Source organism: Engraulis encrasicolus, chromosome 2 (genome assembly GCF_034702125.1).
Source record: "Engraulis encrasicolus isolate BLACKSEA-1 chromosome 2, IST_EnEncr_1.0, whole genome shotgun sequence".
In the NCBI taxonomy this organism is placed as follows: domain Eukaryota; kingdom Metazoa; phylum Chordata; class Actinopteri; order Clupeiformes; family Engraulidae; genus Engraulis; species Engraulis encrasicolus.
In genome coordinates this window covers 11,754,676-11,826,496 of record NC_085858.1, presented here as the reverse complement: position 1 = coordinate 11,826,496, position 71,821 = coordinate 11,754,676, and the positions used below count along the sequence as shown (strand labels likewise).

The following is a 71,821-nucleotide window of genomic DNA, read 5'->3' as shown; positions in this document are numbered from 1 at the left end:
ATTGTCAACTTTGGTTAGGGCCTTGACCTGGATTAACCAAAGTTATTGTACGTGCTGTGTTATTTTTTATTTATGATTTATTTATTTATTTGAATGCCAGAAAATCTATCGCAAACTGCTTAGTATAGGCTTAGAGGAAATGTATGTGGACAAAAGGGAAATTATTTATTATTTATTGGTTAGATATATTACATTTTTAAAAGGAGGAGGATGCGTCAGCATCGTGCAAAAAGGATGTTTTCCGTGCCGAGGCCAAGAGCCATTGTAGTACAACTTACGTACAAAGTTTCAGAGAAAAGAGAAAAATAAATCACCTCAAGAATGAGTCTGGCTTGGTGGGAAGTTTGCCATTCCTGCAAACCTGGCTGCCAGAGGAGTTATATTATCATGTGGCACAATGAGGCTATCTTCGCCTTATGGGAATGCCTCGTTACAGGTCTTTTGTCTCACATCTCAAGTATCTTTGGTTATATCATGCAGGCAAAGCAATGACACACAACCCACAATGCTAAGACAACAACCTACCAGACCAATACTATAAGAGCACCAGTAAACATCCGCATCCTCCGCACATTCTAAGCATCAGCCTTCTTGTTGTTTGGAATCGTCTGCTGGAGCCTGCTCCTCCAACATCACCCACTAAAAAGTTTGTCTTGACTTTAATTTTGACTTTATTTTTGTATTTGTCTTATTATTATTATCATGATATGAAATGAGATCCAGGGGGACATGACACTCCACACCATGCTGCACCACAGTGTTGATTTCTATCTATCAGTGTTATGATTTGGTGGGGGGGAGTCCGGGTGGGTGACGGGAGGAGTAGCCTACCACTGAAACCCCAGAGTGAAAACTGCACGGCTTGCTGTTGACCTGCAATGGCCAGGGCAGCTGTTTAATCAAAAATAGAATACAATTATTTCATAGTACTTAAAATTATGGATTAAATGCTGAAATGTTGACGGAATTGGGGGGGGGAATTAATGAGTGAAAGTGCAACATGTTGAGTAATAAAGTATGTGCAAGGTGAGGGACTTATGTAACTGCAATGATGAAATGAAATCACGAGGAGTTGTGTTATCAAAAATAATAGTAGTAATATTGAATATTGAATGCTCGCAATTTTGTCAAACTGACTGGATCTTTGTGTCTTGTAATTATTGTAAATAACTTCAAAGAGAGAAAAATGACTTGCATGTCCATGTATAAAACCTACTGAGAAAAAAAACGGTTCCGGTCCAAGTTGTGAAGCCGTTCAGTTGCTGGCCTGGCCATTCCAACCTCCCCACCATGCGCGCACACACACACACACACACACACACACCGCACGCTGGACAGCTTGTGCTTGTGCTTGTGCCGTGCTTATTTTTCCTCTGTGTGTCTGAGTGTTCAGTCAGCCGACAAAGAATAGGAGCGACCAACCACGTCAGTCAGTCAGTCAGACAGACAGAGTTGCTCAGTAATAATGTGACGTTTATGTTAGCTCAGAGGCTCAGAGTGTGCCGTTTTTGGGCACCTGCGCCTCTGAGGAAAAAGTGCTTCCCTCCATACACAGGTTTTAAAAAAAACAGGCTCTCAGATGTAACACACCACGTTGTGTCATGTCCGTTGTGGTTTCTTAGCTTGCAGACTTAGTCCGATCACAAACTGTCTCTTTACCTTCGATGCTAGCCTGAGAGTAAAGCCCAATCTGATTATGTTTAGTTTCGGTCGTTTGACCAAAGAATGGCCCCTCCGTCCCCTATCTTAGTGTCTGTTGCCATGTGAGTGGCAGAGCGTGTGAAGTGAGGTGCAGAGACTAGCAGCAAAGCAGGAGGTCTTGTGCTAGTAGTGCAAAGTGAGGATAGCTTATCGCCAGATCATGGCTTTCTGATGCTTTTAATCAAAGACAGTTATTTTATAAATCAAAAACAGTAGTTGCATATTTAGCTTAGTCTTTCTTGTGACTTCATTGTGAGGAAACGGGGTGCGTGGCCCGGCGACCTCCCCAACAACACCTCTTGTGATGATGGGCAAGGTCACCTGACAATAAGGCAACCCAAAGAGGTCAGGCCTGGCCATGTCCAAACAGACAAGCAGCGGATGAGAATGACTCTGAAGTAATAAACAAATTCACGTACGGTATCTGTGCAATACAAAGAAAAAGGGCTTTCTCAAACTAGAAGGAAAACCGCACCGCTAGACAGTGTGTCCACTTTCGCAGTTTCGGTGGCAGTGGAGAAACCATGGTGGACATAGCTTTAAAACGTCAACCAGACTCTCAGCACTATTCCCAACCCTTTGTTCCACTACAGTGCATATGGATGAGGAGGGGGGAATGGCCAGGGTAGGCTGGATAGGGACAGAGAGAAGCTGTGAAGGTGAACGACTATTAGTGGAAAGTTTTCAGAGTGGAGTGCAAATGGAACTGCTGAATGGCTGTGCAGCAACTTGGACTGGAATTGCAACTTGTGTCCCGTTTTTTTTGTGTGTGTGTATGTGTGCGTACTGTATTGTAAAGAAAAAGGAAAAACATGAACTTATCTGTCCCTCTCTCTCCCTCTCTTGTAATACTGTTTGCTGTTCTGTTTAGTTAGTGTGACGTGCCAGTATTTCCCTCTGCCCATCCCCGCCCTGCTATCTCTCCCCTGCCCTCCTCTCTCTCTCTATCTCTCTATCTCTCGCTCCTCTCTCTCTCTCTGTCCCTTTTCTCCATGATCTTTAAGATGACAACTCTATGCAGATGCTGTCTTTTATAAGTGTGTCAAAAATTTTAATTTAAAACAAAAAATGACAAAAAATAAAAACCCCAACAAACAGACATAATGAAATGAAACAAAAAATAATAAAGAAAAAGGATTGTTCAGTGTATTCCAGTGGCCTGCTGGTCTTGTCTGCTTGTTTTTTTCCCTCCTCTGACCTTTGAACTTTAGCTCCCCTCTAATTTGTCTCCATACGCTTCTACACATTCTATATACACTATACACATGCCTGGGGATAAAACATGCTATCTTCTCACAGTTTACACCAACAAATCCAAAGCCCTCACTGGGGTTGGTGGGGGGAGTAATTAAACAGTGCTCTCCCCCATCCTCCTCCATGACTGAGGTTCCCTGAGCATGATACTGTCCCACTGCACTGCTCCCTTGAGGGCTGCCCCCTTGCACAGGTCAGGCATAAATGCAATTTGGTTGTATGCAGTGTTCACTTTTGTGCTGTGGAGTGCTGTGTCACAAGGACAATGGGAGTTGGAGAGTTTCCCAATGGGCTTTCACTATAAGAGATTTTTAGTCTCACCATCCAGAGGGTCAGGGTCCAGCTGTAGGTCAGTAGGTCGTACATTTTAAAGCAGTTATAATGAGCTTCACAGTAAGCTCATGGGATAAAATGAAGACATACACATAGATCATACTCACAAGCATAATGACAGGGGGCAGCCCATTTGACGCACTGGTCAGTGATCAGAATTGGTCATTTTTTAGATGAACATTGCCACAAAATTGGACCTGAACAAGGAACTCTAGAGGAAACAGAAAACAGGGGTCATCATCATCTTGTGTTGCTATATATACAATCAGGGACATTCCAAGGTATTTTGGGGGCCACAGGCAAAGACGGCCATTTTCCTCTCTTCAAACTACTGTGGAGGGCTTTCCAGCCCGTGCCCTCCTGGTGACACTACACCTTCAGCGTTGCTTCTAGTCAGGCCAAGAGCAATCTATCGTTTCTGAGCTCCCGAAAAAACGTGAACTCCTCCCACTTTGTCAGGAAGCAAACAACCATTAGCAAATCAAGGGAGGCGGGTCAACCATGCCGTTTGGGAAATGTTAATTGTTATGCTCTTGGTCAGACCAAGTCTTTAAGAGATTTTAAAGTCGATGATAATCAGACTAGTGGAGGGCCCCCATTGAGAGAGATTTCGATAGCACTTTTCGATTAGTCTGGGCAAACCAGATTAAACGTGAGATTTATTGTAAATAGGCTATTTATTCTGGCCCCAATCAATGAGACATCGAAGGATTGTTGATGGGAACAACCCGTTGTTTTTCAAACCGTGTCTGTGCCTATTGGCCAACGCTTTGTCGTCACTCCCTCAAAACCCTGTCCACTTTGCATCCAAACATTCCAAACAAATCTCCTGCGTTGTGATTTGTCTGCCAGTTTCAGGGCCTGGGGCATTGTCTGAGGCCAGACCCACTCGCAGGCAAAAATAATTTTGGCCGCTGGTGGGTGGGGCTAGTTTACTAGGCCACTTTTTGATCCTTGAAATTAGGAAGGTGCTGCCACACTCACAAAGATGTCATTGCTGTCATTTAAATACAAGTGCATAACCATTCACTTGGGGACCCTAAGCAATGGCCCAGATTGTTTGCCTGGTTGTGACAGGCCTGTATACAATACAATACAGTAGACCATTAAATCTAATGTTCCTAAGGGAAATCCTCAGAGGAACATGCATTACAACAGTCCCTGATCACCAATCAAGTAAGTTCATCAGTAATTTAGCGCTGATGAGGCACATTTGTAATTTCACCAGTGTAGGCGTACATACTGTATATTATGTGGCAAGTGCGTTTTTTTGTTTATCTACATGCTGTATTTATATGTTAATACAGTAGATAAAAAATATATTCTGATTAAAAAAACAGCTGTACTGTACATGCAGCCAAGGCCCAAGAGCCATCCATAATCTACAGACGCAACAGTAAAAATGTCACTTCAATGACAGTTTGTCAAAAATGACTGTTGATGCAAATTCAGTGCCAGTGCACAGTGCTTAATGACTTGGGGATGTGTGCTGCACAAACTGGGGCCCTGTGGGCTTCACAGCTGCTGCTGCTGCTGAGGCAGGTATGGCATGGCACGCTTAGGAATGGATGCCCTCACTAACAGGGCCGTAACCAGACATTTTCAAATACCGGGGTCAAATACTGCGTGCTGTGCATACTGTACATTTAGAATGCTTCAAACACTTCAGTCAAACTGTTAACTTTGTTTTCATTAATCACTGCTTTGAGGATAAATGGGGGTGGCGTATATAGACTGAATTCATCATTGTTGATCACATATTGTTTTTCATCAATAGATACATTTTACATTACTGAAAAAAATACAGAGGACATGACCTCTGTGTCCTCAACAGTAGTTACGGCTATGCTCACTAATGTGAGCTGTGAATCCAGCTATAGTGTGAAATTGCATGCATACTTTGTGTTCCGCCATATTAGAGAAATGTTATATGCTTGTACACAGTATGCCATTTTTTACATCATAGGATGGCTCCTAACTCAATAACATTATCCAAATATTCCAACGCAAAACATAGAATAGAAATCCCTTGCTCTTGTTTCGTTATCTCATGTCAAAGCAAGTTCTTTTGAAGGTGGTTGCACACAGCTGTTCTTATGGACACAAAATGAGCTATAACAAGCACTAAGAATATAATAATAAACATTTAACAAAGAGTCCCTCATACGATTATCAATTTCTGTCAAACACTTTGTATTATAATACTTCTGAAGATAAATAAATGGGTTTACATTTTGTTATGCTCTTGTTTGAACTGTATCTATTGTAAAAGCACAATGACTATAAACCAGACATGACTCTTGCTCTCTCACAGGGCCAGTTCAAGGTGTTTGGAAGCCCTAGGTAAAGAATGACCCGGGGGGCCCTTTCTTCTCTTCAAAATATTGGGCATAACAGCATCATTGCAGTAGCCTGAGTATCATCCTCCGTAGTGACCGCGCTGGCTCAATACTTTCGCTTGCTGACCACGGAGTCTGACCCTGCAGCCACCCCCGGCAGTTGGAAATTATCTCACTTAATGAGGGAATTAGCCTTTCGCAAAACCCCTCCCACAAACGGCCGCCAACCAATCCGAGCTCAGCAACGGTAACTAAGGAGTGTAGAACTTGTCGAGGTCCGTCAAAAACCTACGATTTCAGGGAGACATACAACGTGTGCCTATGGCACCGTCAGGGTCCGACACCATCTGAAGATTAATTAGGACCTCATTTTTTCACTTTCCCGAAGCAAAAACCTCAAGCGGACTGATAACAGGGATGGATTAAGCCATGTGAAGGCTATTAGCTCCAGGTGATCATATTTAAAATTAGCAGGCTAACTGTGCAATCGTCTTGTTTGCTAATATAGCCCCCTTCCCCCTTGCATTTAGCTGGCAGAAAACGTACCCTAAACAAATAATCAATGCATCGCTCAGACTTAAGGACAATATTATATGATATTATAGTATTGGATCCACGGCATTATGATTCAAATTTTATTGGGAAACTACTAGTTGCGTTGTTTAATATGCGCCAAATGCACAGCCCACGGAGCAGCCCCCACCCTCTCTCCTTCCCAGAATGTGTCTGTGTATATGCGTCGAGTGTGACAGCAAAAAAAGTAACACTGAAATGGGGCTGCGCTTGTTCCAACCTTGTTATGAAGATATTAACTGTCAACTAAAACCATTAAAGTGAACAGAAGAGAAACGCCCAGTGTGACTGCCCAAGAGCTGCGCAGTGTCAGTGCCGAAAGCCCGTCAAAGGTCTTGGCGGACGGCAATGTCCCAGTTTACACCAAGCACTATCAAATGTCCTGGTTACAGACATCACATCGCCATCATCAAGTTGTTGTATTTCAGTTGAATATGTAAGAGGGCTTGGGGAGGGGCTTAGACTATCAGCGAGCCTATTGGCTGTTCAGATACTGAACGAATATCTGAATTCCAACTGCCGGGGGTGGCTGCAGGGTCAGACTCCGTGGTCAGCAAGCGAAAGTATTGAGCCAGCGCGGTCACTACGGAGGATGATACTCAGGCTATCATTGCACTTTTCAGTCACTGCATTTAGGGAGGTGTTGCCACACTCTCACAGCTGTCACTGTTGTCATTTGAATACATGTGCATAACTAGTCAATGCCCACATTATGACATTTTCAATTCCGAATCAATAATTCAGATTTAAATAGTTTCATCAAGTTAACATTGAACTGTCATTTAATTCCGAATTGTAAAGTGTTTATATGGCGTTTTCAAAGCGGAATTAAGCTTTATTCAGAATTAAATTGAGTTAAATTGAGTGTAAATGAGGCCATTGACAGGAGGGGGCCACCTTTCATAGGGGCCCTTTCAGCATTGCCTAGTTTGCTTGCCTAGTTGTGACAGGCCTGTTCTCTGAACATGCCGAGAGGCTTGTTTGAATTCAATTCATAAGCTATGCTATGCTCTCTGCTAGACTCTGCTAGACAAGGAAGCTATTAGTTATCACTGATTCAGCCCTAATTACACATTCTCCTCTGTGCCTCTCCAAACACAGTCTTAAATGGGCTTTACTCAACTCTTGCACACACTGAAATATGCAATAACACAAACAGAACATAGGTACACACAGATCCTTTGTACCAAATTTGTGATTGGGCCTCACTGTGGCTGTTGAGACAGCAGCATGCAAGATTGTATGCACCTGAAGTGCTGTCTGTAATTTAAAAAAAAAAAGAAACCCTATGGCTATTACTTCTGAAATATCCCTATCTGTCATCTGAGCATTAGCATTATCTAAAGGATTACCAGACAAGGTAAATAATAAACCTGATTTTCTACGGCTATTCAGTCAGATATCAGGCTATGACAATGCCATCGGCTGTGGCGTCATTCCTTCTGTGGTGAGGGCTGTGTGGTGTGATGTGAGAAAAGCGTCAGCTGTCATCGGGCGCCCATGCCGCCATCTCAGGTCACTCCGTCACACAGGGGCGGCGGGAGGGAGGGAGGGAGGGGTGGAGATCACTATCGCCTTGCCACAACACACCACACACCAAACCGTGCGAGCTAGCTGGCATGCTACCTAGTGAGTTACAGGAGGGTTGCCAGATGCGACTGACGATGTCACGCACAACAAATGCTAAATCCCGCCAAATTTGAACTAAATTCGGTTTGGGCATATATTTGCCCATAAATCTACAGAAAACCTATGATAACTATTTTACCTGCAGATGGTAATCCTGAACCATCCAATTGGGCAGGAAACTGCCCGATCTGGCAACCCTGAGTGAGAGAGGGAGGGTGAAAGGGAGAGGAGGGAGTGACCCACTGGAGGCTGTCACCTCACATTAGTAGCCATTGCTCTGACAGCCAAACGCATGTGGCGTGCTGAGAGAGAGGGGATTAGGGCTCGGCGCGGCATCTGTCCCCACAGGCAGCACGGACCCCAGACACACACACACACACGCAAACACATGAAATCACTCACTCACTCACTCACACACAAAACACACACACACACACACACACACACACACACACACACACACACACACACACACACACACACACACACACACACACACACACGCACACGCACACACACACAAACACACTGGCTGCATTTTGTGTTGTGTGCCTCCAAGATATGCAATCATCTCTGTTCAGCAATGTCTGTGCCTTTGTGTGCAGAGAGATCCATCAAGACAGCAACAGACACATCATCAGTCGGGGTGATGCACTGTGCCGTGCAAGCAAGCAAGCAAGCAAGCACAGGCTAAGGCCACACCACATCGAGCCCTACTGTGCGTTGAGCAGTAAGTCTTCTGGGGAAGGCCATTATGGTGGGCAGGCAGCCATCTTGCCTGCGTGCTGCTCACAGCACAGACAGTGGGGCCGCCGAGTGTTGTGAGATAATGGATTCCAATGATCACAGTGGCACAGAGATAGGTGGTGCTGAGGTACAGTGCATTGCTACGGGCTAAGTGATGCAATTACTATTAATTTATTCATAGGGAACTCATAACAACAGCAATTATTTTGAATGATCTACGTACTTAAGTGCCAATGCTCGCTTGACCCAAGACCAGAACATCTCATTTTTGTGTTTTTTAATTTGGTGTTCAGCCATTAGTTCCTTGCAATGCATGCAGGTAGCCTACTTATCTTCCTCGATTAGATTGTCAACATACTGTAGGCGAAACTGACAAGACAGCCACCCAGTAGGGATTTCCAGCAACAGACGAATGTGCAATGCACATACAACACCTAGAAGACAAGAGATGAGAGGGGTTGCCACCCCACGCTCCCTGAGACAAATGACCTTAGCATTCTTTCACAATTCTTCTTCTGATAACAGTGCTTTTGGACAAGCTGAACACATCAACAGTACTCACCAGTGGTGCATTTCTTGATAGTGTCATTGCTAAGTTAGCAACTTGCACAGTTGCAATGCCTTTTCCCATTGATAGATACTGTCTAGGCACGGGGTCCAGGCCGGGACTGGTAATCTGGCACAAAGGGCATTTCCCGGTGGACCGGCAGTACTTGGCTGATGCTGTTTATTTTCCCTCACCCTGGCCTTTTTTGGTCCCAGTGCACTCCTGGTACTCCCCCATTCTCTCATTCCATTTATAGTATTCCTAAAAATGTCCCCCACCCCCCACATATCAAAGGGATGTGTTTTCTTTAATTACACATTAAAAGGATTAAGCAGATGTAAGGGCATTAACATTTGAAGCCATTTTGTAGAGAGCTAGAACCTATAATAATAAGTGATTAAATCCATGACCCAAATTCATCGTTTTGTTTTTTTTTTATTAGAAAAATAAAAGATGAATGTAAAAAACAATAGGGAGCTACCAATTTGGCAAATTAACTCATTTTTTTCCATCAGGATGTGATCAGTGCATTACCTCTAGTGGTGGTTTGTAGCGGTGGTGGAGCTAGTGTGCTTGGCCCCTGGAGAAGACGGAAAATCATGGAAAGACAGCGCACCCCAGACACAGAGGCAGCTAGGCCTCCACGGATAGATTCAGCACACAAGTGCGAGAGGGAACCACATGTCACAGTCCCAGAACTGGTCTCATAGCGGAATTTCCTCTCCTTCATTAGCCATTTGCTCCACTCCTTTCCTTCCTAAGGCTTGTCAGCATACATTGACCTCTCGTGCCTTGGAAGCTTATTAACATCCACCAGGCTACATTGACAGGGCCATTGTGTACTATGTAGGTTGTTAGTAGGTCTGTACAGTATAATGCTGCTTTAACCCTGTCTTGTGTGTGCATTTATGAGGGTTTTGTTCATGCTAACAAGTTAACAGCCAAGCGTCTGAACTTAGACATCACTTTCAGTAAGATCACAGGGTGCGGCACTTGATAAAGCTTTAGCCTCATTTTAAATAAGGAACTCCCCGGGGAATTTCCCAAGCAGATTAACGGATTGACTTCAAATGAAATCATTCACCGTCAATGACTAATTGGACAATCAAATGAAGATGTCATGTAGCTTATTTGTGTAGCCTTAAGTAGGCCTTTGTGTAGCCTATGTTAAAGGTGCACTGTGTAATATTTTTAGTAGTTTATTTTCAGAATTTATGCTGCCCATTCACAAATGTTACCATCTTTATGAATACTTACCACCACCATCAAATTCTAAGTAGGCCTTTGTTATTATTTGGACAATTGCACTTTTCATACATGAAAAGGGGAACACCATTGTCCGCCATTTTGAATTTTGTTCACCTGTATAACTTACTGTACTGTAATCATACTAGAAAATAGGTGTTCATTATTTAGTAATAATCATGAAAATGTCAAAGTTGGTGGCAGTAGACCGCAGTTTCAATGAGCAGCATAGTTGTAATACCTCATCTGGCCACCATCCCACACAGTGCACCTTTAAACCAATTATAATTGACCCCTGGACTGACGACATCATCAGGAATGCCCGTGTCTATGGTGGCCACTTAATATCTGAAGTTATCGTGACCATCCATGTTCTTGTTCCGGGGGGAAAAAAACACTGGGCTAGTTTCTTTACAAATGTGCGGTACATGGTCGATTCTGCTCCACCAATGCACGTGCAATCCAATTACATCACATCTGTGTACAAACAGTAAATGGGTCTTTAGCAGGCCTTCACTCGCACCACAACACAGACCAACCAACATTTTATCCTAATAAATAGCCTACCAGCACTTTTCTAACAGCGCTCAGTACACCAGTTACCACAGGAAGTCTTAACCACTGCAATTTAAACAGCAAATTGCAATTTTACTGTTCAGTGTCTCTATCAATATCAATGTCCCTCTTACAGTTGCTATCTCCAGCCTAATGTTTTGGTATCATCGAGGTCTAAAACAACACAAAGCTATTATGGGAAAAGGGCAGAGGAAATAAGCGTGAAAAGTGGGCACGCATGTGGTGGCTGATTCCTCCATCCTCCCTCAATACCTCCTGTGTTTCCTCCAATGAAGGCTGGCTGACACCAGACCCGGCTGCAGAACCAAGTCTTTGGATGGGCATTTGATGGAGGATGGGGGGGCACCTTGGCCCCGGGGGGTATGGAGGTCCTCGCCCAGAACATTTTGTATTTCTTAGATGCAATTTCCTGCATTTTAACCAAATTGTGGGCTCAGTCTCAGCTCTACGGAACAGTACGTTTCTAAATATGGGACAATGCCATTATTTCAAAGGATCACTGTTCACTTATTATTTCACAGCTTGGCTGGGGGGGCAATGCCCTCCAATGCCCCACCGTGGCGCCGGCCCTGGCTGACACCAAGGCAGGGGGCCATAGGAAACAACTAGGGATACTGAGGCACACAAGGCCTCAAGTAACGGAAGCTGACATGATATGCATATCTAGCACACCAAGACTGTTTGAGTACCAAGTAACACATGGCATGATGCACAAAAAAGCATTTTCATTTAACTGCTTGGTTCACTCCCAGTTACAGATAGGCCTGGTGGCCAAATCGTTGTCAGATCTATGTTCCCACAACCCATTGGTCCAACAACTTATTCCTGCTGCTCCAAGTTCCTAGATTTTTAAGAAACTACTCAAATATAGGCCCTATGTTCTACAACTCAATGTTCCCACATTTCCGAGTAAACTAAGAGAACATGAGTTTGGAACAGGCCAGGGCCTAACTTTTAATACATTCTTAGAAATGTGTGAACATGAAGAGGCAGGAATATGCTGTTAAATTAATGTTAAAAATCTTCGCGAGGTGGGACCAAAGGGCTGTGGGAACATAGACACGCTTCTTGCCAAATCAAGTGCACCCCTGAAAATCAGTCAAAAGTATTAAGTCCTCTTCCAGGAGTGCCTTCTGTTCAGATCAGGATGAGGGTGTCATTTCACATTGATGTTCTGAGGCCATGCAGCACACGTTTGTAAAATGGTTATGTCCTGGACAGGAAATTGTCACCTCACGTTTTCAAAACCACATATACTGTGAGACGCCATCTGTTTGACTTACCAGGAAGTGCATCTGTGCCATCTGACCACCTATGAAATAGACAGACTACTCTGGCTGACTTTTAATCAGCTTCACACCTTGACTCACTTTCCAAACGAGTAGTGCAAGAACCTGACCTGACTCAACAGTGAGTCGGGTAAAGTTGATGTTGAGTTAGCGCTAAATCATCTAGTAGAATAGCCTGGTGTGATATCCTTAATTAAAATGACATGACATATAAGCTATTTATTCGTGTAGGTTAATTACACCAGGTTTATCACCAATCAATGTTCTAATACTCCCTTCATAAGTTTACCCCCCCAATACACCAGTAGATGAAATGTCAGCCCCTCTAACATGGGCTGTACCACACTCCCCCCCCCCCCCCCCCCTATGTACCACCTTTCACAAGTCAATGTAGTCTCTGCATTATTAAATCCATGAAAATACAGCAGGAAATATTTAAGATAGCCGTGTATAGCATGAATTGGGCCATTTCACAGAGTGGACTTAAAATGTGGTTCTTAACCAGTAAGGATATTGTTTGGCTTTTTTTATTATTTCGGTATACTTTCGTCATTTCATTTATTCAATGACGTATTTCGATTCGCAGTACTTTTCCTTCCATCCTGCTGCGCCCCCCCCTAGTACCCTCTCGTGGCCCCACAGGGCCCCAGTTTGAAAACCAATGATTTTAGGCTACATCTCAGCATCTCTGACAGGGAACTCTAATTTGCCTTTGCACATTTAAGGGTGTAAATGTGCCCACTGCTTCAAGTGATGCTTCACGCTACCTTGTCTGATTCAGAACAAATAGCCCTCTTTAAAAGGTGCACTGTGTAAGATTTTTAGTTGTTTATTTCCAGAATTCATGCTGCCCCATTCACAAATGTCTCATTGTTCATGAATTTTTACCACCACCATCAAATTCTAAGCAAATGTTATGACTGAGAAAATGAAAAGGGGGATCTTCTCCATGGTCTGCAATTTGGAATTTGCAGAAATTAAAATTTTTAGCTGGAAAGCGTCATTTTACTTTGATCATACTAGTAAATGTTATTTCATTATTTAGTAAATATTGAAGAAAAGATCTAATTTGGCAATAGACAGTCCAATTTTAGTGAGCAGCATAGTTGCAATACCTACTCTGGCCACATCCTACACAGTGCATCTTTAATGGATATTTCCAGAGTTTGCAAGGTGTATGCAAACAGTGCTGTAAGTTCAAAACAAAAGTGACTGATGTCAGAAGCACATGTTCGCCAATAAAAAGCCCCAGTACTATAGAGGCTAAAACTAAAAACGGCCAGTACTCAGCATTGGTGCCTACAGGCCCACTTAAAGCACTGTATGCAAAGACATGGAATACTTCAAATAAAAACACACACACAACTATTTTCTACAAACTAGTCCTGGTTTAGTATTCACCAACCATTCTGGATACATCTTGACATTTTTCACTCACCATTTCCATAAATGACTTCAACATCCCCTTGCAGAACACCCAATTCTACTAAGATGCTGCATACCGAAAAAAAAACATCAACATTATCTACAGTTGTGAAAAATAACCAAAGTGTGACATTGCCATTAACCATTAGCGATGCTTGTTACTTTTATCCAATGAGCTTTATGAACACTTTACCAGAACAATAAAAAATTACCAATTTAAACAGATTTATCCCGTAGAATATGGTAACCGCCTACCTTGTTTTCGCTCTGGGCCTTTATTACTTTGGAAGGCAGGTGGGTTCTTAAATAGAGATGAGCGTACCAAATATTGATCTGACATCATCAGGGTCAAAACACCAAGCCAGTACAATACAAGCCTAACAGATAGATAGAGCAAAGGGCTCCATCAGAGGAACCTTCATGACAACTTTGGCATAGGAATTAACAGATTTGGTGGTTGACCTGAAATTATCAGCCAAAAGTTGACGGGTGGTGAGTGGGTGACAAACTTCTCAGCAACGACACTTGAACTGGCCAAGACTTTTTTTTTAGCTATTTATTTTCATTACTTGAGAGCATTAAGGTTATAATCCAAACAGGTTCTGTTAGGAAATGAATTATCAAAATGTAGTTTAAAAAAAGTGTATAGTCAGCATTACATATATATATGCATGAAGGAGGAAAAAAAAAGTTAAAACTTAAAAATACATATTTATATTCGTTCAAAGTCCCAATCCATTTTCGAAACTAGCCATTTTTGCAACTTGGAAGCGTTTGTACGTTCTTTTTTCTCTTTTTTGAACCATCCAAATGGGAACAAATTTTGAAGGTTTGAGTACATAAATATACAATCTTCCTGTGCTCTACTCGTGTTCACAAAACTCCTCTGAACATCACTGCCACTCAAAATAGAATTGACTTCCTAGCACCAGTGCTCCCAGGTCCAAAAGCTCTTCACGTGAAGCTTCAAATAGTCAAACGCAATTAAATAAAAGAAATACTAATAAATACAAGGGATACGGTAAAAGGTGTAACAAAACAGAAAAAAAAACCTAGAATATGGTCGACTGAATGATTCTTTTTTTCTTTATCAATAGTTCACAAAGTCATCCCTTAAAAGTGTGAGCTTATAGCGTGGAACAGAGAGTCCAATTCTGACAAGGGGGATTGGGGGCTGGTGTATTTTTTTTAACAGGGAGGGTAGGGAACTGGGGCATATTAGAGGGGGATAGAACCGCCACGACATCACGTGTGAGAAAGGCAAGAAAACATTACAGTGATCCGTTTAATACTCATCGTACTGCAATCAAAAAACACACATTATAACGCTCCCCTGATTTATTGTACAAGGGACAGACAACATTTTTTTTTCGTCTTCTTCTTCTTCTTCTTTAAAAGCATAACAAAGAGTTTAGAGGATGGAGGCCACAGTCACTGTAACGAGTGTTCATAAGGAGTCCGGCATCTCCGACTCCGTGTCATGTGTATACGAAGTATGCAAGTCACAGGAAGCGAGCTAAGATGAAGAAAGCAGGGGGGAGGGTTGAGGGTCGGGGCAAGATCTGGTACGACACATCTCCTAACAAGGGAGGGGGAGAGGGGGATCTAAAACTAGCGTTTTTTTCTCTTTTCAGTTCAAAGTGTTAATATAAATAAAACGCGTACTACAGTGATCCTTTTTTTTATATAAAAGTCTTCCTGCAAATAATACAGTGAGAAGTACGATACAATACAAGGTAAAACCAAATGCTGGCACAGGCCTATCAATATACATTTTCTTTTTTTTTCCTTTGTAGTTTTTCCTATTTTTTTGTAGCACAACCTATCCTTTCTATACACTAACTAGTTTTGGCGCAGGTTTTAGAAGTATGGGTTCAGAGCAACAAATGTAAATAAAAGGAAGGTACACGTCGAACCCAATAAGCGCAATGCTGTCATCTGCAGAATTATAAGGTTTGAAGCTCATCTTCGTGCTGCAAAAAACACACAAGTTAGAAAAAATTAGAACATCAAAGGGATTACAAAAAAGAAAAAAAAAGAAACTAAACAAAAAAGAACAACCCTTAAAAGGAAAAAAAAACCAACCCCCACCCTCAGTACAGTTCTACACAAACATAATACGATAACCTCTGTCCACAACTGTTTTTTTTTTAAGAAAGAACACTATACAATGTCAAATAACATTACTAGTGCCTACATGTTTTTTTCTCCTTTTTTCATCGTTTTGGAAGTTGTTAGTCATTACCATGATTTCTTTCGTAATATAGATATTTATATATTTATATATGTACGCAGAGGAAACGCAGTATGCACAAGGCTTTTTGTCAAGGTAAAATTGGACAGTGTGGGATGAAATGTGATGACAAGAAACGTTTTACAAACGGAAATATTTTGTACACCTGATCAGATTGGGAGGTGATTTTTCGTTTTTAACTCCATGGTAATATTCATTGATTGAGACTTGGAGATGCTAACAGTGAAGTCACTTCCACCTCTTCCTCCTCCACCATCACACAAACAAAATAAAAAGGCATCGGCATTTACGTTTGGGGGTTTGTCCCCCTTTTTGCTGACAGTTATAAGTCAGGCTCTCAAGACCAGCTTCACGCCAGTGTCGCGTCACAAAACCGACAAGTCCTTTCTCCTTTATCCCGCGTTTTTGTTTTTAACCGTGTGCAGCTTTAAAAACCCAGTTCATATTAAGGGCCCCCAAATGTAGGTCTAAAGCTTGCCCTACAGAAAAAGCAAACAAAGAGCCGACCGTGGGGCATTTTTATCCAAAGTGGGGGCCTCTTACGAGGCGGCCGCCCCTCAGGCAAAGGGAATGCAGAGGTAAAGTCGGTCAGTCGCCACCATAAGGGATGAGGTTTTTTAGATGTGTGCGTGTGTGCCTCGGCACATGCAGGTCCAACCTGAGTTTATTTAAGCCACCGGAGTCCTAAAGGGTATTCGTAATCCCCTTTTTTTGCCCTCTCCAAAACACACACGTGCACACAAGCGCGCAACCACCCCCAACCCTCTCTGTTTTCTGTTTGGACAGTCCATGGTTGCCTCTCCTGGGTGTTGTGTATGAACATGTGTGTGTGGGTATAATTGGTGCACGCTGTGTTTTACACAGAATGCTGTGCTCTACCGTGAGAGTCCTACAGTGAGACTGGGAAGGCTTTAGCTGCTACTTGAGATGTGTGGTGGTGGATGAGGAGAGTGGAAAGAGGAGGTGGGGGGAGGGGAGGGGGTCAAAGGGACTTTTGGCACCTCCCAAAAAAAGACAAAAAAATGGTCAAATAATAACTAAATAGAACAAAATGAAGGGCGGGCAAGAGTAACTGAAAAACACAACTGATATCCACCCACAGAGAAAAAGAAAAGAACGGACATCCACACAACGCTCCATTCTCCCCCATCTCTCCCTGCAACCATTAAAAAATTAAAAAACTCGCTTTCACACACTCACACAGCCATCCACCACAGACACATGTTGCATGTGAGTGAGTGAGTGCTCTGTGTGCGTGCGTTTGTGTGTATTTATAGAAATATCTGTGTGTTTGGGCTATATGAAGGGGCCTGAGGGCATACCCAGGTAGTTGGCGGCGCCCATGCTGCTGAGACTGGTGGTGTTGGTGTTGGAGGTGGGCGCCGGGCTGCTCCAGTGCACCTTCTGGTGGTGGCGCAGGTTGGACTTGCTGGAGAAGCGCTTGTCGCACTGCTGGCAGGAGAAGGGCTTCTCCTTGGTGTGGATGCGCCGATGGCAGATGAGCTGCGTGGAGACGCGGAAGGACTTGCCGCAGTCCGGGCACTGGTAGCGCTTGGGCTCCGTGTGAATGCGCCGGTGGTTCTTGAGCGCCATGAGGTTGGAAAACTCCTTCTGGCAGGAGTTGCAGAAGTAGGTGCCCGTCTTGTGGCTGTTCTTGTGGTTGAGCAGCGAGCTGGCGTGCCGGTAGGCGCGCCCGCACTGGTTGCAGACGTGCGCCTTGCCGCGCATGGACGCCTCCCCGTCACGGCCGCTGCCTCCGGAGCCGTGCAGGGAAGGCGTGAGCTTGGGCAGCCCGTTTGGGTCCAGGCCCTGGGCTTGCATGAGCGTCAGGTCAAGCCCAGAGCCCCAACCCAGGTCCCCGCTGCCCCCTCCGCTCCCACTACCTCCGTGGGAGGACGAGTGGTGGGAGTGGTGCTGGGGCTTGGGGCGCGCGATGCCGTGCTGCATCTCCTGGTGCAGTCGGAAGCTGGCCTGGCTGGTGAAGCTGCGCTGGCACAGCGTGCACACCAGCTCGCGCTGTTTCAGGTGCACCTTGCGGTGGTTCTGCAGCTGCGAGGACACGCGGAAGGCCTTGCCACACTCGGGGCAGCGGTGGCGCCGCGTCTCCGAGTGGATGCGGCGGTGGTTCTTGAGGGCGAGCAGGTTGGAGTAGGTCTTGAGGCACACGGCGCAGTGGTAGATGCCGACGGTGTGGGTGTTCTTGTGGTTGAGGAGGGAGCTGGCGTGACGGTAGGAGCGGCCGCACTGATCACATCTGTGGATATCCATAATGGGGGTGGGGCACAGTGGAAGGAGGAGAAGGGAAGCGAAAAGGGGGGGGAATGAGGGAAGGGGGGGGAGGGAAATGAGAGGGAGGAAAGGGGGGAGAGAAGGGGAGAGAAGAGAAGAGAGAGAGGCCATTAACTAGACGTTCGTGATGGTCTTCACTACCCTTTCAACTGAATTGTCTGAGTGCGTTAGTAAAACCTCCTTTTATCTACATAGGTTCTTCTCAGGTTAGTCATCCTCAAGTCGTACTAAAAAGTTTTTTTTTTAGTGAACCTAGCGGTGTGTCAGCAATAAGAGTTATGAGGGTATCGTTTCAGATATGCACAAGTACAGGTATATGATCTTGAATCCAGCTGCCCAAAACTCCAACAGTCCTAAACATGGACATAAGGGAGATTCTCTAAATTGTTAAAAATAGAAAACATTAAAAGTCAATTTGTTTAAGTGTCCACAAAGCGGGGACAAAATAGCCCAATAACCTGCTGCAGCAGCTGCAGGGGCTTGACTGATAATCTTATGGCTGTAGTTAGATCAGCGGCTGGCCATTAACCATCCTAGACAGCAGGTGGCGACACTGATTCACTTCTGGCTAATCGTAATGGCGCTCTATGCAGTCTGTCCTTATATGGGCATGGCACTACACTGCCTTCATAGGTAGGTGCGCGAGGCTTGGTCTATGCTCTCGTTCTCAACCTGAGGGAGCTACAAAATGGAATTCACTGATAACAGTCAAGATGAATATTGATTGCTTATTTCATGCTACAACAAATTTCTATATATTCTACTATCAGAAATAATCAGTGTATTTTTTTCCTTCAAATTAACCATTTTGATTCTTTTTTTGGGCCCAATGCCAGAATTCAAACATAATAATAGGTGGTAAATGACTGAGTTTGGCACTATGACAACACCTGTGCTAAGGACTTTCACACACAATGTTAACCCTCGACTCAAATCAGCATTTTTGCTACCACTACCCAAGACTACCAACAGCTCTGCATATGCTTAAAATTAAAAAAAGATAACAATGGCCTACAACACAAAAAATAGCACACTACAAACATATTCAAATTTGGTATCAACAAACATCATGAATTGAGGAGTGACAATGGGGCTGGGGAGGGATTGATTACTTTGGGAGTTGAAAAAGGTGTGTAAAAGTGTAAAAAACACAATTTGACTATGCAAAACATTTCAATTTTTTTAAAAACCTTTTGTTGCTTTGTCTTTGTTTTGTTACGATAACCTAGTATTCTAATGCATATTGCTAACTGAAAGCAAAGGGGGGATGACTTATCTGTTCTCCACTAATAAACTGTCCAAACTTCAGAAAAATCCGAATTCCGGCACGCGTATGGTCCCGAGGAAGCCGGATTGGAGATCATATACCTGTAATAAGACATGTAGAGACCTGTGATCTTTTCTATTCAACATCAAGAATCACGAACAACAGACGAAAACTCACGTGAACCGGCACTCTTCTCCCTCGTTTGACGCGGCCTTCCTCCTGCCCTCCTTGCCTACCTGGTTGTCCCCGCAGCGGTGCCTGGCCAGGCCCGACCTCCCCTGGAAGCTCTTCCCGCAGCTGGGGCAGCCGAAACGGGTGTGGCCCTCCTCGTGGACCCTCTGGTGGTTGCGGAGGAAGCGGGCCAGGCGGAAGGCTTTGCCGCAGGTGTTGCAGATGTGGCGCTTCTTCTGGGTGTGGATGCGCATGTGGTTGCGCAGGGCCATGTAGTTGGTGTAGGGCTTGTCGCAGAAGGTGCAGCTGAAGTCGCCCGTCTTGTGGGTGTTCTTGTGGTTCAGCAGGCTGCTGGCGTGCTTGTAGCTGCAGCCGCACAGGTCGCAGGCGAACGGGCGCGCGTCCGGATCATCGCCTTCGCCGCTCATGTTCATGGCGGAGGAGGACGGCATCTGGCAGTCGTGGGAGGCCAGCTCGGTGGCGGTGCTGAAGCCTTCTCCGCAGCCGTCGCACTCGTAGTCAGCGATGCCACTGGGGCCCGGCAGGTCTTTGCACAGCTGGTTGGTGGTGTGGGTCTCCAGCTGGCGTTGGGTGCGGAAGCCGCGGCCGCAGTCGGGGCAGGTGAACTTCTTCATGGCGAAATGCATGCGCAGGTGGTTCTTCATGGCCAGGCGGTTGGGGTAGGTGGAGTTGCAGACGTTGCAGTGGTACTCGCCCGTCTTGTGCAGGTTCTTGTGGTTGGCCAGGCTGCCGGCGTGGCGGTACGTGCGGCCGCACTGGTCACAGGCAAAGGGCCGGCGGCCCTCGGGATCGTCGGGGTTGATGGGGCGAGAGGTGCCCGGGCCGCCCTCGTAGGGCTTCTTGAAGCCCTGGTGTCCGCCACCTCCGTGGTGCATGTGGCTGCCGTGCCCGCTGTGCCCGCCATGGCCCCCACCGCCGCCGTGGTGGTACTTGCCAGGGTTCTGCTGGTACTTGCCCTGGTTGCCCATGTTGCCCATCTGGGAGCCCTGCCCTCCCTCGTAGCGTCCGCCGTTGGGATTCATGCCTTTGGCGCGTTGTTCTTCGTGGAATCTCAGGTGGTTCACCAGCTGCTTCTGTATCTTGAAAGCCTTGCCGCACTCCTCGCACTTGTGCCTGCAACAGAGTCAAACACAGGCGCAGCTTGGAATTAGATAAAATTGTAGGGTCCACCACAACACAGAAAAAAACACGACACATTCATATATAATGATATCACTTCAAAGTTAAAAGTTTAAAAAGGCATTAGGCGCAGAAGCTGTGTACTACCAAAGGGGGGAAACAGATTCAACGCCATGTTTATACAAATCACCAACAAGATACAGATGTTAGAGGAGGGGGAACTCAACAACCATTCATGAGCGGTTTTTTTTCCTTTGCATAGTCACATAAACAAAAACATCCGTTGCCCTCTCCAGAATTTCAGCAACAGTCAAACAGTTTTTAGTGGCTGTTTCACGTCCATTCCTACAAAGATTAGAAGCTCTACATGAAGACTTAATGTAAACCAAAGGTGAGCAATATGAACAACTTAATGAAAAAAACAAAAACAAGAAAAAAACAAAGAACACGTACACACACATACACACTTAACACAAAGAACCCCAAAAGAAAAAAAAAGAAAAAAAAGAAAGAAAAAAAGCAAAGCCAAAAAAAAAATGAAACACATGCAAAGATGGCTAACCTTTTAAGGTCAAAGTGGGTCCTCTGATGGTTCTTGAGGGCCAGCAGGTTGTAGTAGCGTTTCTGGCACACCAGACATCGGAAGACGCCAGTCTTATGCGACTTCTTATGGTTAAGCAGAGAGCAGGGGTGCCGGTAGCATCTGCCGCACTGGTCGCACCTGTGGGGTTTTTCTCCATCGCCAATCGACCGGAGCCCACTGCTGGTGCTCGCACCCCCTGACATGCCCTTTGACCCATTCATGCCCTTCCCCCCGCCTCTAGCCGGCTTGCCCGGACACAGGTGAGTGACTAGGTGGTGGCGGTCGGCAAACAGATTGCCGCAGTCTATGCAGATGTTGCGGCCGTCCATCTTGCCGTTGCTGGAGGAGCCCGAGCCGCTCATGCCGGAGGAGCCCTCTCGCGGGGTGATGCCGTGCACCAGCTGCTGGTGATTGACCAGGTCTTGCTTGCGGTTGAAGCTCTGGCCACAGGTGCTGCAGATCATCAGGCCCCCGCTCTCGCCGCTCTCCCGCTGCCGGCGCCACTCCTGCTCGCTGGTGGGGGACAGGTTGGAGGGCCCGGCTCCCTGCCCGGCACCCGGCACGTTCCCGTGGCTGCGGAGATGGCTGCGGAGCGCCCGTAGGCTGGCGTAGTGGTTGCCGCATACCGAGCACTGGTACACCTCGCCGTCGTCTTCGTCGTCACCGCCCTTGTTGTCCATGCGCTTGCCTCCGCCGCCACCTCCACTGCCTCCGTGTCCTCCTCCATGGGACTGGCTGCCTCCTCCTCGGCCTCCGCTGCTTCCTCCTCCTCCGCTGTACTGCATCTGGTCTTGGCCTCCGCGCTGGCCGCCACAGTCTTTCATGCTGCCGCTGGGCATGGAGCCGCCCTGGCCGTGGTAGCCCATGTAGCCGTTGGACATGCCGCTTCCCCGCCGCTGCGGGCACATGTGGGACTTGATGCCCGAGATGTCAGAGTACATTTCGCCGCAGTCGGCGCACATGTGCCGGTCGGCCTGCCGGTTGCCGCTGCCGGAGAGGGAGGCGCCGTCGAAGCGGTCGTGGAACTCCAGCGAGTCCAGGCCGCTGCTGTGGCCGCCGTCCGACACGAAGTGGGCCGCGTCGCCCAGGTTGCCTGGCAGGGAGATGGGCGTGGTAGCCCCGCTGCCCTGGTCGTGGGACTGGACGAAGCCCTGCTGGGAGTCCAGGGTGAGGGGCTCGGGAGACAGCCAGTCGCCCTCGCTGTTCATGCCGGAACCGGAGCCGGGCCGGCCCTTGTGGCTGCGCAGGTGGCTGTGCAGGGCGGCCAGGTGTGGGTACTGCTTGCAGCAGATGGTGCACTGGTAGTGGCCGGTCTGGTGGCAGCGCTTGTGGTTCACCAGGCTGCCGGCGTGGCGGTAGCTCTTGCCGCACTCGTTGCACTTGAAGCGTCGGTCACCGTCGTCGGCTGAGGACGACTGCTGCTGGCTGCTGCTGCCGCCGCCGCCACGGGACTCACCTGCACCAGGGGAGGACACAGAGGGCTGGGAGTTAGATCCCAGGCTGTCAGTGTTGAGAATGGACGGGCCGTCCTGGGTATGGGGCGGGGGGTGTGGGTCATGGGTCAGGTAGTGCACCTTGAGGCTCTCTAAGTCTGGGTGGCCTGCGCCACAGTAGGCGCACGTGTATATGGGGTTGTTTACTGGGGGGCCTAGCATCTGGTCGTAGCGCTTGTCGGGCAGTGGGGGCAGGGGCAGGGGGTCGCCCAGGGCGGGGGTGTATGGGTGCACCCCGGGGGACCGGACGGTGCTCAGGTTATGCGGCACAATGCCAGGGAAGCCCCGGGTCAGCCCCAGGGAGGAGGAGGCTGCGTTATGCAAGAGAATGTGCTCTTGAAAGTCAGTTTTGTTGGGCAGGGCTACCTGGCAGAGGTGGCAGAAGCAGGAGGCCATGTCGTCGTTGTGTCGGCTATCTGACTGGTCTAGAGAGCCGTCGCTCATCAAGCCCGGAGGCTTGAACTTGGAGTGGGTGCGCTCGTGCGCGCTGAGAGCAGCCAAGTTATTGAACTGCTTGTAACAAATGGTGCACTTGAATGCGCCCTCCTGATGAGATTTCTTGTGGTTCACCAAACTACCGTGGTGTCTGTAGGTGCGGTCACACTGGTCACACTTGAAGGGTCGGTCCCAGGCGTCTTCGGTTCCGTGCGGGGATTTCTGCTTGTCGTTCTGGCCGTCGTGGTCGTGGCCCATCATCCCACTGTTGCTCAGGTGACTCCGGAAGCCCGTGTCGGACAGGTCCTGGGCTAGTCCGTAGTCCCTCTCGTCTTCGATCGGGTCCTCGTTGTCCTCCTCGGCCTGGGCACTGGGGGACAAAGTGTGGATACGCAGGTGATTCTTCAGAGCCAGAGCGTTGGGAAGAGTACGGGTGCAGACAGGGCACTGGAAAGAGCCCACCTCGTGGGACTTCTTGTGGCTAGCCAGGCTATTGGCGTTCTTAAAGACGCGTCCACACTGTTCACAATCGAATCTACCGCTCTCCTCTTGCTGATAATGTGCTTTCATGTGTTCCAAGAGGCTGGGGGTACTGGGGCAAATCATGTCACACTCTTTACAAGGAAACCCCTTGGCGCGACTGATATCATGCATGGCCATGTTCAGTGAATTGAAATGGGAAGGGGGAGAAGTCCACATAAAACGCTCCTCGAAAACAAAGAACAAAAGGGGGGGCAACGAATGACTGCTCAGCTCTCAGCCTCAGCCTGTGGTGTCAGCCATTTTGTTACCTGAATTCACAGATATTCTCTCCTCTTGGCCATTCAATTCCAACCCCTCAAGCGCAGAATGTGTGTGAACGTCCAGGCCCTGTCTGGTCACTTGGAGCAGACCTGTGAAGACACACAAGAGAGAGAAAGAGAGAAAGACAGAGAGAGAGAGAGAGAAGGAGGGGGAGAGAGATACAGAGGTGGTTACTGTTTGGAAAAATATCCAGAAAAATGATATATGAAACTTAACATCAATCATGTTAATATTCCATTGCAAACAGCTTAACAGCATTTACAATTACATTTCAAGGCCAGAAGTTTTAACTGTATATGCCATAAACAAATGTACAAAAAACTTAAAACCTATTAAATAGGTTAATATTCTGAGATGAGAGTCATAATGATCCAAGTACAAATACAATTACCATAATTCCATGCAAATGTATGTATACTGATTTGAATATGCATATAGATAGCTGCACATAAACCAGGACATCATGTACAAAAAACCTGTTGATCACAGGGTTTTGAACAATCAGATATTGATATGCTAATTAGCCTACTTATTTATACACACGACAAATGCTCAGATTTCTCCCCAAACTGACAAGTAAAATGTGACACTGAAGCTCATTTTGTATATGCTTCTTCATTGTTTGGTGCATCAGCCACTCAACCTGTCTAGACCTGCTTGTCCAAATAGGGGCGGTCAGACAACCAAGGTTTGTTATTCCCGTCAACACACTTGTGCATGTTGTTCAATAAACTGGCTCTAAATGCCAACCAACTTTTAGTTACTCTCCTTTTTTTAACCATTTGGCCCTCAAACCTTCAAAAAGAAAAAGAAAAGGAAAAAGAAAAGAGGAAATGCATATGAAATAGCCTTTCATAGGAAAACAATGTTCATTTTCACCGAAAGTAGACTGATTTAGTTATGCATTAAAAAAAATCAATTAAGTAGGCTAATTACCAATCTGTGCAGATTCTATGTTTGAATGGATTATGAACAAAAAATATGATTAAAATTAGCCAGTTTGGTCTACTTTGCAATAAAAGTCTTAGAATCAAGCAAAATATAATAATTCAACAGGAATTCAAAGTATGAACCTACCTTAAGAAATTACAAGCTATGTCAAAATGATGGTAGAGGTCACTCACCTACATTCTGTCTGAATGGAATACCATTATGCAGTTTCCCCTTTGACCTTGTTGAACCCTATTTCTAGCCTGTTTCAAATCTACACAAATAAAATGTCAAAAAGGAAAAAAGTAACAAATGAAATTAATTTAAAAAATAATAATAATACAAAAAATTGAGGGTGGAGTAGGATGACTTCCCATTTCTATTACGTTCATCCAGAGCAAGTCAATTCAACCACAAAGACCACACATTGGTCAGTGATTCACGTCTGCTCAGATGATAAATGATTGACTTACTAAGCAGAACAATTGCCCCACTTATGTTGTGTGATTGAGCATTATTCCAGCCCAGTGACTCAAATTTCATGGCTCTGCACAAAAATGGCCATTATTCAAATTTAAGGGGAAATGTGCACGAAAATAATAAAATTAACAAATAAAAAATACAAAAAAATATAAAAACGAGCCACTGTTCGGGGCAGGTGCTAAAAGATTTAAAGTTTATAAGTCAGCAAGCATTTGTTTTCCTTTTCCTTTTTTTGATCACTGAAGCTCTTCGAGGCCTCCAGCAGCCTTCCACTCCTCACCCCTCCCCCTCCTTCCCTCGCACTGCGTATTCCCTTCTTATGGCGTGAGGTGTGGGTGACACCTCAGTCAGACTACCCTTTCATCCCACACGGGGGAGTCTTGCTGCACCAATGAGAGCGAGACGCCGTGCCCTCAGGGTAGGTACCCTAACCCACGGGCACCAATGCCGGGCCATCTGGATGCGTTAGCCTCACCGAGTCTGCCGAGAACTGTGTAGCGAAATGCCAGATGGGTCCAGCATCACACACACACACGCACGCACAGAGGAGAGGAAAAGGGGGGAAAAAACCCTGCATTTCCACTACGCTTGTCTGTCAGCTGTTGTTTACATTCACAGGCAAACATATTCATGGCTGGCGAGGCAGATCCTTTCCATGTTGAGAGCATTGTTTTACCTATTTATTTTGGCATGTTGAGGAGGGGCAGCAGTTGCTCTATGCTACCTCCAGATGTTAATATCTAGGATTGAGATTGTATAATTTCAATTGTAGTAATTTTAGCATTTTTTTATTTCCTTTAAACATTGGAAATGATGGAAATACATACAGAGTGTGGCATGAGTTTATATTGTTCATTATTATGAGAGTGTTTGAAGATTGAAAGTACATCTCTAAAGCATCAACTAAATTAGTATCTGTGAACAGATGTGTTCATATTGATTCTATCCTTTCAAAGTCAGAAATGTAAAATTGAACTATTTTGCAAATAAATTATTTATCCTACTCAAAATACTGCTGATATGCATGGATTTAACAGAATAATCAGGTTTTGTTCTCTTCTTCAAGTCAACACTGACTGTGAAATGTGATTGTTTAGGCCTACACATATTCTGCAGAAATACTTGCCAGTAAACCTCACTAGCTCCACTTTTGAACAAAAAAACCCACAACAAACAAAAAAACACCTCACCTAAGCGGTCCCAAACGGATTAACTTAGCCTTGCCATTGAATACATACTTTTTACTATAAATGCTCTATTGAACATTTTACTATATACGCGGACCATGTAGCCAACAACTTACTCAAACACTCCTACCGCCAAAAGCGCGTGTGAAGGGTTTGCGAGCTTGGCCGTTTATTTTTTAAGAGATGTTTACATAGTGCAGGGACTGTTGTGTGGGCTGCAAAGACCTGAAAACGCCAGATGTGCGACGATTTGAAAGTGAACTGGTAAAAACGCATACAATACCCCTATGGACTTTGTAGCGTTTGAAAACACGTTGTTGATAGTTGCATTTCTTTGCGAATAACTGTTTCCACTCATTTATTTGAGAAATGTTATTTCCCGCGAGGTGACACAATGTAACAGGATCTTCGGCGCGCTCATATGTAAATTCTCCGGTCGATAAAAAGTTCCATTCATTTCACGATCTCTGCATATTTCAAGTATCGGATTTGATATCTGCAAGTAATAACCGACATTTTGCGAGTTACCAGTCTCTAAATTCAATCATGAAATACAGCTACCTTCGACGAAATGTCTGTTTACCGAACGACCTAGCTAATGGCTAACAGCTAAGAAGCTGGCCAAACACCTCGACAATGAAAATGGAAGGCGCGTTCGCCAAACGGCGATTTTGGAATTTAAAGCCATCCGAAATTAAGGGTGCGCTCGTTTCCAATTTTGAAGCGACCTCAATTTGTATTGGCACCACATTTATCACAATATAGATTTATTCCGACAAATGAGGATCTATTTGCCGCCGTTCCCCGCGACATTCCGTGTTATTTTCCCCTAGACGACTCCCCAAATTAGGCAACGTCAAGGCCGGTGGACCGAGCAGCCGCCTCGCGTCGTTCGAAAATTTCCTACTAAAAGATGCAAGCATCTTCGAGATTGACTTGCAATCCAACGATGTAAACAAACAATACGCGGCAACAAATAGAACACCGACAGCTATTTATCATCAAAACAGCATATTTGTAATTCATTGATAGCCATTTAGCTGTGTAAACATAAACTAGCTCACATTAGCTGGTTGGCTAAAGGGCTAGCTAGGTCAAGTGTGAAAAGCAGTCAATCTGGTAGTATTAAATAACAGTTTAACATAAGTCCAGTTTGCACAACTTAATGCCGTTGATATAAAGCCGAAATTTTGAGAAGAAGGGCATTACCGGATAGCGCGCCTGAATTATCCAAGATGCGTTCACTAGCGTTAGCGGAGTAGCTAAACTTGCTCTGGGTTTTGTGTGTGAAGCTAACTAGCAGTGCTAACCAGTTAGCTACCCCCCACGATGCTAAACGAGAGGAAAACGGAAGTTGCTGCATTGAGAATAGCTAACCATGAATTTTGCAAGCACAAACAAAACGATGCCCTACTGATATTTCTGCAAATACAAGATGTTGAAGAGCGATATTTTGTTGATATAATTGCAATTGATTTTCTGCGCCTATAACAGCCTATGTTTATCAAAGGGATACGTTTAAAATATTGCTATATTTGCTCGGCGTTTAGCATTGTGGCTAACGGAGCTAGTAGGCTAGTTAGCACGGAATCAACACAAAGATCACGGCAAATAAGCGGTGAACGAATGATGAACATCATCTTGTTACAGACGTTTTAACTTCCTTAACTTACCCGTTCCGAGACGTTAATGATTGTGGTGACCGAAACCCTATCTGAGCGCGCGAAATTAACACGTTCATATACTAGCCATTTGGATTTTTTCCCCTAGATCAACCATCGACTTTGGTTCTTCTCGGGTCTTTTTTCTTCCCACCTATTCAACATACTTCCTGCTAGCCGAATGAAGATGAGGCTGCAGACGTACTTTAGCGCGTCACGCTGCGCAGGATGGGTCGGAGTCGGTAACGTTTCTAAACAATGTGTACGATTGATTATTATAAAATATTTGTTGGAAAATAATTCTCCCCTGTATATAAGAACATAAACTATCAAAATACACGAACTATACTCACACGAACCTTAGCCATCTTGGGAATGCATCTCCATCTCAATGCGCTGCACAAAAACGTCTCGCCGTGGTCACAGCCATTGCTTCGTGGACCTCGAGGAAATGACATTATGAGGTCACATCCTAGGCTGTTTAATGGCTCTGGTCAGCCTTTCAGTATTGTAATATGGTCTCTGCTTGAAAAGGACCGTTTCACAGCATAATATTGCCCGTACAAGAACAGTAGAATTGAATATACAATGTAAATGTGTGTTTTAGGAATGAATAGTAAGTTAATGCATTTTGTGGGGCGGATAATGGGGCAATCCCACCGTTGTGGTATTGCAGAACATTTTGTTTTAATTTTAAGGTTCACGGATACCAGCCTAAATGCTTACAAAAAAGAAGATATTTAACAGTTCGGTCATTGTGATCTGTTCGCTACCGAGTTGGATCTGTATGGCCACACCCATCAGGCGACAGCATTTCCCCCCAAAGGTTTGATTTTGAAAAGAACAAAAAACCGAAGGGGTGCAGTTGGTTTTATCCATCAAGCATTGTGGACGTGTTATCAAAATGTAAATGCAGTAGCCCAAGATGTAAAATGCACAGCCTAGGCCCTAACCCCCACCTCTATAACAGTTGTAGCTGTATGGCAAACAATAGGAATCATTGCTTATTTTCTCCAGACACAAATTAAATGATAGCCTTCTGTTGATCTCTGAATGAATTAGGCCTAATCCGAAGAAAACCAGACAGACACCTTTCTATGATAAAGTGAAATTGACATGTTGCTCAGTGCAAAACTCCCAAGGCTTTAGCTCTACAGGTTTTTTTTTTCAGCCAGACTCCAGATTGCAAACAACTTCAGCACATCACATCTTCAACTAACTAATCAGAAAATATCTGCCCAAACATTTAGGCTAACTATTGCTGTGGAAACGGCACCATTCAATTGTACTTTGCCTTTTTGTAGCTATTTTAATGGCTATGGTGGAAAAATGCCCCCGCTTATTGTACATTTTCTGTGGCCCAGTAGTATTAAAGGGTGGTCAAATAGTTGTGTTGCTCTGTGCCACACTGCCACCATGCCCAGTCTCCTAGAGGAGAATGAAAGCCCCCTCCACCCCCACCCCCACTCCAGCCTCTCAGATTCAGTGGCTGGAAATCTGAGCCGCTTTCTTCTGGTGATATCTGAGACCCTCAGTGGGTCCTGTCGTAGGGCTTTGCAATTTCTGGGTAGAGGCCAAGCAGTTTTACCCGCCAAACTTGCAAGAGCAAGTTCGGATTGATCTTTGTCTCATTGAGCTATGGCTGTAGTTTCCACATGTGTGAACCAGAGCTAGAAAAATCTCTGCCAGTCGTGGACCTCCAAGATAGACCCAGCCAGGTAAAAGCAGTGGTGTCAGCTGTGTTTGTGTGTGCATTTCTATGTGTGTGTTTCTGTGTGTGTGTATCTTTCTGCATGTGTTTGTTCAGCCCAAGAGCAAACCTGCTCTAACACCAGCCCCTCTGTGAGGAAGAATGCCTTCCCCTGCCCAGAGGCCTCTGAGGAATGCGAGGGCTGGGGGAGATGTGGGCATGTTTTTGTGCGTCACCCCCATAAGCAGTTGTGCAGCAGCAGCACTAGCAACAGCCATAATATGGCTTCTCATCAGCTTAACAGTGTATTTTTAGTGCCCGTCAATTGGGTAAAACCTTAACTGCAGAGATAGCATAGGATAAAGATAAGTTACATGGGCTGTGTAAATTCAAGTGCACAAGTGAATTTTCTGACAGGGCTATAGCTTAAATTCACAGCAGAATGAATTGAATTCCCCAAATGCAGATTTTATGGCTCTCAAGATCACATTTTGTGAATTGCTGGTCTTTTCCTGTATCGATCACAGTAGGCTTTGATTCTATGGTGGTCCTCACAAATGTATTGTCGTAAATATCTATAGTGACTGTAATTGCTCTTTCATTACACTATTTTAACAACTATGTTGTAGTGTGCTAGCTCTTGCTGGCCAAATGCCTCTAGGTTTAAGGATCCATCATGGCCAGTCACATGCACAAACAACAACAAAAGCAAATGTGTTTTCTAAACCCCTAAGCAATTAAAATTGTATTGAGAAACATTGTTTTTTACCAACTAGAAGTCTACTGTATATTGACACAAGCATAAGCATGCCACATAATAACAATAAGGTATACATCCATTTATTTTGTTGGCCTATACTTTATTCTTGACTTTCCAAGGACAAACATGATGAGAAATGGTGCAGCTCAATTAAAAATACATTTTATTACAATTCTATCGAACCCAAGGATTAGGAATATCAACCTCTAGAGCTAAATAATTAAAAGCAGGTTGACAGCTAGCCCCACCCAATAATGAGGAATGAATTCTGGGCCCTTCACTATGTCCCTGGTGCTGGGACAAGTGACCTTCACCCCCTCTCTCGGCATCCCTGATTAAAATTACACTTGCAAAGTTACTCAAAGGTTTAGTCAATAAAGTAATTGGGGTTTGCAAGGTTTCTCACAGATTTTTTTTTATCAATAACTTGTTTCAGACCCATTTACACATGTGATAATATAGGCATTGTTGTAGTCAGAATGGAATAGAATGGCACCGTCAAAGGTTGCCGGTTCGACTCCTCACCCGCTCGGTTGGTGGCGGAAGTAATTAACTGGTGCTCTCAAGGGCAGTCATGGGTAAGCGGTTTGGGCGTCAGACTTGCAGCCCAAAGGTTGTTGGTTCAACTCCTGACCCGCCAGGTTGGTGGGGGGAGTAATTAAACAATGCTCTCCCCATCCTCCTCCATGACTGAGGTACCCTCAGCATACCATCCCGCCGCCCTGCTCCATTGGGGCGCCACTTGGGGCTGCTCCCTTGCACGGGTGAGGCATAAATGCAATTTCGTTGTGTGCAGAGTTCACTTCTGTGCTGTGGAGTGCTGTGTCACAATGACAATGGGAGTTTAGCAGTTGGGCTTCTTTTTCCTTCTGTCCCCCATCCTCCTTCATGACATTGCGCATGGTACTGTCCTGCTGCACTTCTCCCTCGGGGTGCTGTTCGGGGCTGCTCCCTTAACCCCTTAGCGCAGAGCCTACACTGTAACAAATAGCTGTTTATTTACGGAAATTCTGCAACAGCATTCTACTGCTTTTCGAAAAAACAGACAACTACTGTGAAAATATTACTTTGAGTCACATATTGAGCATAAACAGTAAGTACTGCACAATAGCAGTATTCGCCGTTGTTGAAAAAACTAGAGATGCACCGGATCCTGATTTTTAGGATCCTGCCGGATACCAGATCCACTGAATAAGATCCTGCCGGATCCGGAACCGGATACCGGATCCTACAAAAGGTTTGAAACATATAGTCTACTCGCACACGTGGGCCCTTTTTATTACGTTGGCGCAAACTATTGTTTAGACTCATTGGCTTATTGCCACACTGCCTTCAATAGCCGCTTCCAAAGGGATTTCACTCCATGCAGTGATTGGGGTTGTGAAAGACTGAAAAGCCTAGGCTAGACATGCACCAGACCCTGATTTTTAGGTAACATGCCGGATACCGGATCCACTGCTTAAGATCCTGCCGGACCCGGACCCTGTGAAAAACTCTATTATCCTGACGGATCCGGAACCGGAACCGGATCCGGTGCATCTCTAGAAAATAACAAGTTATTTTAGGCAGCACCATTGAAACCCATTCATCCTCCACTTGTCCGTGATCACCATCAAACTTCAATACCACCTGAAGAACTGAAGTCATTCTGACTGGTTAAAGATTATTTGATACTATCAAGCATGATGAAACAATATCCATGGAAACTGCAATACTTAAAAAGTGCTTGATGCAGCAAAGTGTGAGTAGCACATGCATTTTGATAGTGATGAAAGTGTGAATGGCTGAAACATTTTAAAAACTTGTAACACTCTTGCAACAAGCAGCCCCATCTAAACCAATCTGCTAATCAGTGCCTGGCCTCACCTGAGTAGGGCTGTTATGCCATTATTCAATTACGGGCGTCACCTGCCAAGGGCCTGATGACTCTGGTCACATGGTACTCTTGCACCTGTATATAAATCTGGACTATGAACACTTCAGTTGCTTGCCTGCCTGCTGGCTGGCCTGCATGGCACAGCATAGCACTTGTTTGCCTACAAGCTCGCCTACAAGCTTGCTTACATGCTTGCATTCTTTCTTCTTTGCGAAAGCTTGCTGTATGTGGCATCATTTGTGGCATTGTGGCATATAATGTGCCTGCTGCAAATTAGGCATTGCTTTGAGAGCTAGCTTGTAGTGCTGCTTGTTTGCTGTGCTACTTGGTGCAAAATATTTTTTTAAAGACTGACCAATGCTATATTCATCATTGGCTCATCAAGAGATACAGTAAAAAGCCCACCTTGCACACTATCATTGTAACATAGCACTGCGTACTCTGACATTTTGTTTATGCCCACACTTTCAAAGGAGCACCGCAAACCATTTTCTCAATACAGCATTGCGCCATAGTATCATGCTCAAGGCACTCCAGTCATGGTGAACGATGGGAGGGTGGTGTGGTAACATGGCCAGGGTACCACAGTTATGGAGAATGATGGCTGGGGTGGGAAGTTGCCATGGCCATATTCATGAATACAACTATGACCCAGTATTTGCCTGTCATCACACAGTACAATTCAACTTTTTAACTGAAATGTACTGTTATTTTTCTGTAGAGTACTGTTATTTAACAGTTCAATTGCTGCTGAAAAAATGTTATATACTGTGATACATTAAACAGCAATGAGCTGTATTTGATTTTTGGTGTGAAATAACAGTAGAATTACAGGTAAATATAATTGCCAGTAACTGCCGTTATTTTGCAGGGGAATCTTCTTACAGTGTATGTTATAACCTTACTGTCACCAAAATCGTACTGGATATGTCTTAATCTGTTACTTCAGGCTCTCTGTACTGTCATAGCAATGTTGATGTAGTTGAGTATTTTTACCAAATAGTGAACAGGCCCGCCGGCGACCCCATCTGCAGTAAGAGGCTACGGCATAAATGCAATTTTGTTGTGTGTAGAGAGCACTGTGTGCTGTGGAGTGCTGTGCCACAATGACACAGGTGCATGCTTTCACTTTCACAGGATCAGTTACATATGGGCATAAGACATATACACAGAAGTTGTTTTTACATAGCCTATTTTACCAAAACCTTGCATGTATAGGAGAAACATGCAGAACATGCATGCTATACAGGGCCCAAGTAAAATGAAACGTAGGGCCAAACACAATTGCAATGATAATGGTGTTAAGTCATTCTTGGGTCAGAGATATCTTACTTTACGGATTAAAAAGGTCATGCCACATGTTTGTAGCAAAATTCACAAATCAGCTTATACTCATTAACTCAACTGTGCAGCCAAGTAAGTAATACTTCTTTTCCGCCCAAGACATTCTTTCCTGTGTGGATCAGTTATATTTTTCAGAACTGGGTGGTGACAAGCAGTGAGCTGTGACTCTAGGACCATCAACTTGAAGAAAGTGTGCTTATAGGTCATAGGCCAGTTTGTAACCAGAAATCTTCACCTCTGAATTGGCTGTGAGACAGCCACAGCACCCCCACAACCCTATGTCACAGTATCAAAAGAGGTTTACCATAATTAATATCCATTATCTTCCATCTTCTGTTTTACATATTTTTGAATCTTTCTGCAGTGAAACTCATCAGGGACATCTGCAGGTGGTCTTACATTGCAATAATTTGTTATTACTTATTTTGCTGCAAGTAATTGTTATAATGTATTCTGGCCCACCTTTGACAATTGGTTTACCATGATGCTGCCTTTTATGTTGTAGAGTGTGAGTTTAGATAATTGGTGTTAAAAAGAGTCATGTTTAACTACAGGAAATTGCCAGGTGTAATAACATACATGATTAAGATGGATGAAATTTGACAAGGGAATAGATTTGGACAGGGGAAAAGATTTGCATGAAACTGAAGGAATTTGAACTCAAATAGTAGGCTAATTTGTTTAATATATTGCTTTTAATGGGAAAACAATGTACTGTATGTCTGAGGCTAAAATGCAAATCCAGTTTCATTGTCAGTGTCTTCAAATTGCATGACTTATACAAAGGAACTGAAAATACATGTGTCACTAGTGTCAGACAGAGACAGGATCGTCAGGGCAAGAGCACAGCACATGAGAGCTATTATGTCATAACTTATCCTAAGAGTAGCAAGTGTAACAGTGTAATAGTAAATAACATTTGAGTTAAGTTTGTGTATTGTGACCCCCTGCATTTGACCCTCCTGGAGTGTACATAGTGTCTGTCATCATGCTGTGCTCTGTGCTGTCTGTCAATGTCTGAGTGGGTATGTATCTCGTATGTGACTGTCATCAATGTCTAGTATGTCAATTGTGTTTGGTGTTTTGATGTCTGTTATGAATGCCTATCTATCTATCTATCTATCTATCTATCTATCTATCTATCTATCTATCTATCTATCTATCTATCTATCTATCTATCTATCTATCTGTCTATCTATCTATCTATCTATCTAGTTATATTCAGGGGACCTAGAGAAGGTGTGGTCTGTTTTAAAGGTGGCTGCCTTCCATTTAGGCCTAAGTATGAGGAGAAATCCTGGTTTTGTGTTCATAGCTCGGCCCTTGACGGACTTTTACGGCCCTTGGAGGAATTTGAAGTGGCCCCTTGAATGAAAAAGGTTCCCCACCCTTGATCTTGGCTGATGGCTCAGCGCTACTGCATCTGTATGAGGCTTCTGGAGAGAGGCTTTTAAAAAAAGAATAATAATAATAATAATGTTCTACTGCTAAACACTGCTAGTTGGCATCCGTTATGTATGTATGTGCGTGTGTGTATGCAGTATGTACTGTTCATATGTAGGCCTACACTGTGTGCATAACTATTATTATTTAGTATGCTTGCTCTCTCTCTCTCTCACGCACAGATACAAACACACACACACACACACACACACACACACACACACACACACACACACACACACACACACACACACACACACACACAGAGTCATAGAATCAAATGTCTTTAATTATTTGGCAACTTTGTTTTCCTCTGAGAAAATAGGCCACAACATAGATCTAAGAAACTCTGGAATGTCTACAAGTTTCATGGCTTCCAGAGGGATGTGGTTGTCTTGAAATTACAAAGATTTTGGTCCTGTTATCATAGAACTATCAAACGCACTGGTTTAAAGCCACCAGAGTCACAAAGAAATGTAACTGCCAATGATTTACAAGAATTAAAGGTCAAACTACAAGAAAATGATTATCTGTGCTGTCATATTCCAGAATTAAAATCTACATCAAGTGACCAGAAGAACAAGGTTCGGCACTCAGAGCCAAAGTAGAAAAGGCTGACACCAGACACCCACTCAACAGGATTATTAAGGCAAGGCTTGATTTCAAAGTTTTCAAAGGCATCATGAACTGGTGAAAGTGACTCTTGATAGACAGGGTGATTGATCCGTAATGGATACAGAGCTTCACTCAGACGCCAACAATGTGTAGATAGGATGCTATGGTGTGGTATCATTTAAAATACATGGGCTACCAAACCCCTGCACACCTCCCTTGGGGCGCAGTTTGGGGCTACCCCCTTGCATAGGTCAGGCATAAATTCAATTTTGTTGTGTGCAGTGAGCAATGTGTGCTGTGGAGTGCAGTGTCACATTGACAATGGTAGTTTCACTTTCACTTCAGTCCTTACCCATAGGGTTCAGTATGATATTGGTCAACCTAATACAGCTATTACAACTTCAACTCATCTGGGAAGGCTATCCCCAAAGTTGAGGAGTGTGTTATGAACTTTTGACCATTCTTCCAGAAGCGCATTGGTGAGGTCATACACTGATGTTGGCCGAGAAGGCCTGGCTCTCAGTCTCCGCTCTAATTTATTACAAAGGTACTCTATCAAGTCCAGGTCAGGACTATGTTCAATCATTCAATCAAATATAGCACATTATACATAAATGTCATCAATGTGCTAAAGAATGTAGAAAAGAGAAGAAAAAAATGATATTGTGTTATAGTGTAATTAACTATCACCAAAGGCAGATGAGAATAAAGCTGTTTTTAATTTCCTTTTAAAACAAGATACTGTTGGGGCAGTTCTAATTTGGACAGGAAGTTGGTTCCAGCATTTTGCAGCATAATGCCTAAATGCCATTTCACCCTGTTTAGACCTGGCCCTAGGCACAACCAGAGGAGATTCTGAACATCTAAGACATCTTAGATGATATTGCTCATATTTACAATAGGATCTAAGCCATTCAGTGACTTATACACTATCAGAAGAGTTTTAAACTCAATTCTGAATCTCACTGAGAAAGTCCAGTGGTGGCATGATTTACACCACTGAATCCAGCACTTTGCACTGCTCTTGGGGATGTATACTGTAGCTTGAATGCAACTGCTTGTCCCAAAACCCATTTCATTAAGCTCTCTGCATGTTGTACTTGGGCTAATCTGAAGGTCACATGAAATTGACTACCTCTTTGCGCTATGCGCCTCAGCATCCGCTGACCCCTCTCTGGCAGTATCCGTGGCCTATCACTTTGTGGCTAAGTTGATTTTTTGTTCCCAAGCTGGCAGTTGAATATGGAATATTTTGGAGGAATAGAATCTGATGACTGCATTTGTTGCACAGGAGGCATCCTATGACAATTCCACACGGGAGTTCACAGAGCTGCCCATTCTTTCACAATTATATGTAAAAACAGTCTGTATGCCTATGTTCTTTAGTTTATACAGATTTGGTCAGGCCAAGTGATTAGGACACTTGATTCTGATCATTTGGATGCGTGAGCGTATACTTTTGGTATAGTGTATGCGTCGTAGCCAGGGGTGGGCCTGTGCACCTTGTTGTCAGTCAAGCCCACCCAATCTGTAGTCACAATACACTTGATTGACTGTTGTAGTAATGCAAACGACCTCTGTGTTTTGGGTGTAATGATGCAAATGACCAAGTGTTTTGGGTTAGGCCCACCTGGTGTTTGTCTGGGTCCCATATTATGTTTATTGGCTATGTCCCTGTATGAAAGGTGCTAAGCAGCCAATATGTGCCATATGTTGCCAGCATAAATGTCAGCATCATCTGCACTTGTTGTTCTGTATTTCCTATGCACCTTGTATCTGCTAGCGATGTTGGCTATGATTATGTCCTCTTTTGAAAGTCGCTTTGGTTATAAAGCGTCTGCCAAATGCAATGTAATGTAATGTAATAAATGTGTTAGCGTGAAAGCCCATTGGGAAACTCCAACTTCCATTGTCATTGTGGCACAGCACTCCACAGCACTCAAGTGAACACTGCACACAATGAAATTGCATTTGTGCCTCACCCGTGCAAGGGGGCAGCCCCCAATGGCGACCCAAGGGAGCAGTGTGGCAGGATGGTACCATGCTCAGGGTACTTCAGTCATGGAGGAGGATGAGGGAAGACCACTGGTTAATTACACCCCCCACCAACCTGGCAGGTTGGGAGTCGAACTGGCAACCTCTGGCCTACAAGTATGACGCCCTAACCGCTTACCCATGACTGCCCCTGAATATGTAGCCAGCATAAATGTGTTAATAGGCATTATTATTACTGTCTGTCAATTCTCTGTTTGATCCTATAGATTCGCTGCCAGGCTGCCACCCACAAGTGCAGTGGTTCCCATTTTTGGCATGGGACCCCATTTTGATACCCCACATTTCTGGGGACCCGATACATATTTCTTCAAGACAACAAAATAAAATATGACTGAGATACAAATCAAATCAAATCAAATGAAGTTGTATGGTTCAAAGTGCAAGAAAGTCCTTGTGCACAACCCTTCAGCTGTACAGGTGCAGATGTAAGGCAGGAAAAAGTGATCAATATTAAAAGTTCATAAACACTGCACACTGGATACTGTTCTTTTTTTCTCTTTATTTTTTGTAGCGAACAACGCATTTCGCCTAGTGCGTCTTCAGGTTCGCTGTCAAACGCGTCGTTCGCTACAAAAAATAAAGAGAAAAAAAGAACAGTTAGCTATCCAGTGTGCGGTGTTTATGAACTTTTCATATTAAGTTGTAGGGTAGGCCTATTAATGATATTTATGGCAGTCTAAGATCGTAAATGGTGTTTCAAAGAGAATATTGAATAGTTATGTTATATTAATTAGTAACATTTATCAGTATTCTTTTTTTCCACACACTTTCAGACATTTCAGGCAACCCCATTTGAATTCCAGGCGACCCCATTTGAATTCCAGGCGACCCCAAATGGGATACCGGCCCCAGTGTTGAAAAACACTGCCCTAGTGCCTGCGCTCAATTCCATTTTGCTATGACAACTAGATTTTTACGAAGTGAAAAAAACTGGCGGATGCATCAGTAGTACGGTGGTAATCGTTACACAAGAGGATTACCTGAACTAACTCAGCAAAGCCTGGTGGTGAGTCAATAAAATAAAGTTAAATAAAATCTTATGACTTTGTCCCTTTTAAACATGCATGATCAAGACATAATGAGTACTCATACCATTTTGGCTTTCATCATTACCGCTTTTATGTGACATGTAAATGATTCAGTTTGAAATCCTTTATGAATCTATCTCATCCTGTGTTAGATGATGTGATTAGTCATTAGTGTGCAAAGTTTTCCAGTTCGACACAAGAGCAAGAAATCCTTTTAAAATGCTTGTAATTAAACAAAAGCCCAGAAATACTCTTTGACAACATTTTTTCAAGTGGCAGTTGCCAAAGCCATACACTGTATATTTTTAAGATATTGTGTTTTTCAGATCATTTTTAAACCACAAAACAAGACATCACAGGAAAACAACAAAGAATGTTAGGCAGATGATGACATACTGTAAAGCCAGATGGATCATGTCAGCTAGAACACCTCTGAACAGTGAAGTATAAGCAAAGAGTCCAGAGCAGCATAGCAATCTGACTTCTTTCAACCAACAAGGACATTTGCACTAAAAGACTCTGAGATGTAACTCTCAGACATGTTTCTGTATCACAAAAAAGTTAACCCTTTACAAACTCAATGCTATTGATGTCATACAGTTCAACCCAATTCCAGAGATGCAGTGAATTGAGTTTGTTGTCCAAGATTACAGGCCTTGTGTAGGATGCGCAGGGCAGAGAGACTGATTAAATGTAGGGCCACAAGGCAAGATTGTGCTGTATCCAGATGAGGAGGAGATAATACAGCCATTACAAAGGTGGGCCCCCCCTTGAACCCACTCAGCTGAACGATCACATTGAATATGTTGTTTCAGCTACCACTGCAAGGCCTTAACCCTTGCCTACAAACCCACCTCAAGAAAAGTCCCAGCTATCTGAAGGACATAGCCTACTGAGGCCATATGTCCCTGGCAGGGAGCTACGCTCCTCCAACATAAACCATCTAGCCGTGCCGCCTGCTCACTCTAAACAATCCCAGACAAAACTGTTCCCTGCCATTGTCCCTCAGTGGTGGAACAAACTGCAGCAAGACTAGGGTCATCTCTCTCAGCCTGCAAGAAGCAAGTAAAGACTTCTCTTTCAATTATTGACTGCACTAATGCCAGAGGTAGCTCAGACCTGGGGTGTGGGTGTGTGTACTCCACTTAACCCTGTGCTAATGTACTTAAACCCACTAACCCTACTTGGTGTTTGCTCTAATTTTGTCCTCAAGTCGCTTTGGCTAAAAGCGCCTACCAAATTAATGTAATGTAATGTAAAATAATTTCTAAACCTATAAATGTAACCGTAAATGTAATAAATTTAACATAAAATGTGCTGAAATGTGGTTCTAACTTCACTGTACCTGATTTGATCTCAATCAATATTTGTAATACTCTGTACTACTGATCAATGGTCTTTGTACATACAGTAATATAATCCTAATACATAATTACAATCTTCCTTTTAATAATATTTTTTAAAGTATGGTAAACAAAATTTGTTCTCAGAAAAGGAATGAAAATGATCTACCAAAGCTTCACACAGGTCAAAGGTCAGGGAAATTGAGGCCGATTTTCTATGAGCATTATAAATCCATTTTTGTGGGTAATTTCTGGAGCATTCTGTATTTCATGTTCAGATGTCTGCTGAACATGGAGTTGTGAAGGTAAAACAGGCAAACACCACTTTTCATGCGGCTAGAGGTCTACAAAAAAGGTAATTTGCAAATAATTTGTTGCTTGTATATAGCATGCAAGAATGCCCAAACTCTTTGATACATTCGTGTTCAACACAGCTTTTATACAATGCTGCTGTTTCAATGGTACAATGACTGGGCATACTGTCAATAAGAACAGACGGATTTCAGGTTGATCACAGGTCACAATATACTGTATGTTATTATGAAGTGTATGGCAAGCAAAATCAATCCAACAAACACAATCCAAACATTAAATAATGGTTACAAAGGAACATTTTATTTAGTCCTCCTGCTGTGGTTGCACCAGATTGTCAAGTTGTATTTAACCCTTAGCTGTCCTGTAGTGGTGTGTAGGTTGCATTCCTCCCCAACACTCTCTGCATGGACTCATGTGTCTTTGGAGAAGCCATGCAGACTATAGCCTACCGTACCAAAACATACACTTCATCAGCAGTAGATGCTGGCCCCCTAGAGGAAATAACAAATTCAGTAGGCCTGCAGTAGTTCACCAGAAGACAACATTAAAGTGGGGCCTGACTGTGATTATTTGCACAGTGTGTTTTCTCAAAACAATTTGTGTTTGAGAATTATTCACTTAATCAGATAAAACAATGTCACCTACCACGACCGATAAACACCATCCGTTCGATACTGGGGAGTGCTTGATTGTTCAGAGCTGGTAAAAAACACAATTTTCCAGAATGTCTGAAAGATCTTCAGCAGCCATTGACCCTCACCACCAACACCACCCCCATCACCATCAGCATGCAGCTATAGGCTACAGTGGAGGTGGACATGATATCCCCATGGCTCAATGTTAAGCCCAACTGGGAAACTCCACTCCAACTCCCATTGTCATTGTGACACAGCACTCCACAGCACACAAGTGTTCACTGCACACAACGAAATTGCATTTATGCTTCACCCATGCAAGGGGGCAGCCCCAAATGGCGCCCAAGGGAGCAATGCGGTGGGACGGTACCATGCTCAGGGTACCTCAGTCATGGAGGAGGGTGTGGTAGAGCACTGGTTAATTACTCCCCCACCAACCTGGTATGAAAGGTGCTAAGCAGCCAATATGTGCCATAAGTTGCCAGCATAAATGTCAGCATCATCTGCACTTGTTGTTCTGTATTTCCTATGCACCTTGTATCTGCTAGCGATGTTGGCTATGATTATGTCCTCTTTTGAAAGTCGCTTTGGTTATAAAGCGTCTGCCAAATGCAATGTAATGTAATGTAATAAATGTGTTAGTGTGAAAGCCCATTGGGAAACTCCAACTTCCATTGTCATTGTGGCACAGCACTCCACAGCACACAAGTGAACACCGTACACAACAAAATTGCATTTATGCCTCACCCCGTGCAAGGGGGCTGCCCCCAATGGCGCCCCAAGGGAGCAGTGCAGCAGGCGGCATCATGCTCAGGGTACCTCAGTCATGGAGGAGGGTGTGGTAGAGCACTGGTTAATTACTCCCCCACCAACCTGGCGGGTCGTGAGTCGAACCGGCAACCTTTGGGATACAAGTCTGACGCCCTAACTGCATGCTTACCCATGACTGCCCATGTATTATATGGCCTACAGTACACACTGTTCAGTAAAAAAAGCTCTGATGATGTTATAAGGCCGGTATTGAGAATTGTATGAAAAAAATATAGGCTACATTTCAGAGTAGGCTATAGGCCTAGACATTATTATTTGCAAAATAGGCATAGTTTGCATTAAAAAAAAAAGATAAGACAAAAGAAAAAAGACATACCGGTACATTAAAATGAATTATGAAGCATATTTGCACAGCAGATATAGCCTACTAGACTTTTTATATAGCTTTTCAGACAAATATTATGGCAAATTGTGCACCGGTAAGCCCAGGCCTCACTTGGCGTTTGGTGGAAGGGATTTGTACGTCACCTTCATCTTGTGTATGGGGAATGCAAGGGTATTTTTCTCATCCCAAGGAAAGGGTGGCGCTGTGAACTTCACACTCTTTTGTTACAGCCCTGGAAAATATTTCGAGAAGAACACAAACAACCCTTGACCAATCGCTATCCAGTAGGAGGACTTTGCGCGTGCGCCCTGGGAATATGATAATTTTGTTGATATGCTCTGGAGTTTCTCCTTTCGGGTTTTAGTTAAATTTGCTAATTGTATCCAATTTTCCTGACTTCTGGCTACACGTTAAGATTACTTAGAGTGTTCTGCATGAAGGGCTGATGGAAAACGCTAGGGATCTGGTGAGTAAGGAGAGCTGTTTTAGTTTGAATCCAGCAAAGCTAAATGTAATCCTATTTTCAGCCTTTGTTGTAGTGTCACTCCGCAGTGGCTATGCTAGTCCGCAAAGTGGAGATGTGTAGCTAGCTCCAACTGCTGGATATTTGTGCTCCAACAGATTTTCTGATGGGTTACACTCGTACTTTATCCAACTGCGTAACCCAAGTGTCTGCACTTACATTGACACTGTAGTTCGGTGGTGGAAGTAAAATAAATGCCAAATGCTAACTCAAACCGGGGCCCATAGAGTGAACCGCAGTGCAGAGGATGTTGCTAGCGCACTCGTAGCCCGTCTGTGAACACTACATTTGTGTTTTCTCTGTCCGCTTTGCAGCTGTCAGTATTGTTTTTACGTGGTAATGGGAGACAGCCATTGTGGCACATTCAGGTGTTATGGGCATGTGTATGAATTATTGTTTTTTTCGGTGTGAGCTTTGCAAAGGCACTAGCTTTCACGCTATGCTGATACAGTATCGCTACAATAACATTGTGGATTTGCTTGACATGTATCTAGTTCCTCTCTAATCGTAGTCTACAAAGCATTTCTCTTGGCTATCAGCTCGCGCGGGATGGAAGTGTTCATGATAATTTTTTGTCCGTAGTAGAGAGTTTTGTTTCGCCCCTCTCTATCCCATATGTTGTGTTATCTGCCAAACCAAGATAATAAGGCATTGGCAGTCTCTTGCATTTTATTTTTTGCTTAGGAAATCCATATCTACAACACTGCTACGAAATTCCACTCAAATGTTGGCAGGGGAACTAATTTATATGATTTATATATGTAGTATCTCTCGTTGTAGGAGGTGTTAGGTAGGTAAGTGACTGACAATACAATGACCTGCATTTATCTCAACCACTACAAGATCTGACAAGTATAGCTATTAATTCACATGTATCTACATTTTTGCTATATTATACTGGACATTTGTACAGGACATTCCTGAGCAAATTACACCTTAAACCCTACTCTGACTCACTGTCGTGCCCCATATTGGCAATAAAATTCTGGTTTACACCAACTTTGTATAGCCAAAGAGCAGCTTGCCTCTGCTAAACATAATGCAAAGCCACAATAGGCAGGTGCATGGAAGAATGGCCGATTGATTGATTGATTGATTGATTGATTGATTGTTTGATTGATTGATTGATTGATTGATTGATTGATTGATTGATTGATTGATTGATTGATTGATTGATTGATTGATTGATTGATTCACTCATTCACTCATTCACTCATTCACTCATTCATGTGCACTCCTTTTTAAAAAATGGAATTGGTTATTTTCCCCAGTGTTTCGGTGTTATGTTTGTGAATGCCCATGTCAGACAAATGTGTTGGTCATGGGTTGTGGATGTAGGAAGTAGGTTGGAGGTAGGAGTGGTGTAAAACATACAGTAATGTTTTGTGATTTGATGATGTTCACTTCTTTTTCAGTAAATAGTTAAAAAAGCCATTTAGTCCTAGTGCCAGCCTGACCTGTGTGACCTCTGCCCTCTGACCTTTAGGCGGAGCATGGCGCCCGTTCGGAGCGTAAGCGTCGGGACTCGTTCGGGATGTTTGACGGCTACGACAGCTGCAGCGAGGACTCCAGCAGCAGCTCCAGCTCCGAGGAGAGCGATGAGGAGGTGCCCGCCCTGCCCGCCAACCTGCCCATCATCAAGACCAATGGCCAGGTCTACACCTACCCCGATGGCAAGGCCGGCATGGGTAAGATTTGACTGCCAGCTGAGTCTTTCCCCCAACACTAATCAGAAAAAGCTATAAAACTCATGCGCACTCATGCAACATTTCACAATCATTTTATGCTTGTTTTGGCCCAGTGAAAGTCTTAACACCAAAACGTTGCAAATAAAGTTACGGCGAAATTGTCAATGTGTGTGGGTTTTATAGTTTTTTTTCTGATCAGCAACCCATGGGCCACCTCCATCGTACCTGCAAGATGAGGTGTGTGGGAAAAAAATGTCAAGTTGCCCCAGTCTAGCCCAGTTCACCTTCCAACTGAGCTAGGTCCCCTGTAATGATGAAGATTTTGCATTGCGAGTGAAATGTCTGAAGTTGCTTACCTAAATGATTTTAAGTTACAAGCTATTCAATTTTTGGTTTCATATTGTATTTCAAATGAAATTGCATAACATAACCTTTCCAATCATGATAGTCGCATGTGTCTGATACCAGCAAAGCTCTCATCCACCTCCGCCTCCTCCTCCCCCTGGTCGTGTACTGGTATTGACAAATGCTTTAATCACAGTTCAGTGACTGTAAATTGAGTGGGCAGAATGCCACTAGCCCCTTGTGCGAGGGAGAAGTGAAGACAACATTTAGCAAAACCAGAGAGGCTGTAGGGACACCACCACATGGGAGGAAGGTTCTGCACACTAAGCACTACATTAGGTGATGCACACTACACAGATGATCAATCGGGTTTCTGCAGAACTGAATCCATATGTGGAGATCCCAGTCTGAAAAAAATCAAAGCCCTCTATTTTGTCTGCTTGTAACATGTATGATTTCCCTCAATAGCTGATATTCATTTGTGAGTATTTCTGTTATTGTTGGTGTCATAAATGCTGTATTTCTTATAGATCACAGCCATTCAAACAATGCCAGGCTATATTACTGTAAAATACAATACATGGATATACGGCAGTATGCAGTATATTCAGAATACACGATTGTCTGAAGCAACCCAAGTTTTTGTTGACATACACACATAAGCCTCGGAAGTCAGGATTTAGGCTAAGCTTAGAGTTCTCTTCATTTACTGTAACTTGAGTGTTGTGGGCAGGTAAGGTGAGCCATAAGTAGAACAGGTCTTCAGTGTATCCACAGTGGTACCATTACAGACATAACCATGAGGGTAAGCCATTCCCCATTGTGCTGTCCCTCTTCAAAGCTGCCTAGTTCTGCATTAATCATTGTGCACCTCCATGAAATCATCAGTACTAGCAAGCGTTAGGAACATAACTGAACTTGTGCCTTCTTGGTAACATAATAACGAAGCCAATTGGAGCCAATTTTGGTCCCCTAGGGGAAATTCTTTCTCTGCATTTATCCCATTTGGACTAGTGAATCACATTGAAGTACACACACTAGTCCGTAGCAGTGGGCTGCCTGCTGAGCGGCGCCCGGGGAGCAGTGTGGGGTTAGGTGCCTTGCTCAAGGGCACTTCAGCCATGGTCCGGTCGGGCATTGAACCGGGAACCCTTGGGTTGCCAACCCAGTGCTCTAACCACTGAGCCACGACTGCCCCAAGCAATTGGTATAGGGAATTTGTGCTGATTTACCAACGGAACCAAAATGGGCATAAGCTTACATTTAATGTTTGTTCAATTGCATATTTTTTCACAGTGCTTGGCATCTCTGTTATTTTATCATTATTTCAAAAGCATAAAGCCCATTGTGCCATACATTATGACGCTCATTGTTATATTTTTCATATTTTACATATTATACTGTATATATATATTTTCTAGCAATTCATTTTATATTCTTATGGACATTCTACCATTTTACCAACTTGAACTATGCTGCCAGAGTAGTGACATTCACAGTTCCCAGTTTTTTTTTCCAAGAAGGAAAAGAAGATCTTACACTGACCTTAAAGTGTTGATCATTTCCAATTCGATGAAGCAGGTTGCCTTGTGTCATCTACATTTTAGTAAAGCTGTACAAACACAGGCCTATGTTGTATGTTTGCTTCTATTCATGACTGGATATTGTTTGCAGGTGATGGCAAGTCTGTAGCTAGCTAACCGGATTGAAATCTACGGAAGTTTGTGCAGCTGTATAGCTTTTGTGCTCATGTCTTTCCATGGTTGATCATAGGGTCGTGTCTGTCTGTGTGTGTGTGTGTGTGTGTTGTGTTTTTTTGTCTTGGTGTTTTTATTGTGTCCTCGTGTTGCCTTCACCTGCATGCTCAACACTTTGGTCAACTGTCATTGTTGTTTGTTAAAGTGCTTTGCAAATAAACTTGACTTGGGTTGACTTGTGTTTGCAGCTACGTGTGAGATGTGTGGAATGGTGGGGGTGCGGGACGCCTTCTACTCCAAAACCAAGCGCTTCTGCAGCGTCTCCTGCTCCAGAAGCTACTCCTCCAACTCAAAGAAGGCCAGCATACTGGCCCGCCTTCAGGTACACCAAGACGCGCACACACACACACACACACACACACACACACACTTCTTGTTGTTTATCCACTATAGTATTCGCTTCTTGCTCGTGTGTTTATTCCATTCCATATAAAATAGCAGTCTAAATTCTGACCATACATAGAAAAGCAAAGACACAAAAAGATTGCATGAAATAACTGGCCAGTTTGGCCACTTGGATTTGGAATTCAAGGTGAAGGAGGTGAATGCATTTTAATTCCAGTTCATTTTTTTGATTGAAAAAAAAAAAAAACCTCCCTGTAGTGTGGCACGGTCTGATTAAAGGTGTTAACACATGTGGTTATGACTGCACCACTACAGCATTTGGTCACTGTTGCACCATTACCGACATTAGGATAGAGGTGAGTAATTGATGAAAAAGGAATGACAAGTATTTCCTATCTTTTTAAAGGGTAAACCCCCGACAAAGAAGGCAAAGGTATTACAGAAGCAACCTCTCATGGCCAAGTTAGCTGCATACGCGCAGTACCAAGCTAACCAGCAGAACCAGGTCAAGAAAGCAGGTGAGTGCCAGTGCAGACGTTCTGCCTGAACTGCCATTGTATATAGCCAATGATGTGAAGCTCTGGTGCCACATTGCTCTTGTTTCCCATTGCAAGGCGGTCAAGGAGAATTCCTGCCAAATTCTTCATGCAGTTATATTGCTAATGTTATGGCCCTACCCTTGACTTGTCATACCTGTGATACAATTTTTGGGATGCGGAGTATGTTAAGATGTTTTAAAAATGTTTTGAACAAAACCATGTCCCCATTAGAATGCTCAGGGTCTTATAAAGGACTGAACAAAAAGCAATGAAAAAAAAGATGTGAAGAATCGGTGAGGCAGAGCTTAATGTGTTGGTGAGAAGTGAAGTCATGCACGGACAGCTCCCTATCGGCCTTCTGCCATCACTAGTATGAATTGGACTAGCTACTGACCACCTTATACACTGAAAACCTTATGTGTACACAGAATTATGTGTTCAGTCACTTAATTGATGTTTGTACCAAATTAGGTACGGTAATTTCCTTTCAGTCTGTGTAGGTCTTAATTGCTGTGATATAGTATCCCACTGATGGAGATAAATAGGAATGGCAAGCTTTGTCTACCACAACTAAACATCTAAACAGACATTACCTGAACCTGTCCCTCTAAATATTTTGTTTAGGTACACATGCTGTATAGATGTATTCACATGGTCTAAAACAGGTAGTGTGTGCGTGCGCGTGTCTTTGTCCACAGATGTTCCAGTGGAGGGTTTTGACTGGGGCCGATACATTGGCACTGGGGAGATGTCCGGAGCTCCCGTGAGCTGCTTTAAACATGTACGTACCTACTGAGCTCTGTGTCGAACAACTGTGTACAGTCTGTATTCACTATGCTCATTAATACTATTAGTAGTATATTCATCTTAGTGATCATAATAATATCAGCATGTTCTGAAACAAGCACTGCACAAATAATGTATTTCATTAAGGGTACCTCCGTGTGTCCTGTATTGCATTTCAGGTACATATAGTATGCACAACCATTGGAGTCATAATGCTAGTGCAGCGTCTGTGCCCGTGTTTTCTTCTTAACTGTATATGACCTTAATGGTGTAGCCTACCATACCATCTTACGATGGTAGATTGATGGTAACATGTAGGCGCACAGAAGGGAAATGAGAATTACAGTGGAAGCTTGTAGATGGGAGGCTAGGCGTATTGTTGAAGCAGATGAAATTGGGTGAAAGATACAGGAGGATATATTTTATAATTTTGTTAGATCATGGCGGCTCTTAATTCAATGGTTTGTAGGCCTCTTGGGTTTAAGTACTGTTTTACTCCAAGGTATTGTTCACAATATATTAGAACAGCAGACATCCCTACACGAAATATTAGCCTAAATACAGGTGAATGCTCATGACATTTTTCCGTGTATCCTATGGTTTGTTGGCTGTATTGTTCAATTGTAGCATTGAAATAAGACAGAGGGATGACGAGAGACATGTTTTGTGTCTCATATCGCACACTTTAGTGCATAGTGTTGTGGAAAAGTTTAAGCACTCTGCACTGTGCTCTCTCTGGAAGTGACAGGCAAGCATAGCATTAGCTCACCAAAAATCTGTTTGCTGCTACTGTTTACATTGCACAGCGTCTCGTACTTGTATTTACATATGCTTCACCCCCAATGGCAACTATCTTGCATACAATACTTGGCATGGCATGAAAAGGTTGGTGTCTCGGCAACATTACTCACAGAATTAGCCATTTAGTACTCGATAGGAATGCGATGGGAATAGGAATAGGAATGCAATGGAATCTCAATGCGACGGTGGATTTTGACCGTTTCCTCAGACTCTTGACCAAACTCTTCTACTGAACCTTACTGCACGCCACTTTTCTTCCGTTTTGTTAATACCATGGTGGCCACTTGGTGTGTGCAGTGTCCATATTTCAAGCACTGCGTTTTTGGCCGTTGTTACAGCAGCATTTAGGCACTTTCAGTGCACTGAATTTACAAAAAAAAAGCGAGCACCCTACACACTGAAACATAGTGCCCGAAACGCACAAGTGCGTGATGGAAATGGTCAAGACAGAGTTCAAACGGAGCATCAAAATTGGGAAGAAAGGTGATTTAAGTGACTTTGAAAGTGGCATGGTTGTGGGTGCCAGACGGACTGGTCTAAGTATTTCCCCCACTGGGTGCCAATCATGTAAGCTCAGAACATATAACAAGTCTACAATTTGCACAAACTCGCCAAAAATGCACAATAGAAGATTGATATTGATTGCCTGGTCTGATGAGTCTCGAATTCTGAAGTGACACTTGGATGATGGGGTCAGAATTTGTCATCGACACAATGAAAACATGGATCAAACCTGCCTTGCATCAATAGCTGAGTCTGGTGGTGTAATGTTTTTTAGGATATGTTCTTGTCACACTTGGGGTGCCCTAGTACCAATTCAGTGCTGTGGCAATGCCACAGCCTACCTGAGTATTACGGCAGGCATTTAAGGCAGTTCTGAAGGCAAGAGGGGGCTCAACCCTAGCCAGGCCGTGCCCTCCTAGAGACGCAACACCTTCAGCGCCATTGCAACTAGTCACGGCTGCGTTTCCCAAAAACTCTTAAGTAGTACTTAAGCCTAAGTAATACTTAAGTATGAGAGGCCACCTAGGAAATATATCAGAAATAGGTCTCACATCATCACTAAAGGTTTATACATACACTATTTTACCTCACACATGCACTTGGCGCAACCATTTTATTTGCATTTGTGAGAGAAAAATATTGTATGTAGACCTATAAAATGATTGTATTCATAAACCTTTAGTAATGTGGTATATTGCCTAGGTGGCCCCTCATACTTAAGTACTACTTAAGCTTAAGTACTACTTAAGAGTTTTTGGGAAACGCAGCCCAGGTCAAGAGCAATGCAAGTACTTTATGATTTCTCGAAAATATGGGAACTCCTTTCACTTTGTCGGGAAGCAAACAACCATAAGCAAACCAAGGGAGACGGGTCAACCATGCCGTTTGGGAAATGATAATTGTTATGCTCTTGGTCAGACCAAGTCTCGAAGAGATTTGAACGTCAATGATAATCAGGCTAGCTCAACCCAGTATTAGCAAGGTGTACCTAATGAAGTGTGCTGTGAGTGTTTATGTCGGTGCTCTTTGCACACATACAACCGATTAAAAAAATATTTGAAGTAATATTGAATTTTATTGTAAAACGATGTTGAAATCATTTTTTGTGTCGTGCATGTACAGTAAATGAGCAAGTGGGGAAAAAAAGTCTGTACAGGTATTTAGGGATGCACCGATACTGGTATCGGTATCGGCACCCGATACTGCTCATTATACTCGTACTCGTACTCGTCAAGCACTTGCCGATACCAGGAACGATACTGCTATTACACAAAACAATGCAAAATCTTGTCACGTTCTGTGGACTTGAAAGCAGCATGGAAAAAAGTGCCACCTCATACATTTACTAACATTTAAATCTACATGGAAATGGACAATAAAAATATCACAGGTGGAAAAAAACAAGGCCATGCATTTATTTTCATTGTATTTTGGTGGTAAAAGGTATCAGTATCGGTACTCGGTATCGGCAAGTACACACATTAATGTACTCGTACTTGTATCGGTTTTCAAAAAAGTGGTATCGGTGCATCCCTACAGGTTTCGGAAAGTAGTAATTCATATATCTGCCGTGTATAATAGATACATGTGTATGAAGAACAATGCAAATATGTACATTGAGTTTGCATCAGTGAGTGTAAGGTGTAGACATAGTGGGCTGGTGTGTGTGTGTGTGTGTGTGTGTGTGTGTGTTTTGCGAGCGGGAATGGAGAGCCTCACATGACCTTGTGTGCTCCATTAGCAGCTGGTGGGGAGTGTGAACGCGAGCTGAGCTGCTGTCTCTCTCTCTCGCTCTCTCTTTCTCTCTCTCTCTCTCTCTCTCTTGGTCTCTCTCTCTGTCTCTCTCTTGGTCTCTCTCTTTGTCTCTCTCTTGGTCTCTCTTTCTTTCTCTCTCTCTCTCTCTCTCTCTTTCTCTCTCTCTCTCTCTCTCTCTCTCTCTCTCTCTCTCTAGGTTCCCATGGGGACGTCTTGGGGTGACATCACTGAAGGAGTGCGCGTGGAGGTGGCCAATGCAGACAGCAACCTGCCCACGAAGGTCTACTGGATAGCCAGCATCATTAAGCTTGCAGGCAAGTAGTACACTGGGTAGCCAGCAGGGCTTGACACTGGCACCTGCCAACCGGCCAAATGCTGGTGGCTGTGGCTGGTAATAATTTCAGTGTCACTGACCAATTTGGCAGGTAGCTTATTCTATGGTATGACCTATAGGAATAGCCTATATTCTGCACTCTGCCCCTTCTGTATCAATTATTTGTAGAAGTTTAAGAGAAAACTCAGTTACTCAGTTTCTATTTGTATGATTTATTTCCATGTAGAAAGCTGTAAAACCACGTGAGCTCATTTTTTGACCGACAGCGGTTCCAACAAGAGGTTGAATAGTGCGCGGCCAGGGTCACGCAGCCAGGGATTGTTTTCAAATGTGAAACCCATGTATAGGTGATGTGTTTGTGAAATGGTGTCTTGAAATATATGTACCTGGTGGGACAACGCTCAGGTCAGTTTCATAATTGTATTGTGTAGTAAATAAAATATTCAGGCAAAAAAAAACTTGGTAGTGTAAAAATGCTGCCTCGGACTTTGTGTTTGTTTTTCTGTCGCACAAAAATATTTACACACATTCTTCATGAATGTTGGCCTGGTCTGTCTCGTTGGTTTGTGTGCAGGCTTCAAAGCCCTGCTGCGATACGAGGGCTTCGATGGGGACGCGGCACAGGACTTCTGGCGGAACCTGTGCGTGCCCGACATCCACCCTGTGGGCTGGTGCGCCTCCATGAGTAAACCACTAGTGCCACCTGAGGGTAAGGCTTTGCTTGTTCTGCCTTGAAGGTCATAAGTATGTTAAAATGGAGACGTAAAAATAGCTCTTTTACTAAATTGCCATTCATGACCATTGGATAAATATTGGATTAAAAAAAGTGTTTTTTTTGTTTCTTTTCTTTCCGAATTTTATCGGAGGCAAATTACACATTGTGCATATTGTGTACATATGTGCTAAGATATCTGATGAAGACTGTTGAAGTCGAAACATAATTCAGACATGAAATAATACAAGAAAACGAAAAGGATTTTAAGTGTGCGGACCTCTCTCTCCGAAACTACATATGCTAAGATATGCCTTCCATCCAGTCTTTCTATAGACTCCTGTCAATTGTCAGTTGCAGAGGTCCAGTTCCATCTTTCTTCTAATGCTCCATCCTTCTTCCTTGTCATTGCCTATGCAGCCATACAGCACAAGGTCGCCAACTGGAAGGCCTTCCTGGTGAAGCGTCTGACTGGAGCAAAGACACTCCCCCCGGATTTCACGAGCAAGGTGACTGCCCACTATACCTCCCTCCCTTCCTCCCTCCCTCCCTTCCTCCTTTCCTCCCTTCTCCATCCCATGGCTTGTGTCAAATATATCCCTTCATCGATCTTTTCACTACCCAGTTTGTTGGTGGTTTGCTCTCTGAATGGGGAAATAAAAGGTTTTGGTAAAGCTTCGCAACGGTAAAGCCACTTGCCCTTGTGGGATCATGCTTGCGTCTATGTGATGGGTCTGTTTGCAATTTGAGAATCCTCTGGAGGGACTTTGTGGAAAGGTTGTGTGGAATCTGAGACCCATTTGCGATCTGACGCCCATTAAAAGACTGTATGAATATGTGAAGAAAAAGGATGTATGGATGTCGGTACAGAGGATGAGGCATTCAATTTCTTGTAAAGCCAAACTGGCAATACAGATGCGGGTACTATTAAAGTGAAAGTGAAAGCCCACTGGGAAACTCCAACTCCCATTGTCATAGTGACACAGCACTCCACAGCACACAAGTGAACACTGCACACAACAAAATTGCATTTATGCCTCACCCGTGCAAGGGGGCAGCCTTCAATGGCGCCCTTAAGGAGCAGTGCTGCGGGACGGTACCATGCTCAGGGTACCTCAGTCATGGAGGAGGATGGGGGAGAGAGCACTGGTTAATTACTCCCCCCACCAACCTGGCGGGTCGGGAGTCGAACCGGCAACCTTTGGGCTACAAGTCTGGTGCTCTAACCGCTTACCCATGACTGCCCTGTCATACCTGTCAAGAGTACTCGATTATGATCAGTTGGTGGGATCAAATTTGTGTCAGGGCTTTTACTTTTTTTTTCTTTTTAAATGTTTTTTTTGGGCTTTTTTTGCCTTTATTTGCTGCATAGCAAAGGAGTGCCCTACCATTTGCGCCACAGTAGGGCCAGGGCTTTTACTTTCTGAATCCGGGATATACACCTCAGTAAAACGCACATTCATATATTGAAGTGCACGAGTGTATCTGCACACTCACATCCTCACCCACAATACCGTACTACACTTGCAGGTGCAAGAGAGCATGCACTTCCCCTTTGAGAAGCTAGTGAAGTAGTTTGCATTCACACACATTCACGCACATTCCGTAATTATGTTGCTGACACTTACATGAACGACTGTGAACATGCAACGATACAATGATTTTGTCTGCTCACTTCCATATGGACATCCATTGGCAGGTGCAAGAGAGCATGCAGTTCCCCTTTAAGAAGCTGATGCGAGTGGAGGTGGTGGACAAGACGCACCTGTGTCGGACGCGCGTGGCGCTGGTGGAGCAGGTGATTGGCGGCCGGCTGCGGCTGGTCTACGAGGAGAGTGAGGACGGCTCGGACGACTTCTGGTGCCACATGTTCAGCCCCCTCATCCACTCCATCGGCTGGTCGCGGAGCATCGGCCACCGCTTCAAGCGATCAGGTCAGCACAGAGACCGCGTTTCTCGCACAATATTTGCTAGTTGAGGTGGCTGGGGGTATCGGAGACAAGTGACTGTAATCATTGGAAATACTATGTTGTGCATTTTCATTTGAAACATGACCATGTTTTGCAAAGAAACTTTAGAAATTGCATTGCTATACAAAAGCTTGATCTTTTCAGGGGAACTAGCATAGTCAAGGTGGGAGGTGTTGGTTGTTAAAGTGACTGCCTAAACTATAAAGTGCTGAAGGCCAAAGGCCAAAGCTTATGGTTTTGATTCCGATGTACATCTTGAGTAATGCATGACCTCAGTGACTCTGTCTTCTCAGATGTGTCAAAGAGGTTGGAAGGACAGACTTCCGTAGACGCCCCAGGGCAGCTATTTGTAAAGGTAAGAACAAATCTATGTTGGTTAGGTTTGTCTGTTCAAAATCTGAAGATCATTTAACAAAATTCACTTTTGGATCTTAAAGGGACAGTTTGGTCAATTTCAACATGCAGTTGTAATGTTCACACTACCCTGGACTTGTCAGTGCCTGATATTTTTTTTTCTTCTTCTTCAGCCGTTTCCGAGATCCTGGTCATTGTAATGGGGGCAGCTCTTTGTTTACATTTCAAAAAAACATTTTTATTTATTCCCAAAAACATCCAAAAGGTTATAAAACATCAGCAGACAACTAGCAAACAGCAGTACCTTTTGGGAAAATATTTGGAGTTGGCCTATGTTTCATTTTTTAAAAATGTAAACAAACGCTGCCCCCATTAGAATTGCTCATATCTCGGAAAGGGCTGTGCCGAAAAATGTGGCATCACCAGGTACTGACAAGTCAAGGGTAGCGTGAGCAATACAACTGCATGTTGAAATTGACCAAACTGTCCCTTTAACAAGTTTGGTATAAGCTTCAAAATGCAAAGAGAAGAAATGGAAAGAAATATCGCCAAAGGTTTTAAACGGGCAATTAATTGAAAACTATTTAACAGGAATACCCTACCGATCAGCTGATCAGAAGCTTAAGACTCCCAGTCAAAAAATAAAAAAAAAACCCCATAAAGAGACATTTAACACATTGAGTGCCAAGACAGTAAATATTTCACTCCCATGCATTGTACCAAATGGTAAAAATACATATGTTTAAACGTTACATTTTGAATCTACACCCTTCAATGCATAATTTATGTGCTTTTGGGAGGTCTGTGATGAATAGAAATGACAAAAATGAGAGTCAAAAGCTTCTGTCATGATTTGGACATTTTAATCACAACACCAATGTCTCGGAATTTTATAACATGTTTAACAAAGTTACTAGTCTGACTATCTTGAATAGCCTGTTCTGCCTGAAGCTCATTCCTTGCTATTCCTTGGTACACCAAACAGAAAAAATGAAGTGCAATTTTTTTAAGTCAGTCACGGACAGTTTGTTTATTTACACCATATTAAACTCATTTATTACCAAAATGATTTGAGTTCTTTGTTTCAATGATTACCTTTCCTTTACTGGTTGAGACGCAGTCAGGTATTCTCTTCCACAAAGAGAGAAGAGCTTTGCTTTCAGGGCAGCATTGCTTGGTATCTTACTCACTCAGATGAGTCAAGTTTAGCAGCTCAGTAATGTTCCTGCTCTCTCTGAAACGCCAAGTTTTTTTTTAACACTGAGGCGTACATACAAATAGTTATTACATCCTTATGTTTTGTGTGAAATAGTAAAGCTTTTGAATTTAGTCTCCTCATAAGTAATCAGGTAATTGTCAAATATAACAGATGTGATTGAGGTTAAAAAAAGAGATGTGGTTGGGGGAGAGGAGAGGAGGGGAGAGGAGGGTAGAGGGGGGCTGATGCAGCTGACATCATCCTCACCTCCCCAGCAGCCGTATTGTGTGAGCTAACCTTGCCCAAGGCCTTGTCTGTCTGAGCCAGTGACTGACTGCCTGCCTGCCTGCCTGAGTGTGTGTGACTCTGAAATGTCTACTGCTGCTGCTGCTCACTGTGCCCTGTGTCCATTTGGATGTGTCCCTCAGGTGAGGGATGTGGACCAGAGCGGGGATTGGTTCAAAGAGGGCATGAAGCTGGAGGCCATTGATCCTCTCAACCTCTCCGCCATTTGTGTCGCCACTGTACGCAAGGTGGGTGGGACCTCTTTTATTTCTCTATTTCATTTTTTATTTATGATTGCACATTTGTGAATCATTAACGTCATGAGTATGGTTGATGTGCTGATCATGGATGCATGGTTTGTGTGATGGACATCATGATGATGCATTTATCTACTTGGGAATATATAAAGTTGGTGGCACCAGGTGTAGTTTTTTTTTTTTACAGCCTGTAGCTTGGTAGCTGATTTCAATATCCGTCTTGTAACATTTTGGGTGTTAATTGGCAAATATTCATGAAAAAGACTTTTTGATACAGTTAATTTTGTCCATTTCAGTGTGTAGTCTCCAGAGCAAGAATATTATTTTCCTGCTGTCATATATATGTATTTAGTCTTGTATGTTGATGATTTCTTTGTATGTTGATGCTGTATGTTTTGTGTGGACCATAGGAAGAGTAGCAGATATGTCTATCAGCTAATTGGGATCCTAATTATCCTCACTAGCCCATGAAGAAGATCCATCTTCTGTGAAAAGTGCAATTTTCCCTGGCATATTAATTAATACTTAGAATTTGATTGTGGTAGCAAGTATTCATGAATAAGGTAGCATTTGTGAATAGGCAGCCTGAATTCTGGGAAATGAAGTACTAAAAATATTGCACAGTGCACATTTAAATGTGATTTTTGTTTATGCACCAAGTGAGGGTCGAACCTCCATATCATTCAGTCTGGAACGGCATACAATTTTACTGCTATGTTGCCACACTTTGTTTTGCTCTTCACTACCTACTGTATATACTGCTGTACTTTGTGTTTGCTATTCATGTCCTATTTGTAAGTCACGTCGGCTTTATTATCAATTTCTTTACATGCACTGGTCATACTGAGAATTGAAATTTGTTTCCTACTTTCCCATGTAGACATAGACAAACTTTAGGTATAGACATAGACAGTACACATTAAGTGCACCCAGAGTACCTATACACAATACACATGCAGACATTTAAAGTGCAAGACTGGGCAACAGAAGACATGCAGAGAGAAAATATATTAAAAAGAGGTATTATTGTTCATTTTCAATAATGTCCCATTGTGACAATTCTGACAGTGATATGCATTGTGAAATATTGATAAATAGTTAAGTAAATAATTTGTAATGTGCAATATTTACATTCTCTTAGTATGACATTCTAAAAGTGGTAGTAGTATTGGTGCGTGTGCACTGAGTTGTGCAGGTAGAATGTGCAGTGCGGTGTGTGTGTGTGTTTTTTTTTAATAAGTTAGTGCAGATAGAGAATGTGCAGTCAACAGTACAGTTGTGCGTGTGTGTGTTTTTGAGTTAGTGCAGGTAGAATGTGCAGTCACAGTACAGTGGGGTGGGGTGTCAGGATTCTGGCTGGCTGGCGGCGTAAGTCTTTTTGGATAGAAGAGTCTGCTAAATATAATGTAAGGTGACTTATCACCTAACCAGAGCTGTTCCAAATGTATTGGATTTTACATACTATGAGTTGGCAAGCTCAGCCAGATGTCACTGTCCTGGCAAGTTATAAGAAAAGGTGGGAATTTTTACACACTGTATTTTTAGCTTGGAACATGGGTTTCTGAATTTGTTGAACTATGGCAAAATGGCAGTATTTGTATTGCCACGAAATAAAATGTCTGAACATGAAACATAGTCCAGCACCCACTGAATGAACACACAGTACAACACAGTAAAACATTACAATAACAGACACCAGACAACATGACACAGAAAACCCTAACAATATACGAACTCCAGTATTTTGAAATATTTAAAGCCAAACACATTTCCAAGTGTAAATGTAATGTCAGATCAATAATGTAAAGAAGCATTTTTTTAAAACAATATTTAGCACACATTTATCACAATGTCTTGGTGAACATCACAAGACTGCCAAATCGAATTTCTATATTTCACACCCCACACCACACACCAACACTGCCTTTGCATCTAGAAACTACAGTCTGTGTGAATTCCACAAGTGGATATAATGAATAACACTTTTTAGCCACACCTCATCTTATGTCTCCTCCTTGTTCAATTTCTCATTTCATGTAGTGAAATAATGCATGGCTTTTCAGCACATTTACTTCTGTACATTGTGTATAGATGTAAAGTGGCCTCTAAACACATAATATGCAATACTGTGCTTGGCATAGAAAGCCTCATTTGCCTTTGGATGCCTTTTGGGAAAAAAGAGCAGTTCTCCATCTAGATGTTTTATTGTGTGCACTATCCCAGTATAGTGCATTTCTACTCAGTGCTCCCTCTGCCTGGTGAAGTTCCCAAGCTCCGTTATTGTGGAAATGAGTCACTGTACAGGTCTGTCTGGTCTGTTCTCCCCGCTGCTGTCAGACTTCACAACACTATTCTCAGTGGAGCACAAGCTCAACCTCCGCCAATATACTCTCCTCTCTTGTTTCCACCAGACCATGTTTACTCACTGTCTGCTTTACCTGTTTATTACATGGTTGTCTGTGTGTGCTTCATATATTGCTACTTACTGTTATTGCATACTGTGTATTTGTTCTAGCCCCTAACTTAAATAATGGTTCTTGTCTCAGTCTTCATATTGAAGCGTTTTGTTATAGTCCCATTAAGCATGATAAAATGCTTCTTTATATTGGAGCATATTGTTATTGCCCTATTTGTTATTGCTCTCTGCCAATTTAACAATGCTAGTGTTCCCTCTCATACATATTCAATTGTTATATGCACTCCAGGTGTGAGGCATTTTCGTCTCTGTGGCATCTTGTGATTTTAGTGTGCAGTATGTTTTTCCCTTAAATCGAAGCTAGAGAATGTGCCATTTCTCTTGTCCATGCTTGAGGCACAGTCTGTCTGTATTTGGAATTTGGTGCACCAAATTGGTTGGTGGGCTAGCAAAACAATATGTGATATAGATTGATGACTGCACACTCTGCTCGTTTCTCTTAGCTCTGTTACAAACATATCCACGGCCTTTCTGGTTTACGTATGACGAGCATGTAAGGAATAGACGTGGTTTGTGTGAGAGACAAATGTGACATACTGTAGAAAAGGAAACCTTTCAATGTTTCTTTACATTTGGAAAACTTTTCTTTCATCCAACAAGTCGCACATGCCCAAATAATGTACCAATGTGCACAAAAATAGTCATCGTATGTAATGTGGCAAACACTAGTCAAGAAAGATACAGCACTAATTTTACTGTACAGCGTGCTGCGTGTAAAATCAGATGGTGTAGAGGGAAGCATTGAAGATCTGCAGTCTCGGATGTTTGTGTTTTGTGTAGTTCATGTGACTGAAACCCTGCTATTGGACAGCTGCTTTTATATATGAAATTGGAATGTACACCAGCAACTGCAACGCTATCCTTTGTACAGACTGTCACTGAGGAGTTGGCTAGAGACAATCAGGACTCTAAATTAACATCTGCCAACCGGCCAAATGCTGGTGAAAATACAGTTTGGCTGGTAGAAAAGAAGACTTACTTGCCACTTTGACCCATTAGTTAGTGCGTGTTTGGCCAGTAACATTAACGTCTAAAGTTAATTCAGTGCCCTGGAGACAATCCATAGAGATTTTGAGTTGGCGCTCCCAAGAGTAGTCAACAAATCGCCGTGCAGTTTATGCTACACGTCATCCTTTTCATTACGCAGATTGGTTGAGTTTCTGCCCTGTTGCATGCAGAAAGACGATGCTTTAGCCCACACCCCTGCCTATGACTACATGTCGTTCCTACACCCTTCCTCACCTTGATTTGATGAAGGCCTAGCGGGACTGGGCTGTTCTCCGTCTGCTGGGGGGTCCTGTTTCAAATTATTCTCTCCACTTCAAAAAGTATGTGTGGTATATTAACCCTTCACGGAAGCAGGAGCCCCATCTGTGGGTACCTTTTTAGACCGGCTGCAGCATCTATGAATATCGACCTTTAACTGTGTTGACAACTCTTACTCTTTCTAAACCTGTTAGGTCTTAATGAGTTAAAAAATTGAAATTGTAAAAACTTGAGAAAGGCCATACAGGCCGAAACGTTGTTTTGTTAGTAAATTGCAGCACGATGGACAAGAGTGTGCGGTACCTTCTTCTACAAAATAGGTCTTAATGAGTTAACACTTGTGATCTTCTCCGGTCTCAGGTGCTGGCAGACGGATACCTCATGATCGGGATCGACGGCTCGGAGGCGGCAGACGGCTCTGATTGGTTCTGCTACCACTCCACCTCGCCGTCTATATTCCCCGCCGGCTTCTGTGAGATCAACTCAATCGAGCTCACCCCTCCCCGAGGTATGGCCATCCATCATCTGCTGTCTGTTACCCTTGTGGTGATATTTGTGGAAAATGTTAGTTTTTGCTCTGCACGCGGAGCGTATTTGTTTTGTGGCATTTGTTTAACATTATCGATTGACCATTGGGGAAAAAGCCCCATCATCCATTTGGAAATGTAATGTATTCTCCCGAATGCTGGCATCGGCCAAAGCCCCCACACAGGCAGGGCATCAGCACGGCAGTTCTCTCTGGCTTGATTGGCTGAGTCCTTTGCTTGTGGCGATCATGTGTCTGTGGCCTGCTCAGGGGGGTGCAAGTGTCTCTCCTGCTCTCACAGTGTTTCACTCTCCCTCTGCGCCAGGGTACACAAAACTCCCTTTCAAATGGTTTGACTACCTCAGGGAAATGGGATCTGTGGCAGCCCCTGTCAAGCTCTTTAACAAGGTGAGTCTGTTTTTGCCGCTGCAGCTGGCCTAGCCTACCAGTAATTATTGGAGTCTCTTTTTGTGATGAAGAATAGCATTTAATGTTCGGTATTACTTTTCTAGTGCAAGCTTATTGAATAATTGGATGTGTTTTTATAGGCTTGGTAAGATGATTGCAGTGAATTGTGAAACATTTTCGATTGCCAACACGGATATACATTTCTGATTTTTCCCTTGTAAAACCAGCTTCTGCTCTACTGTGAGTGACCATACCACATTCTTATTATTGCTTTGTACTGCATATATTGCAGAATTACAGAATATCTCAGATGGTGGCTGATAATTTTACTTTTTTATTCAAGTATGAAATTGCTTTTTGAAAGGATTCTGTTACCACCAAGGCAGTAGATATCTCCAGTGTTTAGGTAATTGAACAGGCTACTAGTAAGGTTTGGAATTGAGTTTAAAACTATTCTCATTGTCTAAAAGTCACTCAATGATCTAGGCCCTAAATATATTGCAGATATGCTAGAGCAATATCATCTTAAAAGATATCTTAGGTCTTCAGAGTCTTCTCTGTTGGTTGTGCCCAGGGTTAAATCCAGACAGGGTGAAATGACATTTAGCCATAAAGCTGTCAAATACTGGAACAAGCTTTTCTGTTGAAATTAGATCCTATACTACTATACTATACTCCTATTGTAGGCCCTATGTACTTGTACACTTGGCTCCATTGGATCCCCCCCAGCCATATATCTACATAAATCGGACTGTGTGTGGGCTCGCTCGCTATATACATGGGGCCCTGGTGACTCAGTCACACTTTGCCCCCCTGAACGACACCCCTGTTTATCAGTAATATTTTTCTTCTTTCTCTTTCTCAAGCACATTGAATTCAATTGTTTATGATAATGTGTTATGCAAATACTATTGCTGTTGCCAAGATAGACTCAAGTTATTGTCATTTAAGGCATATGCCTGTAAATTTGTATGTGTGTGCAGCAGTACATCGTATCAGAAGCGTACTGTTTTCTAACTGCTGTCAGCAGTTCAGAAAAACCTTCCCTCTCTGAGGACGTGATTGAGGTTTACACATGATATTTGTCAGGCTTATGTGTATTGGTTGTGTTTCAAGCACAAAACCTTTTATTATTTTTTTCATTAGTTATGACAAAAAAGATTAAACATTGGGTTGGATTGTTAGTGGGTTGGATTGTTATTTACGTTTGCTGGACTACAGTAATCTGAAAACACCCCTGTCTTTACCTGTTTTGGAATGTCCAGCTGTGACTGCTGATATGGTGTGTGCATGACTTTGTAATAAAACCTGTAACATGTAATTAGGAGAATCACCAGAATTGGAGAGTGGAGAAAAGAGAGCACAACAGAGAGTGTATTACTGGAGAGATGCTTTAATGCAATTGGCAGCCTCCTGAACAAGGGCACCCAGGTTTTGAATTACCAAGTCCATCCCTCTCCTGTCCATTTTCATCATTCTTTTTTCCTCCTTGCTTAGCTGACTAAAAGGCAAATGGCAGAAAGACCCCAAAAATTAATCACCAATAAGTCGAAGAAGTAAAATTGTAAATAGTAAATGAAGTAAAATTTTAGAGAAGGATGATGGTGAATTGTGGTGTATGGTGTGCAAATTACAAGATGCCACAAATTTGCTTGACAGTCAAAGTCAAAAACTTGGAAGGTGTGGTCTGAGTGTGCTTTAAGAACACTATCTCCCCTGCCATATTTCATTGCCTATGTCCAATGAAGAAATAATGCTTCAACTCATAAATTACTTCTCTGGGGCAGCCGTGGCCTAGTGGTTAAAGAGTTGGTCTTTCAATCTAGGGTTTGCCGGTTCGAATCCCACCATACCTCTCCCTACAGACATCTGTACATCTCCATCCATGGCTGAAGTGCCTTTGAGCAAGGTACCTAACCCCACATTGCTCCAGGGACTGTAACCAATACCCTGAAAAATAATAGTTGTAAGTCGCTTTGAATAAATGAAAGCGTCAGCTAAATGCAATGTAATGTAATAATTTCATCCTTCAAGTAATTTTGGACTAGGTCATATTTATCCATTCTTAGAGGCAAGAGGTGTAAAAACTATCATTAACTAGCATTTTACTCACAAAAAAATGAAGGATGGGATGTCGAGCTCTCAAGCTACAGCAGTATTACCATATTACTCAAATAAGTTAAATTGAAACTAGAAACAGTTATATTTGTGAGGACTCACAGTCATCCAGGTCATATTAGCCAAAACAATTAAGTTGTTAGCAACTGGGCTGATTATTGAAGCTTGAAGATGTTTTGTTCCTCATCCAAAGAACTTCATCAACTCTGGTTAATATAACGACTCTTTACACCTTGCCATGCGACTCCTCTGTCAAGTGGAGAAGGACCATGTCTAGAGAAGAACACGTTTCTTCACACATCGACCATAACTGATGAAGCTCCTTGAACAAGGATCAAAACGTCCTCAAGCTCCAAGGATGAGTCTTGTTGCTTTACAATTTAACAGTTTGGAGATGTAACAGTGATTTGCCTCATCTGAAACAATTCGATGACCCAGTAAGCCCAGTAAGATTGGTGGGTAAGCAACATGTCTTCGAAACATCGCTGCGTCCTTTCTTTTTCCTTCCTGCCCGGTGCTGGGCGGTGTAGGAGGTTCTTCAAACCTTTGGACATTTAATCTAATCTCTCACTGAATCTCAAATGGCGCACTTGTGCACTTCGGGCACTATGTTTCAGTGCGTGACTAATGCGCCATATGCACTAAAACATGAATACGGAAGTGCACAAGTGCGCCATTTGAGATCAAGTATCTGTCTGGGAAACAATAATGGCTAGATCCTTTTGTTCCTTGTTGATCCGCCGCTGCAGGAGGTTCCAAACCACGGCTTCCGCAACGGCATGAAGCTGGAGGCGGTAGACCTGATGGAGCCGCGACTGGTGTGCGTAGCCACGGTGACGCGGATCGTCCACCGGCTGCTGAGGATCCACTTTGACGGCTGGGAGGACGAGTACGACCAGTGGGTGGACTGCGAGTCCCCAGACCTCTACCCCGTGGGCTGGTGCCAGCTCACCGGCTACCAGCTGCAACCGCCGGCCGCTCAGGGTGAGCACAGCACTGCAACACCCCAATGAGCAAACGCTCACTCACGTGAAACTTTGGTTTACAAACATTTAGTATTTAATTAAAAATGATCCAATATCACAACATATTTCAGCAAAGGAAGTAGAGTTACCCTGTATTGCTTTCCACAAAGGCCCCCAAAGGCACCAAATGTGTGCCCTGACCGCTACAAGAAATACCTAGGTCCTTGACATGATGGTCATGGTGCACCCACAACCCTTGTGATGGTCATACCAACATAACCACACTCAATGAGCCAGGATGGAACAGGTTAAGATTTAAAATACTTTTCACCACTTTCTTGATAGTAGTACACATTTAATCTATTATCCATTGTATTTGACTTGGTTTGGTACCACAAAACATAATATTATATGAAAAAGTGGTAGTTATTCTTTCCCCATTAAGCAGTGTATGACATCACGTTGGGACTGGAGACCCAACATTCTATAGCCTTTCTGCTGGGAGTCATCGATATGACGACATCACTAAATTCTGTTTAAAAAATATGCGTCAATACATGAACTACACCATTGCAAAACTTTCTGAAATGGTGTTCCATATCTTGAGTACTTAAAGTACGGTACCTATTAATTATCAGTGGTGGTTAACCAGCATCAGCACATTCAATGTCACAAGACATGTTGTCTCAAATAGGCAGTAGTGGAGTTGCCGTGCAGGGCTTGGAACCTGGGCCTTTAGGGTACCAAATGTTCTGTCTGCTGCACCAAAGAGCCAAGTTCTTGACGTGATGGTCAGACTGCACCTACAGCCCTAGTGATGGCCACAACCTCATCAATACAGTAAATGAGCAAGGACTGGACAAATACTCTGAGCAAATTGTATTCAATGTCACAAAACATACTGTAGCAAAAGGGAGTAGAATTTCTCCGCCCAGCTCCAAACCTTAGCCTCCAGGATACTATAAACTCTGACCGCTACACCAAAGTGCGAAGTTCTTGACGTGATGGTCATAGTGCACCCACAACCATAGCTTTGGTCACCCCATCATAACCCCACTTAATGATCCAGGACTAAACAAATATGCTCAGCAAATGTTTACAAGACATATTGTAGCGAAGGGGAGTAAAGAAGGGAGTGTAGATGCCCCTTCCGGCTAGGAATGTGACCCTCCAGGGTGGCAAACGTGTGTTTTGACGAACAGAGAACAAAGAGCCAGGCTCGGTTACGTGACTGTCAGAGCCCACTCACAGCCCCAGTGCTCAAATAATCACAAACACACCCAATTAGCAAAGACTGAACAAATGTGCTGAGCAAGTGTATTTCACATCACAAAAAAAAAAATAACAGTTGGGAAAAATACAGTTTGCCTAGGACAGAACGCTTTGTACAAAGAGGTTCATCACAAAATAAAATGGTTGTCACAAAAACATTAGTTATAGAAATGTTACATTCTCTACTATGATTCTTGCATTAATTTAGTGGAATGGCATGATGTACAGACAGACTGTCGTCAATGATCCAGTTCCTCCCCTGGCTGAAGATCAGTTTTAAACAATCTGGAGTTGAGAAAAAAAGAACTCATTCATTTTAATTATGCAGATTTCTGTTGCAAATCAAAGTTTGTATTGATATGTCTTTTTGTGACCGTGCTATGAACTGTAATGCATAATGCAACATGTAGGGGTCAGCTGTCACCATCACATCAATCGCTGCAGTTGTGACTGTAGTGCATAAACTAGCAACAAGGGGTCAGCTGCTGCATGCATATGTGTGTTTTTTTCCTTCCTCTCTCTGAGCTCTGTCTGTCTGTCTGGTGATTGACTGGGGAGGTAATGGTCACTGATTTGCTTCTCTGATTGTCTGTCTTCGCCTTCCGTGTCTGTCCGTCTGCTTTTGCCTGTCTGCTCGCCAGCCTCAAGAGAGCGTCCACCGAGTGTGACCAAACAAAAGAAGAAATCCCAGCAGTACAAAGGCCAGAAAAAAAGTAGGTCAATTTACACCCCATGCGTTTGCCCTCCCTCTCTCCCTCCCTCCTCCTCTTACCCTTCTCCCCTCCCCCTTTTCTCTCCCCTCCCACCTCCCTTTCCCTCTTTCTTTTCTTTCATTTTTTTCCTTCCCCCTGCCCATATTAGGGTAAAGCCTGTCTTGCTCACCCCTCTCTCTCTCACCCCTCGTTCACCCCATCCCCCCCATATTCTCAATAGTGGGGCCTACTGTTGGATTGGTCCCCAGTGGGCTGAAATGAAATCTCTTGTCTGCTTTGACCGACACAGACGGACGTCCTATGGTAGTTAAAAACTTTCTTCAGGGTATTTTGAGCATTTTGAGGGTAAAGATAAATCCACTGACTGACCACAGACAACAATCACCTTGATTGATTATTATCATCCATATCCATTGGATTTGTCAGTATATATTGCAAAACATTTGGTTGAACTAATATGGCTTTTTTGAGCTTTTTTATCTCCTGGATGGAAAAAAAAGCTTGTTGAGGTGATAACGCGGTTAATACTCCAGATGTAGAGAGAGAGAGTGAGGTCAGACGCCTGTGTCCCCCTGTGTGTGTCTTGGCTTTCTAGAGCGTAAGATTCCCATTGGTAGGCGGCCAGTGAGTCTGACGGGCATCGCCCTGAGCGGGGTCCCCCAGCTGCACAGCCTCTCGGGGGACGAGAACATGACCCCCCCGGAGTACCCCTCCCCCCCGACACCGCCCACCACCTCCGAGGCCATGCACCACACTGTGTCCGCCAGCCAGGAGCTCAACCCTGCCCGCAAAGCAGGTAAAACGCCCTCCCTCCATTCCCTTACCTCCCTCGCCTCGCCTCACCTCGCCTTGCTGTGTGGACGGCAGGTACACTGTAAAAATGACAACAACAAAAAAGTTCCTCAAGGAATCCCTCCGTTATCCACAGTGGGGAAACCTCTAAAAAAAAATCTGTGAGACCTCTGGTTGACAAGTTAGTTCCTGGAGGAACTCTCAAGGTTTGCCTATAGGTTTCCTCGGAGAACCTTTTAGAGGTTCCTCCACAGTGGTGAACTAAAGAACCTCCAATTTTTACAGTGTAGCACAACACGGCAGCATGCCCGTGCTTACCCTCGCTCGCGCAAAACAACAACAACAAACTAAAGCCAAATAAACCTCCTATGGGGCCTCTGCACCCCCGGTGCTTGGGCCCTAATTAAGCAAAAGCAGAAACACTGCACACCTGAGCTTGCCTCTGCTTTCTTTCCAGTGCAGCTAGCTACACTGCACGTCTTTTTGGTTTAGCCAGGTCTGCACAGTGCATGGCCCCACCTGGGACATATTGAAATAGACGCATGTAGTTTCTCTCTTCCAACAGGATTTAAATGGCATGAATTAGCCAGGTACCTCAGGTATAGTTCAGTTCAGGCCTGCATTTGAGTGTTGGCATGTTATTTTTTATGGCACAGGCGCCCACCTAAGCACCCAGGCTAATGGAGTTAGAGTATTGGGGGGCTCGTTTAGTCTTAGCATAGATGCTGTTACTTTCTCTCTCCTTTTCCTTGCCTTGCTTATCCTTTTTCCCGTCTTCCCCTTTTTTCCTTTCCTCTCCTTTTTATCCCTCCCTTTCCCCCTGTGCTCTCTCTCTCTCCTCTTCTCTCCTCCTGCCTTGTCTTTCTTCCTCTTCTGGTCCTTCTCTGCACATGTTTTCCACGTCGTGTGCCTTCCCTCGGGTTGTCTCCTGCCGCTTTCCTTCTCTTCCCTGGCCGCCATCTTGCATCTCCTCTTCTGTTGCACTCCTCCCTCCCCTACTCTTTTTTTGCTTCCCACCTCCTCGTCTTTTTTTTCCTCCTCGTTCTTTCTTCCTCACACTCTTGTCTTCTCCCTCTCACTTCCCCCACCCTCCTCCCTTTTTTCTTCTCCAATCTGCCCTGTCTGTCTTCTCTCATCTCCCCCTCCCCCTCCCTTTTCTCACCTCTCTCACTCTCGCCTCTCCCTTTTCCTCCCCTCCCCCATCGTTTTTTTCCTCTCTGTACTTCTCTCTCCTCTCTCTCTCCCCTCCCCCATCCCCCCCCTCTCTCTCGCTCTTCCAACCCCCTACCCCACCTCTGCGTCATGATACACCCCCACCTCCCCCACTCCCCTCGCTGCCTTTCTTTCCTTCTCCCCCTCCCACACCTCTCCCCGTCTCCTCTCCTTTCTTTCTTTTTCTCTCTCTCCTCTCCTCTATTCTCCCCTCTCCTTTTTTCTGCCTACCCTGCTCTCCTTTCTTTCTTCCATCTCCCTCTCCTCTCCTCGCCTTTTCTCTCATCTCCTCTCTTTCTATTCTCCTTTCTTCATCCCTCCTCTCCTCTCTTCTCCTATGATCTCTTCTCCTCTCTTCTGCTCTCCTCTCCCATCCTTTCCCCTCCTTATCCCTTCCCTGTCCTCCCTCCCCCCTTTCTCCTCTGCTCTCCTCTCCTCCTCTGCTGTCCTCTCACCTCCTTATCCTTTCCATGCCCTCCTCTTCTCCCTCTGTTCCTCTCCTCTCCTCTCCTTATCCTTTCCATGCCCTCCTCTCCTCTCCTCTCCTCTCCTCCTCCTGTCCTCCTCCGCTCTCCTCTCCTCTCCTCCTCCTGTCCTCCTCCGCTCCTCTCCTTCTCCGCTCCTCTCCTCTCCGCTCCTCTCCTCTCCTCTCCTCTCCTCTCCTCTCCTCTCCTCCTCTGCTCCTCTCCTCCTCCTTCTCCTCCTCTCCTCTCCTGGGCGTTGCTGCTGTGCTGCTGGCAGCAGGGGTGGCGCTGCAGGTGAAGGAGGAGGTGGTGGAGCCTGACGAGTTCACCTTCCCACAGGCTGCTACTGAGCGCCAGCCGAGCCAGAGCCCCGCGCCCGCGCTGCCGCCCGCACCACCACAGCCACCGCCAGCACTCACTACCCAGTCCGTACCCGCGCCCGCGCCAGGCCTCTACATCAAACAGGAGCCCTGACGGAGGACGACGAGGAGGAAGAGAGAGGGAGAGAGAGAATTCAATCACACACACACACACACACACACACACACACACACACACACACACACACACACACACACACACACACACACACACACACACACACACACACACACACACACACAGGCTCGCACTGCTCATGGCTCAGCAGCAGCCCCCTGGGGACCCCTGCAGGAGAACTGAGTGAGTGAGCAAGCGAGTGGTGTGTGTGTGTGTGTGTGTGGGCGTGGGCGGGGGTCTAGTCTGCTCCTCTTGTGCTCCATATTAGCAGCCACTCGCTCACTCCACCCCACTCTTCTCCTCTACTCTCATCTCATCTCATGGCAGTTGTGTTGGGAGACGGGAGTGGACTCGTGTTCTGGTTCAGTCATCCAGAGCTCGGCACCTTTGGGGGTTCAGGAGACACTGATGAGGGGGGTGGGGATGGGGATGGGGAAAAGGGGTGTTCCACGGGGGAGTTGACACAAAATTGATTAGTGATTGGTGACAGGACATTTACTCTTTAGCTGATTTTTTTTGTATTCTACAGAAGTTTTTTTTGTTGTTCATATATTTTTTTTCCTTTTTGTATCATGTTTTTTTGGAAGAGGGGGATTAACTTTTTTGGTGTAGAGAACAGTATGTGTAAATAGTATGTGTGGTTGTGTGTTGGGGATTACTGTTAAAACAGGGTGTATAAAGTTAACAAATCTTACTGGTAAGAACAATCAGATGGAAGATCTATAGATGGACACATTACAGTAAAAAATTAAATGCATTAAGGTTGTCTGCCAATTCATAATAAAAAATACTTCCTTTTTAATGAAATTTCTGCCATAACAATGATGACTGATGCCTAGTCTCTGCAGTAGGTTTGCCACAGTGTGGCAGTGTCGTCAAAAAGCGAATGTTCAATTGCATAAAAGGCTGAGATCTCGCTATTATATGTAATTGCATATATGTATACCATGGAATGTCCAGAGTCACATAACACAGAGCTATAAAAGAAAAGATAAGAAGAAAAACATTATTAATTAATTAATAAAAAAGTAATTTACCACAAGGATAGCGTAGCCATTTGTACAATTACCATAAATCATAATTTGAGGGATGTTGATGACGAGGAGACGGTGGTCTTAGATGAGATAAAGAGGAGATGGTTGTTGTTTTCTCTGCTCTTCGTTAAACTACCTTTTGGTCATTAGGAACAGACATGGAGCCGCAGGCGATCAACAAAAGACCTTCCATCGCTCCAAGTTTTGTTACCATGTTTACGGGTGAAATAAAGTCAACATTTTAGTCATTCATGTTCTATACTCATATTACAACAGTTTATAAATAAAACCGTGGCACTGATATATACTACCTCTCCAGAGAATCAGACTGGTGTGCAAAAACGACAAAAAAAAATCGAATCTTATGACATAAAATAAAACATAGCTGTTTTTGCGACCACAATATGTTTGTATGGGTGCGTGTGTATGCGAGTGTGTGTGTGTGTGTTTGTTCTTCCTGAGAATGATGGATGGGACGACAGACAAAATACTCAGTGTGGTGGCATTTGGTACGCATCTCTGACATAGATTTGTTATATTCTCCAAAGTTGACATAAAATAAATGTCATTGAATATAGTCATTTTATTGAAAACTCTGTTAATTCATTCTCACATTAAATGCAAAATGATTTATTATACATAAAGAGAGAGAAAGACATTGAGAGAGATACATGAGCATATATTATTTCTTTGTAAGTCATTTAACATGGGCATAAACAAGATATTCCATGGTTCTAGATATTCCATGGTTCTATAACTTGAGAAGGGACCGGGTTCATGTCCCTTCACATACCCAGATGATTGACATTTTTGCTCTCAGGAACTAACTTACTTAGGTTTTTCTTTTAATCTTACTTTGCTGGGCCAATATTGGTTTCCAGTTTTAAATCTCATTTGTCGAATTGGCCATTTTGTTCATTTCCACAGTCATTTTGAGCCGTCAGTCTGAACTCTCAATTTGTCACACACTGTGACCAGTTTAGGGCTAGTCTTTTGCTTTTTTTTGTTGGTTTGTTTAATATAAGGCCCGCTTCTATGTGTGAAACGTAATGTTGGTATTTACACATACTGTCTGTTTTCTGTCTTTTTCTTTCTTGTTTGTGTGTGTGTGTGTGTGATGTGTCTGTGGCTTCTATTTTGGTTGTACGTCTGGTATTTTATTTCTGATTTTGGAGCTTGCTGGTTGTGTTGAGTCTGTCAAACTAGCTGTATGTTAACTGTGCTTTCCTGTGCGTCGTGATTAGAATGATGCGTGTGATTTTTTTTTCTCTGTTGTGAAATGCAGATGACATGCAGAAGTTGGTGATCT

General features: G+C 43.8%; 2 protein-coding genes across 10 annotated transcripts; one reads left to right on the top strand and one right to left on the bottom strand.

The window, feature by feature from the left end:
* Window positions 1–13,583: 13,583 nt before the first annotated feature.
* Window positions 13,584–28,815, bottom strand: si:dkey-89b17.4 (zinc finger protein 62 homolog). 7 transcript variants are annotated; one of them, XM_063222111.1, is made up of 5 exons: window positions 28,715–28,815; window positions 24,082–24,183; window positions 21,342–23,660; window positions 19,646–20,773; window positions 13,584–18,166 (listed from the first exon to the last, which is right to left on the bottom strand). In XM_063222111.1, the coding sequence occupies exons 3-5, from the start codon at window positions 23,549–23,551 to the stop codon at window positions 17,209–17,211; spliced, it is 4,296 nt and encodes a 1,431-aa protein (XP_063078181.1). In that variant the 5' UTR covers window positions 23,552–23,660; window positions 24,082–24,183; window positions 28,715–28,815; the 3' UTR covers window positions 13,584–17,208. The 7 variants fall into 7 exon arrangements, with proteins under 7 accessions (XP_063078181.1, XP_063078180.1, XP_063078179.1 ...); XM_063222110.1 differs by having other exon boundaries at window positions 28,709–28,813; XM_063222109.1 differs by lacking the exon at window positions 28,715–28,815 and adding an exon at window positions 28,368–28,675.
* A 14,113-nt stretch (window positions 28,816–42,928) lies between these two features.
* mbtd1 (mbt domain containing 1) lies at window positions 42,929–69,910 on the top strand. 3 transcript variants are annotated; one of them, XM_063221869.1, is made up of 17 exons: window positions 42,929–43,081; window positions 44,625–44,826; window positions 47,117–47,250; window positions 47,680–47,791; window positions 48,511–48,593; window positions 51,855–51,972; window positions 52,567–52,701; window positions 53,125–53,213; window positions 54,404–54,638; window positions 54,968–55,029; window positions 56,655–56,759; window positions 60,871–61,018; window positions 61,362–61,444; window positions 64,312–64,546; window positions 66,441–66,512; window positions 67,108–67,308; window positions 69,261–69,910. In XM_063221869.1, exons 1-17 carry the CDS (start codon window positions 43,061–43,063, stop codon window positions 69,452–69,454), a joined length of 2,229 nt encoding a protein of 742 aa, XP_063077939.1. In that variant the 5' UTR covers window positions 42,929–43,060; the 3' UTR covers window positions 69,455–69,910. The 3 variants fall into 3 exon arrangements, with proteins under 3 accessions (XP_063077939.1, XP_063077948.1, XP_063077956.1); XM_063221878.1 differs by having other exon boundaries at window positions 69,320–69,418; XM_063221886.1 differs by lacking the exon at window positions 67,108–67,308 and having other exon boundaries at window positions 69,320–69,418.
* Window positions 69,911–71,821: the final 1,911 nt, after the last annotated feature.

What these genes read in the sequence shown, in the direction of transcription:
- si:dkey-89b17.4 (XM_063222097.1), bottom strand. Translation starts at nt 23,989, where the DNA reads ATGTGGACTTCTCCCCCTTCCCATTTCAATTCACTGAACATGGCCATG. An exon ending in ACCCACTTTGACCTTAAAAG is followed by an intron (nt 20,774 to 21,341) that starts GTTAGCCATCTT and finishes ACTCTGTTGCAG; the next exon opens with GCACAAGTGCGAGGAGTGCG. An exon ending in GGAGAAGAGTGCCGGTTCAC is followed by an intron (nt 18,167 to 19,645) that starts GTGAGTTTTCGT and finishes GGATATCCACAG; the next exon opens with ATGTGATCAGTGCGGCCGCT.
- mbtd1 (XM_063221869.1), top strand. Translation starts at nt 43,061, where the DNA reads ATGGAAAACGCTAGGGATCTG. An exon ending in GTGTCGCCACTGTACGCAAG is followed by an intron (nt 56,760 to 60,870) that starts GTGGGTGGGACC and finishes CTCCGGTCTCAG; the next exon opens with GTGCTGGCAGACGGATACCT. An exon ending in CTGTCAAGCTCTTTAACAAG is followed by an intron (nt 61,445 to 64,311) that starts GTGAGTCTGTTT and finishes CCGCCGCTGCAG; the next exon opens with GAGGTTCCAAACCACGGCTT.